Source organism: Phascolarctos cinereus, unplaced genomic scaffold (assembly GCF_003287225.1).
Source record: "Phascolarctos cinereus isolate Bilbo 61053 unplaced genomic scaffold, phaCin_HiC Scaffold_3;HRSCAF=262, whole genome shotgun sequence".
Taxonomy (NCBI): domain Eukaryota; kingdom Metazoa; phylum Chordata; class Mammalia; order Diprotodontia; family Phascolarctidae; genus Phascolarctos; species Phascolarctos cinereus.
The window spans coordinates 127,663,546-127,735,634 of NW_027555736.1; the positions used below are offsets into that span (position 1 = coordinate 127,663,546).

At 37.1% G+C, this 72,089-nt stretch overlaps 1 long non-coding RNA gene across 1 annotated transcript; it reads right to left on the reverse strand.

Annotated features, from left to right (window-relative positions):
• Nucleotides 1-11,586: 11,586 nt before the first annotated feature.
• Nucleotides 11,587-55,302, reverse strand: LOC144456186 (uncharacterized). Its single transcript, XR_013485094.1, has 3 exons — nucleotides 55,035-55,302; nucleotides 19,577-19,624; nucleotides 11,587-12,079 (listed from the first exon to the last, which is right to left on the reverse strand). It is a non-coding gene; the product is annotated as an uncharacterized LOC144456186 (long non-coding RNA).
• Nucleotides 55,303-72,089: the final 16,787 nt, after the last annotated feature.

A 72,089-nucleotide genomic window follows, 5' to 3' on the forward strand; every position in this document is an offset into this window, starting at 1 on the left:
TCTACCTAAAAATTGATGTGACCTTTGAAAGACTTGTTGAACAAAAGATCACAGGAACAATGAAAAAGACTACTAAGTTTTTCTCATCATATCAATCATTTAAAAATGTACTTTATAATCTGAGGGGCAATATTTTTTAAATAGTCATGATATATTTGTTGATGCTTGGTATGTATAAATCATGTATTTATCTGTGTATGTATGTATGTGTATATATACGTATGTGTATACACACATATATATACACAAGATGGCCCCAAAAATCTTGGTGCATTTTAAAGCTATTTAAAGCTTTGGGTAGCTTTAAATAGTTTTGGCTTTTGGGGATACCTCGTATTATATGCATATTATGCCATCATGAATAGAGGACTAGCCTTAGAAATGAGAATTCCTGGGCTCAAATTCTGCTTCTTATACATACTAGCTGTGTGACCATTGGCAAATAAGTCACTGAAACTCTCCTTGATCCCAGACATCTCTTTGAGTCTGTAAGAAAATTATTAATAAGTTACTACTGATCTGTATCAGTGAAGAGTGTGTCCATGATTGTAATTTCCTATGCAGATGATCCCCTCTTGTCCTCCTTGAAAAAAATGTATGCATAATTAATTGAAAAATACAAATATTAACCCTTCAAGTTTTTTAGACTGGTATCTATAGGCCCTAGGAATCTAGGATGCAAAATACTACTGTAGCTCACAAGCACCCACAAAATTATCTTTGGGCACAAAATGGTGACATTTTATCTGTCACAATCATATGCAAAGATTAAGTTGCTCATTGCCTTTTTCAGATCATGGGCCAAAGATTCTCCAACCAGTGTGTTTAAAACTCCACTTCCTTGACAAAGGTCCTTTAGGTCTGAGACATGGCCCACTGGCTGCATGATGCATAAGGAATTTGGCAAAGCTGTTATCTGTTTAAAACCTATTTACTGGCCAATTTGAGGACTACGGTGCTGTAAAATTGGCATCCTGTTTCCAATTCAAGATTTGCTGTGCTCCAGTGTGAACTCCTGCCAACTTGTATGGATAAAGAGGGCATGTTCAAAAGGAGACCGACCCCTTGACAACCACTTCAAAGCTTTCTTTCCCAGGGAGTTTTAAACAGCTGGGATATCTTCCTACATTTTTTTTCCCCAACCCTATAGTAATAGAAACTGAAGTTGTGAATGTTAGAGATTCATTCGCTTGTCATCAACTATCAGAGTTGGTGGAACATATCCAATTACTTCCAAATTCATACTTACCTTGGTTTTTCTCATCGAAGGAGAATACCTGTAAGGTTTAAAAAAAAGGAGTCTATTCTCTCTCCATGATATCTCATCTTTCTATTTCTTAGTTTTTTTAATTGTATTTTTTTCTTAAAATTTTTCTTCTTAACAAACGTACAAAAAGTTAGGGGTCTGCTTATTCACAGCCTGCCTTTGAGATCATCTGTAGGTTTTTGCCAGCATGCCTAAACTTTAGGTTGTGCAAATAAACAAGAAAATAAAAGGTTCCTTTTTAATATGTTTGTAATTCCTTGGTTGCGTAGTTTTACTTGTAAGAGCCGCATAGCTGTATAATTACTCCAAACTCCCATACTAGGCAGAGAAACTTAGTGACATGTTGAGTGAAATGCTACACTGTGTTAATAACGGTTTTGAAAGAAATCAGAAAAGTTAATCATGTGTGGACACAGGGTTAAGAAGCAATGTAACAGACTATTAAGTTTAATATAGATATGTGATATAAGCATATGCAGACAGCTATTAGCATAAATTCATGTTACAGAAGAGCAGCACAGCATACTACTCTGTGGATTTATAATATATGTGGGGGGCAGGATGGGCATCAAAATTAGACAGAAGTGGGTCAGAGACTCCAGACACAGGTCCTGGGTCAGGTTGACAGATCCACAGCAAATTATAACTGTATCATTTCTGAATGGTGATATTGTCACTGAGAGACTTTATTTCATTGACATGTCAGATGGAGAGACATAGAGCAGGATAATCTGGCCATGTTTTTCTGTGGGCTTAGTCGGGAAACTATCCCCAGCATGCTTTCAAACGCTGCAGGCTGAATGTTCTGAATTTACAGGGTCTCCTGTATTAATGATGAGTTTTCTTCAGAGGATTGAGGGCAGGGCTGGGGATGGCATTTATCCAACTTTCCTGGGAAGCCCACTCACCTCAAAAATTCTAAAAACCAGCATAAATTGCAATATTTCCCCTTTCTATTCTTAAAAATCCCTTAGCTGAAATGTCAGGTGTGGCAATCTGGCAGCATATTACAAGTATCCAATTTTTTTTTCAGGAAAATAAAAAAATTCTGTGTCTTTGCCTTTCATCAAGAAGAATCAAACAAACCCTCTCCCTGTTTCAAATACATTCTTTGACTTTCCAATAGTTCCTTCAAAGAATGACTGTTGTGTGGTTCAGATTATGTGTTTTTGTTGTTTACATGTCATCTTGAAGTGTTTGACTTGATAAAACTCTCTTTGGGAAATAGAAGTATGAAAGGTATTTATAGATCTGGAAGAGAGAAAACTCTTTAGAAAATAGGCAAACAAAGTTACTGCACTGGTCATAGGAAAAGATTCTACTCTCATGGTTGATGGTTACCCTTCGTACCCATTCTTTTCTATAGTCCTTGTTCTTTAAAGAAAGGATTGGTGTTTTATTGTTTAAGATGGGACTTCTATAGTCTCAATAGTTATAAACCATTTCGGAAAATTTCCAGAATGTTCATCTGTCTTTCTTTTTTTAATGGCAGACACAACTTTATAGTATGTTTAATAATATGTCCCTTCACTTCAAAGAAACTTTCAAACAGCAACAGAAACCTAAATTAGTACATCATTGAATTTGGGGGGTTTTAATTATAAAACAGGGCAGCTAGGTAGTGCAGTGGATAGAGAGGCTGGCCCAGAGTCAAGGAGACTCATCTTTCTGAGTTAAAATCTAGCTTTACACACTTAGTGGCTGTGTGGCCCTGGGCAAATCACTTAACCTTGTTCACCTCAGTTTCCTCACCTGTAAAATGGGCTAGAAAAGTAAATCACAAACTATTCCAATATCTTTGCCAAGAAAACCCCAAATTGGGTCAAGAAGAGTTGGAGACTACTGAAAAACAACTCAACAACAATATTTCTATAATAGGATGTAGGATAGAAATCTAAAAGTTATAGGAACAAAGAATCTTCGAATTGCAAAGGTCCTAAGTCTTCTCCTTTATCTGTTCTACAGATAAAACAACAACAACAACAAAAAATAACAATTGAGTCCCAAATAGATAAAGTGACTTATCCAGGGATCATAAAGCTTATGTGACTAGAACCCAGTTTGTTCTATTAGACAACACTGCTATTTGTATAGTCACTTAGGACAAACCTTAAATATAGATTAAGTGGGATCATATGGCTTAAAGCTAGAAGAAGCCTCTTGAATCAAATAATGCAAATGTCTCATTTTTCATATGAGGAATCTATAGATCAAAGAAGCTAAAGGAAGTACTCAAGGTTACAGGTAACTGACTTCCTAGACTTTATGATTTCAGGTGAACCAAGAAGGTTGTTGACCTCTCTCAAGTTATACATGTGTTAGTGACTAATATCTGAAATTAAACTCTAAAGGATTTACACCTTTTAGTTAGGGATTTAACAGTTGTTCATGTTATTAACAATTACACCACAGTAGAACGAACCTGAGAATAGGTTTTATTAGTGGGACAGGGAAAAAAGCTTGAGTCTACTAAAATCTTGTAGAGGCAGAATTGGTATTGCCAGAAGAATAACATATCACATTTACATAATGCTTGTATTGTACCTACAGTGATATGTGTACCTGCAAGGAGGACATGGAAAATAGTCACACAGAACAAGATGACATGGGTTATGGTATGTGTTGTCATAAATAGTACTGATGTTGGTCACATATCCATCGAAGTGTCAAAGTATATGTTGAATAGAATTTTCCTTATAATAACTTTAAGAAGGTCGTGCAAATACTATTCCTATTTTACATGTAAATAATATAAAATTATATTATTTTATAGATGAAGAAATGAGAAATAAAATGACCTGTTCAAGGACACTGAGCACACAAGCGATGGAGGTAGGTCTAAAATTTAGGTCATGTGACCCCTTGTCCAGTGGCCTTTCAACTCTACCATGCCGCTACTGAGGAGGAGAGAATAAAATTTGTTCTGGATAATAACTAGCTGTGCCATTAGTTGAGAAAAAAAAAGTGTGTGTGGGGGGGAGGATGACATTCTTATTAAAGTATCTGCCCTTTCCTTAACTCTGCTCACTTATTTCCGTTCATACTGGTGAAGATGACTAAGCCTCATTTCTATACCATATCAATTCTTTCCCTTTGTATTTTTCTAGGCCCATAGAAGAAAGATGGTGACAGAAGGAGGGTTAATAAATCATTGAAGATGGGATCATAGCTCCTGAATAGAGACTGGAAGGAATTTCAAGTTAGTAGTGGAACACCAGACATCAGTGGAGAGTTTCCTACCTTTTCTCATGTTGAAATATTTAACTTCAACTTTGTATTAGTTTTCAGTGAGTGGAATCATAGTAATAGCAGTCTTTGTCTGAGGGCCTAAAGGGCAAAAAATGAAAAGTTCACTTCTCCAGTGTGAGCCTAAATGGAATATGTGCTGCAGAGAATTAAGCCTCAACTGAAAGGGTTTGTCAACCAGAAGCTAACTGTAGTTGGTCTGGGGATTTTAATTAGAAAGAGGAATCTAAGTTTGAATCGATTTAACATGACCTCTCCATGAACACTTTTGCCTGAAATTCAAATGGAATTGATTCAGAAGTTCCAAAAAGTGTATTAATTTTGTTCAAAATCTCAGCAAGCTTTTGCCTTTTTGCCAGTAGGGAAGGGAATGTGTGGACTTCTTGGAAATCTTTAAGAGAGAGAATGGCTGTTCTATCTTTTTAGTCTCTAATGGAAGGATCAGAAAATTCATTTCAGAGGGCTTGAAAAGAGCATTTCATGTTCATCAGGTATATTCACCTGTTTTCAAAGCACACCACATGCACAGAATCACAGATCTAGGCCCTAGAGGTTATCCCATTTCACAAATGAGGTAGATATACAGACTTGCCCAAGGCTACAAAGGTAGAAAGTGTCAGAGCTAGGGCCTCCTGCTCCAAATCCAGTTCTCCTTTTGTTCTACCAAACTGCTGCCTGAACCACCTCTGCTCAGAGATTTCTGGGGAAAGTCTTCAATTTTCTTGGTAGGGTGGGTCTTCTCAAATTAGGCTCAATGGTTTCCTCCTAGCGCCACAATTTAGAGGACAGGCCTCTCATTCTAGAGGAATATAGCTGAAATATCAATGGTAACCTGTTGTCTATAGCTTACTTTTATTGCACAAGTACCTTGTTATTTGGAGAGTCATGGATCACGGTAATTCCCCAACTTGAATATAAATCTAAAATGCTCAGAATGGAGAGCGAGGGGGAGCAAGAGAAAAAGAGAGACAGGGAAAGGGAGAGGAGAGGGAGGGAGAACGGGCTACCAAATGAAAGAATAGTAATCTGTGGGCTGAATTGGATTTTTACAGTTCCCACTTTGATGTCAAATAGCAACATGTGTGGCTTGCATTGCTTTTGCATGCAAGATCAATGTCCAGGGGACTCAGGGGGCCAGCTTCAAGATGCTGCATGGAATGTAATATGCTGCAGAGTCAGATCACAAGCTGGAGACTGGGCTTTGGTTTCTATGATAATCAGTCTGGCTGACGATGAACACAGTAAAGCAAAGAGAATGTCGAAGTTTCTGGATGGTGAGGGGAGACAATAAGGAAAAAAGTCTTCCTCTGTTCCAGCAAAGCTAGTGTTTACTTTCAGTCTCAGAAGGCAAGAGCTCTTTAAAATGGTGTAGCAATAAGCAAACAATTGTGTAGGGACTTCAGGTGAAGGAAAGCCTAAAAGATGTTTTTCCTAGGGAATATTTAGCCAGATCTTCCCAAAGAATAGTTAAACTTGGGCTTAACCCTTTCTTTGCCAGAACCTTCCTTCTGGCAATAAATATTATAATTAATAAATATTTATTATTGAGACAGGTTGTATTTAATTATTAATACATATCAATATTTATTATTAATGCTGATTAATGTTATATTGATAACTATTAATAAATAATGTCAGTTTAGCCCTGTAATTATTCCAAAAGAGGAAAGAAAATCAGTTCCCTTAAGTGTTGGAGGAAATTATTCCAACATTTTATTTTCATAAAATGCCACCTTGGTCCTTTGAGTATAGGCAATCAATGGGTTAAGTTAGATCACTCCCGTATGTTCCCTGACCCCGGAATGCTTCATCAAATGTACTCATTACTGACTGAGCAAGGGAATGAGTAGTTGTGCGCTGCAGTTTAAGCGCTGATGGGATTGTGTGGAAGCCCTAACGTGGCCGAGGTATTTAAATTTTGATTTTTGTAATGGGCTTTGACATGTTTCATTTCCTCCGAGGGAACACTCGAGACCTCTGAAAGTAAATGTTGCTAAAAAGTCATCAAGGCAGAATATTAAAATGCCATCAAATGAAAATTTCACTAATGCAATCCGGCTAGGGCTCCAGGTACCCGAGCGAAAAGGGGAGTGTCAAAGGTCCCAGTTCTTTTAGCGAAACATTATTTGTTCCTCTTCACTGACTGTTTCTCCAAATAAATTATTTAAAGTCTTATTTCTTCTTTCTCCTGGGCCTCTTAAAGTTCAACTATACTGAGAGGAGGTGGAGGAAGGCGGGGGGGGGGGGGCGGAAGGGGAAGGTATCATACCTAGAGAATTCAGTAAATCCTTGTTTAGTTGACATTCCAAGTAACACCCTCCCCACCTCCCATCTCCCACCCCCCACTGCCAGCCTTCAGATCCATCACACAGGTAAGTTCAATTGGGAAGGTGACGATTGTATTTACCTGTTTCAGGTACAATTGATTTACAGCAAGAAACATTCATATCTGCCTAATGTGGCAAGTGAAACAAAGTGCATGTGATATAATCAAAGAGGATTTCCTGAGTGACATGAGAAAACATCTCAAAGCTTTTACAACATGTACTCATGTTCCAAAGACCTATAACATATCTCAAGATTTTAATTTTTAAGGATTTCGTGTAAGAGTTCCATTTAAGTTGTCTCATTCTATACCTCTTACTAATTTCAGGTATCGACATGCTAGTTGGAGAAAGCTTGAGAAAGCAGAATTGGCATTTGGAATTAGGATTGCTGCTAGAGTCCCTGTTTAATTGGGAAAAATAAATTGATGGATGAGAAATTGAGCCTCTACTGTTTAGGTTTTGTTCTATTTCGTTATTGTGGCTATCTGTTCCTGTTGGACATTTACAGGAAGAAGTTTTGGGGAAGGAAATAAGACAGCTATACCAACTGAACTTCAGGTATTTTCAGTGTCTCCTAGGAGGTATAAAAAGAGAGTATCAATTGCTCTGTAATACTCCATGCTGTGTATTGGAACTATGGATAGACTAGGTATAGGGGATGGGGGTGGGACCTGTGATTTCATCAATGTAGGGGACTCCTGGATGACGAAGCTCCCTCTAGCAATGAGGATGGACATCTTCTATGCAACTTAGAGTCTTACAGAGTTGCTTAATGCACTGAGAGAATAAAGGAGTTGCCAAGGTCACAAAGCTGGGGTATATTAGAGGCAGGCCTTGAACCCAGGTGGTCCTGACTTCAAGGCCAGTTCTCTCTTCACTATTCCCTGATGCCTCTCTTAATGTTGCTATATAGTTGTTAATTTTCATGCCTCTCATGTTTCCTGATAAGATTTGGTTAATTCTTTCTGATTCCCAAATGAACTTCAGTTTAACTAATATAGTGCACTTCAGAACTTTAAAGCCTCCAAGCCATTGTATATTGTTTCATGAGTTATTGTGGCAAAATATATATACATATATATGTATACGTATGTATGTATATGTATATATCTCACTACTGGTAAACCCTGTGTTGATAAACATTTTTTTTAAGTTAGCTGAAATGGTACTCAAGTGATGAACATACACTCTATTTCCAGTTCCATATATTGATGTCTTTGTTGTGCTAGGCTATTCTAGCTTTGTCTTCAAGAATACGGGGTCACCTCCACATTGCAATAAGGCATCAGAGACTTTATGGAGACTTGTAATAAGTACATGTAGAAAGATAGTACCTACTTTTCCCATCTATATCTATATCTATATCTACATATACCTGCTAGTATATGTGTATGTGTGTGTGTCTGTATATAATACATATATATCTGCTAGTATGTGTATGTATCTATACACATACACACTCTCTACATATATATATGTATATATATATATATATACATACATACACATACACACACACACACACACACACACATACAAACATACTAGTAGTATAACTACTACCAGGTTAAGACCTCAGAGTTCAGTTGCCTGTACCTCTCCACTTCAGTGTGCTAGGGGTGTGCTACCCCTAAGAGGCAGTGGGGTTCTTCAGCTATTGGTTCAAGCATCCATTCCAGCATTCCCCCCACATCAGTCACCAGTGATTACTGCCTCCAGATCAAGTACAAATTAATTCTTCCTCAATATCAATCAATCAACACCAACTAGCTTTTATAAAAGGAGAGCAACTGAAACAAAGTGGAAAAATATCCTCCTGAACTATGGCATATTCTCCCCTCTATACTTTGGTCTTTGGGAGTGTGAACTTTTTTTTTTTTTGCTTCTTGGTGAGACAATTGGGGTTAGGTGACTTGCCCAGGGTCACACAGCTAGTTAGTCTTGGAGGCCAAATTTGAAATCAGGTCCTCATGACTCCATGGCTGGTGCTTTATCCACTGGGCTACCTAGCTGTCCCCAGGGGAGTGATCTCAAACTTAAAAGTAGTAGCTATAAACATTCCTCCTGAGATCAAGATCTCAGGAGTTGGTATGGCCAACGAATGAGTTACTTACTCCTTTCCTTTCAGGACATGGTTGCCAAGTCAATCCACTTCTAGATTAGGTCAAGCAAGTTGTTCTTCACCTGATTCTCTTCAAAACTTTTGACACTCACAAGGTCATTCTCTCTCTAATGTTCTTTTTCTGAAGATCTGGAAACGGTAAAAGGGACAGAGGAAAGAGCAAGGCTAGGTGCTCACAGGCCGCATAGAGAACTTAATAGGGAGATAAATGCTGAGGCCTCTTCCTATCCAGAGAATTCCTTCCCTTAATGGCCCTCAGGAAAGAGAGATCCATTCTGTTTGTGTCTTTTTAATCTATACCCAGAGCTGGCTCTGTTGCTAGTTAGAAGGCTTTCTATTGTCACAGAGAAAAGACATGAAACAGTCACAGGACACCTGTGCATGCTCTAAAGTAGAGGGCTGAGCCCACCAGTATGCTTTTTCAGAAGCAGGCTCTCCAACATAAGTTTTTATTAGGAAGACCATATAAGGACCCATATGAGTTGTTACTAAGAAGAACAGATTTTGTTTGCTTAAGGTACTGGGCCCTTATCTGCCAGGCCCCTGTTACCTAAAAATAAATTCTATCATTAATCACACTATCTATAACACCATGTCTGCTTCAGTATATAATGGCTTCAGATGAAATATCAGTGGGTTTTGAATGTCTAGAATCAGAATTACCAACTTCACTCTCCACTAAAGTTAATCTTCTAGTATAAATCTTTACATATAAGGAGACTGTACAAGTGAGGTAACTAACCAGATAATTCTGGTGCAAAATCCTATGTCTGAAATATTGGGATAATTCAGACAAAAGTGTTTTAGTGTGTGTTTGTTTTTCCTTCTGAACCATTGAATCAATTGCCTCAGTTTTCCCCACCTTTGAAGTGAAGAGTGATGTATCATGTAGTGTTAAAACAACTTGGAGTAATTAATAGTGTTTTGTAAGAAAGAGCAATTGGAGAAATCTTGCATTATTGCAACAATGGCTAACCTAGCTAGTTTGGTTTTTCTTAAAAATTATGTATGCATAAAGATGTCTGTGAAAAAATTACTATAATTATCTACATCTTGGATAGAATATTGGATTTGGAGTCAGGAAGAGGACAGGTCCAGCCTTTCTTGAAGCACTTACTAGCTGACCCTAGGTAAATCATTTAACTTTTCTCACCTTTATTTCCCTCATCTGTAAAATGGGGAAAATAGAAAAGCATACCTCACATGATTTTTGTTGGGATCACATGAGATAAGATATGCAAATCACTTTGCAAAAATTAAAGCCATATATAAATGCCAATTATTATATATAATGTCATACATTGTCTAACTACAACATCATTTATTTGGAGTCCACTAATTTAGAATTTGTTGTCATTTCATTTGGGCTGAACCACAATTTAGCATTGAAAAAAGTTTGCTAAATGAATGGGTAGCCCAAAAATATTGCATTATAGGGGTCATATTTACCTTACCCAAGGGAACACGTTAATTTTAAGGGCATTATCCTGCCTCATTCAATTAAAAACATTTATGAAGTACCTATTATAGCTGCTAGAAATTGAAGAAGCTGCAAATATAAGTAAGTCCTTCATTGAAGGAGTTTAGAATCAAGTAAGGAAGGAATAATGATCACAGATAACTATTCAGTAAGTGAAGGAGGTATGAAGTACTATTTGCATACACTACAACTAATAATTATATTAATGCTATCTCACCTTTTATGGCATATGAAGTTGAGCAAAGGATTTTACATACATTCCATCATTTGATCATCACACCAGCCTTGTGAGGGAGTGGCTATTATTATCCTCATTTTTGGTTAGTTGGTTCTTTTCATTCATTTTCAGAGAGGACCAAAATAACATCACTATGTTAGAGTCAAGTTACCATGTGTCTGACTGTGACTGATCAGACCAACACGGGCTCGGAGTGCTCCCCTATAGGTCAGGCACAAATAGTCTATGTGAACATTTGGGGTGTATTCTCTAAATTTGTGCATCTCACATTTCTTTTGAGCTGCTGCAATTCTGTTTTGCTTACAGAGCACAGCTCCTTCTTTGATGTGGGCACACCATGCTGGGCAGTCTTTTGCCAATATCTCCCATTTCATGCAATCAGTTCCAAAGTTCTTCAGAGAGACCTTGAGAGTGTCCTTGTATCACTTCTGCACCTTCCTTGCATGAGTTCTCAGTCTTTTAGGCAAACAACAGAACTGAGCCTAAAAGTGAGTAAGTGGTTTGTCCATGGACAGAGATTGTAGGCATCTGAAGTTATATTTGTTCTTATTTCTTTGTGGATCTAAATTCAGCACTCTAACCACTGACCTACCCAGCTTCCAGATGAGAAAACTAAGTGTTAGAGATATTAAATGATTTGTCCAGAGCATTCATCTAGTCTCTGAGCTGGGATCTGGGTCACACAGCTAGTAATCTGGTCTTCCTGACTCCTAGTTTAATGGTATATCCTACAATTAATTCTATATATGTAAATCATAAAATACTAATACAAATAATTCTTCTCATCAGCTTTTTAAAGATCATAGACTTAGAGCTGGAAAAGGCCTTGAAACCTATCTAGTAGAATTCCTTAATTTCACAGATGAGTAGACTGATACTAAGAAAGGTCAAATGACTTACCTAGGATTATTGTTGTTCAGTTGTTTCAGTCATGAGACTCTTCTTGACCCCATTTGGGGTTTTCCTGGCAGAGATGTTGGAGTCGTTTGTCATTACGTAGATTGTAAACCAGTGACAAAATCCAGTCCTCTAATTACACAGGTAGCATAATGTCTATTATATATACTGCCCCAGGTTTTTAAATACCAACTATGATCAGTTATCCTCCGCTAAAATCTTACTCTGATGCTCATCATGGTGTGAAGGTGATCTTTGATTCTCAAGGGTTATGCCAGCAAAGGAAACATTGCTTCAAGCCCAACAAGTTGGAAAAAACATCCAATACAGACAGAGTAAAGGCAATATACTATATGTCTGTCCGAAAAGGCCAGCCTGTCTTCATAGACTAGGTTCATCACCAGAAGGTCAGTCCTCAGTCAAAGGTTTGTTTTCAGGATGATTCATGAAACTATCCTCTAAAGTATGGAGAATTCATGGTCTTCATCGGTGGAGCATGCACCTGTGACGCAGTGAAGAAATATATAGTCATATGTCCTCATTAGAGCTGACCCAGTTGAACTTTGCCTCAGGGGAAAAAGGAACTTTACCATTACCGCAATTAATTACACTATACTTTTAAAAGCACTTAAACTAGTGGTTCTCAGACTTTTTTTGCTCATGGCACAGTATTATTCTTTGCTGTGAAGAAATGCAACACACTCTAGGAGAGTTAAGAGACTCATGCATGTAAGTGTGATTCAAAGTTAAGTTCTATATAATTCATGGCACATTGAGCCAAAATTGAAGCACAGGTCACCTCTTTTTTTTAGACCCATAGAGCCAGATTTTAGAGAGGATAAGTGGTATTTTGGAAAGACCGCCGCACTGGCACTCAAGCAGACTTGGCTCCAGTTTGGCCTCTGACCTCTCCAGGCCTCTGTTCTTTTTTGTGTCAAATGAAGAAGTTGGAGTAGATGACTTCTAAGATATTTTCCTTACATTTTAGGACCATGATTTTTCACCAAATCAGAACCGCCACTTTCACAGTTATATATAATTTCTGAGGTTGTGCTTGATTTATAAATTAGTCCATCAAATCAGTAAATGTAGACACAAACTTAAAAATATTAATTATCTGTAAACTTTGACTCATGGTAATGATTAATTGAATTTTACAGCTTCCCATCTAAGCTATCCCTTCATAGGTGGATTCAAAATCATAAATTCATTTCTACAATTTGAGTCTAAATAAGAAAAAGGCAAGTGGGAATTTAAACTTTGTGTCTGATTTTACCAAGGTCATGCTAGCAGAAGTAAAAATACCGAATGCCATTCCACTACCCAGCCACTGTCTTTTTATGTCAAAAAAAGCAGAAGGAAATCTCAAGTTCATTTCATCAAAGTAGACAGCCCATTTGGACACTGCTGCATGGATGTGGTATTCTTGAATTTAGCAAATAAATGGCTGTGTGTGACCTTAGCCCAAATATGCTTTTTTTTTTCTTGGCCTGAATTATCTATGTTGGCTATCTGCTTCAAGCCAACCAACCCAAGAATTCTCTCTATTTTTTTTTGTCCAGACATTCTTAGTCCCAGGCTGACAGTTAAGGGAAACTTTTAGCTGGTATTTTCCCAAAGAAAGTCTATGTTAGATACAGGACAAGATAAAACCATGTTCTATTAAGAAAGTTTTCCCTATTGGTTTTGACAGATTGTTTTTCTTCCTATTTTAGGATAACTGTCTTTGATTTCTACGTCAAAAAGAAAACCTTTGAGGGAAGAGGGGGAAATGAAACACAAATCCTTCAACTCCATGAGAAACCATTTATTCTATGATGGCAAAAAAAATCCACAATTCTTTAGTTTCTCATCATCTTTTTCTGTTTTTCAAAAAAGCACATTTAAGTGCACTTCTTTTACTAAATATCAAAATATATTTGTTCCTCATATGCTTTCTAGAGAAATCATAACAACATAGATTTAGAGATGGAAAGGACCTTTGAGGTCAATCTAATCCAGCTTTCTTATTTGACAATTAATGAAACTGAAGCCTAGAGTGGTCAAGTGGCTTGCTTAAGGTCACACAGACAGTGTGAAGAATCAGAATTTGAACCCAGTTCCTCTGACTCCATATCCAGTGTTCTTAACACTGGGCCATCTTGAATTGAAGCAATGGGATCCTAAATCAGCATGTTTGTAGAAATCATGGAGTAGGTGAATATGGAGTGGTTCTTATGTTTGGCTCTGATAATCCTCCAGAAGTCAAATTCTTATTTTAATTGTTTCAATCATAAGACTGGTCAGGAAATCTTATAAGGTTTCCTGTAGTTCCTGGCTCAGAAAGGCAAAAATACTAGGATACTTCCTATTCTATATAGTACTTCCATTTCTGCAATTCATAGTCCTAGAAGTAGGCATGTTTAGAATTAGGCAATGCAAAGGCACTTCATGAGAAACATTTTTGAAAGTGCACATAAGTTCAAATGTGGTTTAAATTGAGGAGGGCAAGAGGGAAGGCCTATTCATCTATACTCTTTTTCCAAATGGAGTCACTCAATTATTAAACGTGTTGTCTTTTGCCCTAAGTAGAAAACCAAACCGTTGATCTAATATAAAACATGAAAATGTACTTTTTGACAAATTTTGTAGCTTTTGAATTTATTTTCATTAGAAGCCAGTAAGCTTCTTTTTTTTAAATAAATACCAGCTCTTAGAAGTATATGTATTTAACCTTTCATTTTCCCTCTTTAGGGTTGGTAGACTGTAAACTTTAAGCAGGAAACCTGTGTGCTTGGAACACTGTGGGCCCCTTTGCTGATCTATTGTAATAGTCCACGCCAGTGGAAATAACTTCCTGTACCAGAATGGTTGTAGTAGGAATAAAGTGGAGGGAATGGATGTGAAGTAATTCAGAAGGACCAAGATGGCTTGGTAAGTGACTGGATAATACATGGTAAAAGGAAAGGAAAAAGTTCTCAAACATGGGAGACTAGGTGAATAAATGCTGTGCCACTTAGAGAAAAAGTGAATTCAGAAGGAAGAACAAATTTCTGGGGAAAGATTAAAAAGTTCATTTGGAGAAATGCTGAGTTTTACGTGCTATTAGAACATCTAGTAGGGCAGCTAAGTGGTGCAGTTGGTAGAGCCCTGGGCCTGGAGTCAGGGAAACCAGAGTTCAAATCTGACCTTAGACACTTATTAGACGTGTGACCCTGGGCAAGTCACTTAACGCTGTTTACCACAGTTTCCTCATCCATAAAATGAGCCGGAAAAGAAAATGGCAAACCACTTCAATATCTTTGCCAAGAAAACCCCAAATGGGGTCACAATCCTGATTGAAACGACTGAACAACAACAAAGGACAGCTAGTAGATAGTGGGTCTAGAAATCAAGAAAGAGGTCACAGCTAGAGACAATGATCTGAAAATCACCTGTGGGGAGGTAATTGTCAAAGACAGGGGAGCCAGTGAGATTGCCAAGGGAAAGCACATACAAAAAAGGACAGAACCTTGGGAAGTACTTTACAATTATTATCTGATTTGATCCTTAGAGCAACCCTGGGAGATAGTTGGTATTATTATACCTATTTTACAGATGAGGAAACTGAAGTAAACAGAGGGTAAGTGATTTGCCCAGGGTCACACAGCTCGTGAATGTCTGAGGTTAGGTTTGAACTTGGGCCTTCCTGACTCCAAGCCCCGTGCTCTATCTGAACCTAAGTTCGGAAAGCTGGAAGAGTTGGCAAGGACCTGGAGCTCAGTAGAAAATGGCAACAAGGATGGGGAGAGGGTATGGTAAAGTAATTATATGAACTTTGAAAGGAGCAAATGTTATGTAAAGATGGTGATAGAGGAATGCTTTGCAGTAGCATTTGGGAAAGAATATACTAGACTCCCCTGGCCCTGTGAGTCATTGGGAGTAGATGTGGGAAAATAGGTGGAGACCCATGGAGAAGCTTGCAGGAGATATAATAACTTCATGGAAAATGGAAATTTTGGTTCCAACCATAAGGTAGAATGAGCATAATTCACCATGACTCTGGTTCAAACTGGTAGGGGATGTCAGCTAGGGGAAAGTGGGAGGAGAAGGAAAGAGGGAAGAAAAGTAAAGGTGTTTGTTGGTAATAAAGTGGAGGTTCCAAACAGCAAAATAGTATAAGTTAGCCCAAAGATGGATCAGTCAAGAGTCCCCTTGGGTAGGAGGAGAGTTGACCGAGGTTCAGGAAAGGTATGGTTATGAAGTTCACATGTCAAGTGGTAAAACTAGATTACTGGGATTGCAAATTTGTCTGATTAGGTGAAGGTTGGAGTATAATGTTGGTAGGAAGAAAGTATAGAATTGGCTGACTCCAGTGTTCTAGTAGAGAAAGCATCAAATCTAGAATTCAGAGGACTGTCTTCAAAGTCTCTAGGTTTTAGCTTCTTGTTTTTGTCAAATGAGGGCTTTAGATTTGACTTCTGTGATCACTTCTGCCTCTAATGGTCTACGAGTGCCTGGCTGTGTATGGAGATTTTTGAGTCTTCCTGCACAGTTTCCTTCCCCTCTTCTATCCCCCCAAACCCAATCCCAAGCATTCTTTGGCTTATATGGATATAAGCTTATAAGATTGATAAGGCAAAGGGAGAATGAGGCAGCCACAACCTGACTTTACCTTTCGCTAGCTATGGCACAATCCCTCATTTGTAAAACAGGCATAACAATGCCCATCATGCCTCTCTAGCCTGTTGTGGGGGAGTGGGGTGGGGTAAAATGAAATAAAAGCCCTATGAAAAGACTTTAAAAATCATAAAGCATTATTATAACTTTTAAAATTTTTTTTCTTATTTTTAAATGTTTGCAGTTTATACAGAAAGGCAAATATCATGTTAATTATGACAATGGTTATATAAAGCATTAAGCCCTCAGCATTCTTCTACTCCCTCAGATGAATTTGGGCAAAAGAGAAATTATTAATCTCTGAGAGTAGGCAGATATATCTTATGTTTCCTTCGTTCCCTAGCTCAGTAATATCAGAGTTTCAAAAAGCTATTTTTCTTTATCATTGGGAAAATCTGGCTTCCCTTCACACTCAGCTAAGTGTGAGCCTTCGGCTGCTTCTGTCCCTGAGTGCTTGTAAGAAAATGCCTTTATGGCAGCAGTTGTGATCTTGTTGGCCCCAGAGTGCAACTAGTCCCAGGACCGGAAGGCTAATCCTGGTGGGGCTGTTGACTCCATTGTGTGACCTTGAGTGAATCACTTGACCTCTTTCTGTCCCCATCAATCCACTTAGGAAAAAAAAGGAGGATACATAACAAGAGCCTGAGGCAGCAGCTGATTAAGAGCTTTACTGAGAAGATGAATATGTAAAAATGAATCTTAGAAATGCCTGCTTGCATAGAAAAATGTTAAATACATAAATATAGGATAAGAAAAATATTTTTGAATTTCAGGTTATGAGTTTCAGGAAGGGAATTCAAATCATCGCTTTGTTTTGAGAGGAATGCATTTGGAAAACCTTAAAGCACTGTAGATATCAAAATAGACTGAGGATCTCAGAAAATGTTTGCTTAGTTCTTTCAGGTTTGTGGTAAACTAGCTATACAACGATATAGAGAGAAAATTTACTTGAGCATTTCATATTTGGCTGTTATGAATATTTTAGGCATGATGAGACTCTTCTATTTAAATAGTTAAAACTAAGACCTTCAGGGTTGAAAAATGACCTTTTTATTTTCCTTCCTAGATTTTTCATCTACTTCTAGTTTTAGGTTCCCAATCAAGGTAAAAGTAAAGTAGTAAAGAAAGTCAGCTAACATAAATAAGATGAAACCTCTAGCAACTTCTCTCAGTTTTCTGTTAAAGAATGTTTTCCCTGTTCATACACACAAAAATGTTTCTTAAAGGAAAGGAAACCCTGTCTCCTTTTTATGTAGGTTTCCCAAATTCAGGGACAAGATTAGCAATTATTGCATGAACCCAGCCAGTACAGACAGTGAATCCAGATAATTGGGAACTTAAGGAGGTAGGGATGGAGTCCTCAGGATCCAGGCTATGTCAAAGAACCTCAGAGACTGTTGAATCCCAAGCATCCATGGTTAAGATTCCCCTGGCTAACCTTTTGTCACGAGGTAAGCTGTGCCCTTCCATTTGGGGGCCTGAAAATGGACCACTCTAGTTCAGAGTTTGCTTCAGAGTAAGTGCTGTTTGTCAAAATTCCAATAAAGTTTAATTTTTAATCCTGATTAAGTATGTCATCTTAGGCTTCATTATGGTTTAGACTTCTTGAAAAATGTCTAAATTATTTATCACAAAGTGCACGTTTTGGGGAGGAGCAGTGCCATAACAATGCCATTAAGGAAAAATGGCATGGTACAGGGGATGGAGTGTTAGGCTTAGACTCAGGAAAGACCTGTGTTCAAATCTTGCCTCTAAAATGTATTTATTATGTGAGCATAAACAAGTCACTTGAATGCTGTTAGCCTCTGGTCCCTCATAAATATCAATTATTAATTTAAGAGGACAATTATATAATCCATTTCTCCTTCCCCCACTGGGGAGGCAGCTTGATACACAGGAAAGAGTGTAGGATTTGGAATCAAAAGAACTAGCTTCAAATCCTTAGTCTGGTGCTTACTACCTGTGTGACCTTGGGTAATTCACTTAATTTCTCTGACTCAGTTTCCTCCTGTGTTAAATTAGGGGATTTGATTGGATGGTCTCAAAGGTCCTTTCTAGTGTTTAATCTATATCTCCTAAGACCTTGTCTTCAATTCTCTGTAAATTTTAAGAACAGATCATCTATTCTTGCATTGTATTCACATTTACTCTTCATTTTGGATATGTACACAGAGCACAGTGAACAATAATCAGGAAAGTTAAAGAAAGCAAGGTGCTGTTTCTTGGTAATAGTGGGGTTTTGGAGAAACTCAAGATGTTAAGTAAGATTTAGGATAGGATTTAGCAGACTCTTATGTAAGGTCCAAACATGTCATCTTATAGTTATTCCACATTTAAAGCCATAATTTTGCAAAATTAGGAACAAGAAAATAACACATAAAATAATTCCTTGCTCTGGAAGGTAAAGAGCCAAGTGTACAGATCATATATAATCCTTACAGCAAATCTATTTATCCAAATAATCAGTGTTACCAATATATTATATTATCTGAAGTTGTAGCTGAAGAAAAAAAAACCCTTTCACATGGTTTAATATGAAATTAATTGAATAAACAGAAAATAAAAATTTAATTAACCATCAAAAATTTCACTGAACCCACTTTTTTCAATTATCATGCATGTTTTCTTTTGGTCACATTCTTAAAGGTTTTGCTTTCTGCTTTTCCTCACATTACATATAAACTATAATCAACTGTTGCTGTTTTTTTTTTAAGAAAAGTATTGATATTTAATTTTTGGTGATCAAATGCTTTCTGAATTAGGCTATAAGCAGCCAGTTTTTATTTTCACTTTGTTAAACTGAGGGATAATAGTAATATCTATTTATATTATGCTTCAAGATGCCCAAATGTTTTACAAATATTATCTCATTTTGTCCCTACAACAAATCTGGGAGGTAGGTTCCATTATTATCTGAATTTTACAGGTGAGGCAGACAGAAGGGAAGTCACTTGCCTAGGATCACGTAATTAGTAAATGTCTGGCAAGATGTGAGCTCAGGTCTTTGTAAATCTAGTGTTCAATTCACTGTACCACTTAGTACTAGGTGATAGTTACTCAAAACAGAATTCATATTCATTTTCTATCAGATTAGAAGTCAGAATAAATCAGCTTGAGAATCATACTATAATGGCTAGACCTTAGCAAGCACTGTTTGCAGTGAACAGTTTGCTCAACTAAATTTGGGGACTCAATTTTCTAATGAGCAATGGTATAAAGGAAATAAGAAATTATGAGCTTTGGGATGATGTGGGCAGGTGAAGAAAGGTCCAAGCCTTAGGGACTACGTAGTTCATATTTATTGTTGAAGATGTTTGCAGATGTGATCTTTATTAATCCCAATATTTTATTTTATACTTACATTTATAATTAGGCCTTAAAATCAAATGAGATGTCATTGCATCACCATCTGTTGTATAAAAAAAAGAAACAACAGGAAAACTCAGAATTTGTAGATTGCTACTTAAAAAGATTAATCCTTTTAGAGTTGCAAAGCTTTTCATATAGAACTTTCAGACTATTTTTTTAAATTGGAAATAAAAATTAGAAATGTAACTATAGAAATTTCAAGCAGTTTTACTCCTACAGTATAGAATAAATAAATGGCATGTTGCTGTTTCCTCCCCACCCATCCCAGCCCCCAACTTCCCTTGTGGTTTTTCTGAAAATATACCTTTCTGGAGTTTTCTTTTTCCCTTTTGCAATGCATGTGGATTTAGTTTTGAGAAACTATAAGGTCAATAATCCTCCAAAGTCAGTCCTTGGCCTCAAAAGGTAAGAGTATAACAGAGAGGCCATCTCTGCACGGTGGAGAGAAACTAAATGGCCATTTTTTCTTGGTGTTGACCCCTTTGCGTGTTAGTATCTACACATTTGGCAGACAGTAGTGATGAGAGAATCTCATGGTAGACACACAGAGTGGCTGGTGCTGGTCTAACTTAAAAAACAACAACAAAAAATAACCCTACAAAAACACAAAAAAACCCCCAAAACAACCAGAAACACATTTTCTCCAGCAATCAATCTGACATCTTTCTTAAATACACACAGAAAAAGCCAATAGCCTTCTCCCTTGGTCTGAGTGTTATGGTTACAATTTTTAAAATACTTCAGGAATATAATTATGATTATTGCAATAAATAATTATTTCCATTACCCTACTGTCAGCCCAAGATACATATATATGTATATATATATATATATTATATGTGTGTGTATATACATACATATACATACACACACATGTATATATGCACAGATATTTTCTCCTCAAAATCTGCCCTTGCCCTACTTATCTCCTTTTTGAGCTAAGAAAGTAGGACTGCCAAACAAAAAATAGGGCACAAACAGTATGAGGTTAGCCTAATTCTATTTCATTTGTAATCTAAACTATGATTTGAACCCAGGCTTCAAAAGCAAAAAGCACAGTGAACTAACCCATTATGCCATATGTTTAGGGCAGCCTGCTCCTTTCAATCAGAAACATGGCTGCATCTGTCACAAGACCTCAGTCTGAGCTAAGCTGAAACCCAGCTCAAGCATGGAGCGCTTAGATCACACAGACCTACGATTCCCAGAACTAGGCTACTAAATTCCAAGGAAAAGTCCTCCCTGGATGGACTTATGCCCCTGAGGCTTCCCATTTCAACTGGACAAAAAAGCCTTTGGGGGCAGTATGTACTCAGGACTGGTTCTCTTCCCTCCCAGGGTGGACACTTCCTAATTGGAACGTCTGAACAAAACAACCAAGGAAGAGAGGTTGAAGAAATAAAAATCAGAACAATTCCTGCCGCTTTCCATGGGAACTTTAATGGTATATCTGCGGAAAAGTAATAAACGGGATATAGTCCATTAGGCAAGAACAAATTTTCTTCCCATAATTTTATCTTTGTTTAATTGAATATTTAATTAGTATAAATATAAAGCTAATTTTTTTATGTGTTCAGTACATTTAGCAAGAAGTGTTGATCCTAGGCTATGTCTTGAAAAGCATTTATGCAGCCACGGACAGCAACCATGCCCTTCTTGTCCCCTTCTGTGTGCTAATAGAAGTGAGCGGGTCATTTGGCATTAGCAAAGGAGTAAGTTAGCATTTGCACTGAGCTGAATCTTGCCAGACTGTGTGCATATTGGAGCCAGTAGACAGTGGCTCCTTTCACGTTGATGAATGGCTTTTTTCAAGCGTTCTGCTCCCTAGTTATGAGAAGGGTGACCCGGTCAGGAGACGACTTTATGAAGCTATAAAAAATGTATGTCACTTCGGACTCTCTAATGTCACGAAAAAAAAAAGTGCCAAAATGGCAGGGTAATAAGGCTGTTTTCAATGCTCTAAATAGCTTTCTGTCTACAGTCCTGGGTGTTGCTGGAAGTGGGGCTGAAGATGACTTCAACAAAGCATTGTTGTCGCTTTTTAAAAAAGGTTTGTTTAGCTTTGCTTTCTTTCACAGAAATCCTTGTGAGGATGACAATGGGACATTTTTAGAATGCAGGTTGGACGGCTCTGTGTTGGGAACTCTGAGAGGTACAATGTCTTTTTAAAAGCATGTAATCTACTCAAGGTGGTGACGACTTTTAAGTATGCAGAACAGCTAGAAAGCCACTACAAAGCAAACGGAGTTTTGAAAGGGAGCTTTCATGTAATATTTTAGAAAGTCTTCCCTCTGTGTCACAAAGAATAAAAGAGAGAGAGAGAGAGAGAGAGAGAGAGAGAGAGAGAGAGAGAGAGAGAGAGAGAGAGAGTAAGAAAAAAAAAAGTAAAGGGTTGCCAGGTATACTTGCCCCTCTGCCTTTGGTTGAATACTCTGGAGTTTACACATACTGGCATGTAGATTTTAACAAAGGCAGCCCTCTGTAGACCCATAATTTAGCACTCATTGAATTCTCCATTGGTTTTTAAGCTTTGATATGCATATTTCATTGCATCAGGTGCTTTCTTTTTCAGAGATGTAACACATTTAAAAATTGATGTAAAAATGTTAATTTGCACAAGGTAAGTGGCCTGGAGGATGGAGGTCAAAGGTTTTGCCTTTATTAAGGCTTCAGTTAGTAGCAGGTGAACTCAGGAACACCCCAGCTGGGTTCACCAACTGTAGTTGCCAGGGGTTGGGTTCCAAAACAAGGAATGTCCTATTCCAAGTTCAAATTTGTTTTCTGCTTTCCACGAAGGGACTTGAAAGCTTTTCCCCAACATCTCACCTGCACAGTAGCAATTTGCATGAATGGCAAGGAGAACAACATCAAACCACATCCAATGTTGGATTCCTGGATGGTTCTGACGAGCAGCTTGGAAAGGAATGGATGATTAACAGGTAAACCAGGGCACTCTTTTAGCCAATTCTTTTCCTTTCCACTTTACAAAGTTCTTTCTAGTTTGTATTTCAAAAAGAGGCTTCTTGTTAAAAATAGCTTTCAACTTTACATGGAAAGCAACCAAGAAAAAAAAAAGTTTTGGTGGGACCTTCCCTCTGTGCTAAAGGGTGGAATGATGAAAAAGATACTGATTTAAATAGGGAAATGAAATAGAGGTTAGAGCCTTCAGAATTGTCAATACTTGCAAAAACAAGATGGTGGCTTTGCTTTAAAAATGCTGAAATCTGAAAACCACTTAATAGATCAAGGGAAAGATTTGGTTATTTTTGTCAAGGCCATCCTTCACTAATGAAATAGTGTAACTTGAAGATGATTGAATTGGGTTTAAGACAGTCATGTAAATTTGAATGGTCCCAAAGGTTCAAGGCCTAAAAGAAAATAGTTTGTCTTAAGAAACTCAGCAGGAAAGGAATAATTTTAGTGTATACCAAAGCTAATGACACACAGTACATGTGTTACTTTGGCCCCAGATCTCATTACCTACGCAAACCCCTAGAATCTACATGATTCCCAAATACATAACTAGTTCTCAGCATAACGTGCATTGTTCCTTTAAAGCTAGAACTGGTTACTAAGCCTTCTTCGTATAAAGCTATGGTGGTGATGAGAGTTCTGGGGTTTTGTTCAAATCTTAGTTGAGCTATTAACTACCAGGCTGACCTTAAAAAAATCTCTTAGCCTCTATGGGCCTCAGTTTTTTCATCTGTAAAATGAAGAAAATGAACTAAATGACCTCTGAAGACCTTTCCAGCTCTAATTCTAAGATCCTGTAGGCACTGGGCCTAAAAGAGGAGTCTGAATATGGATATTTAAATCTACCTTCCTTCAGTGTCCCTCATACATTTATGCCCTCAAAAAGTTTAAGTTCTATAACAAAATATATATTTTTGCAAGAAAAATTCCACATCACTTAAGAATTTATTAACAATTTACATAATTGCTTAAGTAATCTGCATAATTGACAGAAAGTCTAATTTGACCCTAGTTCAACTGCAACACTTACAGTTTTAAATTGAAACTGGTATAATTCATTTATGAGAGTAATTAAGCCATAGTGTCTAACAAATACAACGTATGCTGCCCGAGGCCTCCAAGGCCAGAACATGCTATTAGAATGTTTTATTTAAATATGCCAAATCTGTTCATCTGTATAGTCACCCACGTTAAACCATATCAGATGCCTTTTTTGACCTTGAATATGCCCTGCCCCCTTTAAAAAGAGGACAGTTAAATTGATTTTTCTTTTGAGATCTAACCAAGTACTAGAACGGGTTTAAAGTAAAAGTAGCCTTAATCTCTAGGAAGAATTTTCATTTGAATCTATCGTAATCCTAGCTTTCATGCTTTCAAGCATGAACTCTTCAGAGTTACAGTATTTACAGAGAAATAAGGACCCATAATTACTTTTTGGTTAGGTTCGAACAAGATGACTAATTTTCAGATGGGTGAAGAAAGTAGGAAATCTTTCTGCTTAACCCTAAATGGGAGCCTATTTAAAATGCATAATTAGTTTGACTAATTGAGATTTATTTAACCCAAACATGAAAGAAAAGTGCAAAAAAATGCAATCGATGTTATCTAGGGAAGGGCAAGGTTAATTTGACCACAAGCACATACCACTCAACAAAACCTCTTCAGGTGGAACATTTCCAATCCCTTGACTTCCTTTATCACCACTACCTGTGCAGCATCATGAACCTTGAGAACACAGTCAGAGCCAGGCCTGAGTAACATAATAAAGTAAGAGAAGTAAGAGAGGTTTTTCTGCAGTGTCTCTTTCATTTCGTAATTTTTTTCTCTCTCTCACATTATACTGGAGTCAGTTTAGAATGGTGGGAATGCCATTGAAATTACAACTTGGCCAAAAGTTTTACATTTCCTCAAGAAGGCAAAAGTCAGCCCTCTCTTAAAATGAAATGAATTCAACAAAATAAAATAAAGTAAAAACTCAACTTCATTTGGAAAAGTATTTTGTTGTTGTTAAATATTTTGTTCAGTCATTTTAGTCATGCCTGACTCTTCACAACCCCATTTGGGGTTTTCTTGGCAAACATACTGGAGTGATTTGCCATTTTCTTCTCTAGCACATTTTACAGATGAGGAAACTGAGGCAAGCAGCGTTAAGTAACTTGACCAGGGTCACACCACTAATAATCTGAGGCCAGATTTGAACTCAGGATGAATCTGCCTGACTCCAGGCTGGACACTCTATCTACTACACCACCTGGCTGCCCCAAATTTAAATATAGCTATAATAAAATGGGAGAAGTGGAGAGAAGCCTGAAAGGATCAAAGAAAAAAGCTTCCCAGGTTTCAGAATGCTAGGACTAGTAATTTCTACCTCTCCAGCCATACATGTCAGGGTAGAAGAGAGGGGATAGTGACTTTAATCTGTTCTGGGAAGATGGTTCAGAGAGCTAAACAATGGGCTGTAGCTGAATTTTTTACCTGTCCCTACTCCCATGAGGCGTCCTTTGTTTATATCCCTTCCTTTGTCTATGGTTATTGACTGATTTGAAATTTGGAGAATGATGATATGCTTTACTTAGAAGGTAGGGAAGCTATTGAGAAAAGAACGTCCTAGAGAAATTAACCTATAGAACAGACCTCGTAACATGATTTTGTTAATCTGTGTAAACTGAGCTTCATCTGAATAGTTTTGCCTCAAATAGCCTCTGATGTTCTGGCCGATCTGTGACTAGCAATTTTGCTTATGAGGCAAGTGGCAAAAGAATGCATCATCAGCACTATTGGGAAGGGGAGATTGCAGGGTGGGTTAGAGAAGAGCTCACCTGGGCTTCTCCTGGCCAGGGGAAGAAGTAGACACCAATTGGTAACTTCATATTCTAACTAATTGTTCTCGATAAGCAGGTGATAAGAGACAGCATGGCATGGGGAATATAGAGCTAAACTTAGAGCAAGGATAGTGTAAATTCCAGACCTACCTCTGAAACATACTAGTGGGGGGGGGGCGCCTTTGAGCATATTACCTAATTTCAGTGTCCTAGGCATTTCTCAAAGATTTAAGTTGCAGAAAAACTAATGGTCTGTATTTGTAAAAGGAGTTTACTGAATTAATAAAATCACAGGCCAAGCCCCCATCCCCATTCCTAGGTAGATACTAAATTTAGTTGTTTCTAGGCTGCCAAAGAACCACAGGCAATGAGAGTGGAGTGTCCTTTAAATTCCAAGGCTGTAGGTCAAGGCCTAGTTATGGCTCAGAAAGAATGCTAGATTCCTTCCATAGAGCTTTTCTTTTCCCTTGTATCTCGAGAAATTGGACCTATAAGTAAATCACACACATGAATCTCAAAATGGAGTTTAATGATTTGAGTTTTTTCCTCATGATTATTATGTAGAGGCAAAATCTTAGGCACAGAAAATGAGGAGTAGGGTTAGGAGAAAAAATAGTAGAAAACAACAATATATGAAAATACAGGAAGGACAATATGAATAAGGGGGATAATAGATGTAAGGGTAAGAAAAAAAAGGCTAACCCTTAGATCCTGAATAAGGACATTGATATTGTCTTGGACTTGCTCAGTATCCTAAACAAACAAAATGATAACCCAAATTTGGAATGCCTTACTTCCTTGCATCTAACTCAATGCCTACCATATGGTAGACATTTAATAAATACTTATTGATTTATTTGTGCTTCAAGACTTTAAATGGAATTCCTCTCCTGGTTTCCCATCCTGCAGGCCATTACTCTAAGCCTCATCTTTGCCTCAATCAAAGAAACTTAAATCTTATGTGTAAACTGCTATGGAGGCTTACTGGGCACAGACTTCTCAATAGATGTCTGACATTCTGTGAAGCCTATGTTTTCTCTAGGATCTAGGTCAGGGGTGTGGAACCTGTGGCCTTGAGGCCACATGTGGCCCTCTAGGTCCTCAAGCACAAACCTATGGTGGTTCCCCACGCTTGAACTAGGTGTTTTCCACGTTTCATGATAGTCTGTGTCTACACTTCTTTTGTCATGTAGTAGCATCCTATTCTGTATTTCTCCTTCCCGTTTTATTATATGTGGGCCTTACAGGCCCACTATAGGTTTTAATATGCCTCAAATTATATGGTGTAAATAACCACTTCTGGTGCCAGTAAAAATCAGACCCTGAATATGGGGATGAAGAGGGGTGGGGTGGACTCAAGGAATAATACTGACCTTCAAGTTTCCCAGGGATGATCAAGGCAACTAAACTAAAGGTACAAGTGATTTGAATTGTTGAATAGTAGATCTAGGTGTAATACATATAACGCAGATTGATAATGAGTTGGACCCAGAATTGAACCTGACGGATTGCTTGTAAGAAATTAATGTATTTAATGACCTCAACTACCTTATGACAATATTCTTCGGGTGATATCATGTAGCTGGATGCAATGTAACTGTTTCTGGAGAATTTGAGTTGAACATCACCCAAAGGGCAACAGAGATATGCATGGCAGAGATGTATAGGCCATAATATATTATAAGGGAAGAATCATATAGGAAGATTAGCGTAAAAATATCTCTTCAGAGCTGTCTGTGCTCAGAAGAAAAAGTTGGGCTGGTCACAGAACAAGAATGAAGGGTCTACTCTGGTCTACTTTTAAAATATCTTTGTGGAGAAATAGAAAGTTAGTATGCTCTGAAGAATCTCCAACAACTTATCTTCTAAAATGGATAGCTTGCATTTTCCATTTATATCTTTGCAATGTTATGGGAACAAGAAGGAGCCGGGCAGTTTGACTAAACACCCTGTGGTATATTTACCAGAGGATGTAGATAGAAGTTGCACAAGGTAAACAGCCATGGATGGACTGTGATTTGTATCCTTAGAGGGAGGACCCATGACATCCTACATCTACTGGAATACGTAATTTACGTATCTCCATAGTTCTATGCATCACTCAAAGGTGTAATTCTGTAAAAATTTCTCAACTATGTCTAATAATATTTATTTTAAAACATTCAACAATGTGAAAAAAAAGGCTCACTATGACTTGTAGCTTAATCAGAGGAGCTTTCTGATGGGGGGGGTGCTTTTTTATTGTTAGAGTCACCTCAGGAATCAAACTTAAACTTGGGCCACTTGGTAAACCTCTGTCTTCTTGAGCCAGTGAACAGAGAGGATTTCAGTTACTTAGGGTTAAACACATTCAGGAATTGACTGATCGCCAGAGCTGAGAGGGTGGTTGGAAAGTAGTAAACTGTGGAAGGGGACAGCAGCAGCAGCAGAGCCCTGGGGTATGGAACTTCTAGGCTTGGGAAAGATTTGTCAATACTTAAAACATTTACTCCAATGGATACTCTTTTTCAATAGCTTCCTGTGAAACGGCTACTTTTCACGTGGCAAACATTTGTGTGTGAAAACAAACACATGCACAAATGTATGAATTTGATCCAAGAAAGTATTTCCATCAGAAAACACAGATTTTTGTAGCAAAAATAACATAATTCTTGCCTCTTAGAAAATTAGTGATTTATTTTTATTTCCTCTTTCCATTCCGAAAATGGACTCTGTTCAATTCAACAAACGTTGATTTGACTGGACTGAAAACTAGATCTGCTCTGAATTAAAATTGTTCCACTTTGAAAATATTTCTGTAAATAAATAGAAAAAGTTAGCCTGCTCTGGAGAATCTCCAATGCCCTATCTTCTAAATAATCAGCAAATCTCCTTTATCATTCCCACAGTATAAGGCAATTGGCACTAGAAGGTCTTGGGGGATTTTTACTCCTAGTAGGAATTTCTCCTGATCCAAGTCCATGTTTAGGAATCACCATGGTTATGTTTTGCATGGGCAGAAGCTTCAACTAAATAATAGATCAAGAGCTGGAAGAGACCACAGAGGCCAGCTTTACTCTAGTTCTTTAATTTTACAGATGAAGAAACTGAGGCAAAAGTAAGTTATGGTGCTTGCCCAAAGTCACCTGGGTAGTAGACAAAATGCAGAGATATAAGTGAGTGCCATATTCTACTGCCATTTTAACTTTGATGGTATGTAATGTTTTATATATATATATATATATATATATATATATATATATATATATATATATATATGTATATACATATATCTCAAATCATTTTTCTATTGAATAGTAAAGAGGTTCGTTAAGTGTATTCTATTTTTTCCAAACAAAATCCAGGAATAAGTAGCTATGTGAGACATTGATTGTTTGTGGGGTTTTGAAAAGTATATAGTTTATACCTATTTTTCGTAGGAGAGACAATTTTCATTTGGTATGATAGGGTTAGACTGTTATGGTAAAAAGCAAAGATGATCCCAAAATTTAATTTTAACAATTGGCCAAGGTCTACCATAGTAGCTGATCCCTTTTTTCCATGTCACTCTAGCCATTGGTAGGAAAAGCCTATCTACTTTGCTGTTCTCCCTCTTCTTCTGACCAGCTATTTCCACTCTTTGCCACCCTTCTTCCCAACATTTATTCTCTGGCAACAGGAGCTGATTCACACTGGCCAAATATTTTTTAGAGTATGCAAACCATGCTTCATACCAATAAACTTGGCTTCCTTTGTGTGTGTTGTGGAGATAAAAAGAGTGACTTGTAGGCAGTTGCCACATGTCCCTTCTCTTAAATACTCAATACTCAAAGGGATCTGTGATCTCATTAAAGAAGAAGACAGAAGAGGGAAGAAAGGAGCCCAATGGACCTTGATAATCCAACCAATGTATCATCAGCCCCTGGATAACCAATATTTGGGCTGTACCTACAATGGAAAATAATAATACCTTCTGTTTGTGTAACACTTTGTTATTTTCAAAATCATTTCCCATTTCAGTTGATCTAATCAAACTGTGAGATAGGTAGGGTTAAATTTTATGTTTTGGGTTTTTTTAAAGGTGAATAACAGTAGGCCCTAGAAACTCAGTGGCATCTCTGAGACCACAAAAAATTTAGTGGCAGGGCCAGGTCTAGGGCTTGAATCTCCTGAATCATAATGAAGTGTTATTTACCGAATAGCACAGGACTAGTCTATATAATAGTGATCACTGATTTTATCATTGTAAATGTCCTGGCACCAAGGGGGAAAAAACAACCAATGATTACTTTTGCTGGGAGAAAAATACATAACACAAGATTTTGATGTTTTATTTTAACATCACATAATTAGAATATCTCAAGATCAAAGCCCTTTGCTTTATGGGGGGAAATGTTCAAAATTAATGAGAAGCCATTTTTCTTGATAGCTATGTAAAGTTTAATTTCAGCTATGAATTAAGGAGTCTGCTCTGGGGCTATCGGGCACACATATTTCACAATTTAAAAAAAAAAGACAAATTAACATCAGAGTGTAATTTTTATCCTAGGGAGCATATGTCAAAAAACAAAACAGTAATATGCTACCCAAGTTTATTTAAAAACTATTTCATGTTCCACCCACAGTGTGGATCTCTTCTGGATGTCAGAAAATAACCAGTGAGGCACATTCAATAAAGATCATAGCTATCTTCTAGGCTGGTACATTTATATATATATATATATATGGATTCAAAGTGATCTGAAATAATGGATTTGGCCGTCTCTATTTTATTTGCATTGAGGAAGATGTTGTTTATTCTATATATATATTTTTAACTTAGATTAGAACTGAGAGGAAGAAGGAGAAAAATAATGGGAATCTTTTCTACCAGGAAATGAAATGCTGTTTTGTACATAATTCTAGTGCTTGAAGTGTCTAGGTCTGTATCCTAACATATGTTTTCAATATGTGTACATTATAATACACTCTACTTTGTACTCCCCTTGTGCATAAGATTTCAGAGCACTTTATAAATAACTTAATTTCCTAGACGTAGGCTTCTGGACTCCAAAATCAGCTCTCTAAACCTACTACATGCGTTGTATCTTGATCAAAGTGTAGCATCTTCAATGAAACACCCATCTGTATTGCTGATGGCGGAGCATGGCTTGCGGAGAACTGCCCTCTTGAGGTTTGGTTGAAAATCTTTGCAATGTCCAAAGCCAATTAGGAGGGTCCCAGCATTGTGATTTTTCCCCCCCTAGTGAAATGATTTACTTTTTAATAGCCAGGTAGACTCCTTTTCATACACTCCAAAGACAATTAGAATTTTGCTAGGCTTTCTCTGGCTCTCTGGCCCTGCCACGAGTTTCTTTTGTGAACTTGAAATGCTACTTGAGGATAACACTGGTCCTAGTGTTACTCATTTTTAAGACAAACATAAAACCTATCCTACCTATTTCAAAGTGATTTAAGGATCAAGTGAGATGGGAAATGCTTTTGAAAATAACAAAATGCTATACAAATAGAAGGCATTATTATTTTCCATTGTAGATATGACCCAAATATTGGGCGTTTTTTAGGGGCTAATGATCCATTGGTTGGATTTCCAAGGTCTTTTTTTTGGTCTTCTTTCTTCCTTCTTCTTCAATGAGGTCACAGTTCCTTTTGAGAGCAACAGAAATTCTGCCCTTGTTTTAGGGTTTAAATAGTGCTATTTGTCTTAATAGCATGGTTTGTCAGGAGGACCTGGGTTCAAATCCTGCCTCTGACATACACTGGCTATGTTACCCACAGCAAATCAGTTAACTTCTCAGTGCTCTAGGCCAGAGGTGTCAAAACAAAAAAAACCTGCATCTACTACCAGCACAGATAAACTGGTTTTGGATTTGATTTTTTCTTGTTGACTTTTGTTTTTTCACTATGGTCATTTTAATTTATGCTGAAAACCTCTTCTCTCACCCCACCACTAACAGTATGTCCAGTGAGCTTGTAGCAAAGTATTATTTGCCACCAAGTCCAGTCCCTGGCACATAGTAGGTGCATAATAAATGCTTTTTGATTTGTTTAACCAAGAAAGACACTGTGTTGAGAAAAATTGACTGATACTATGATCATACCTGAATGCATATGTCACACTCTACAAAACTTGTAGTCTTCTATTTAATGTTTCATGTATATATTCTTTTCAGTTGTCCAGAGCCAAGATTGATCATTAAAACTGATCAGAGTTCAACTGTCTCTTAGTGTTGTTTTATGTACATCACTGTAGTCATTTGTATTTGTTTTCATCTTGATTCTACTTTCCTTATTCAGCATTTGTTGTCTTCCCATTGTTTCCCTGAATTCTTTATTTTCCTAATTTTTAATGGCAAAATAATATTCATTCTACTCATATTCCACAGTTTCATCATTCATTCCATAACTAATGGGTACTTATTTTTGCCCAGGTATTTTCTAACACAAGAAGTTAAACTATCAAAAAAAATTTAAAAAGAAGCTATACTGTCTATCATACACACACACACACACACACACACACACACACATACATATATAAATATACAATATACATAAAATATCCTATATATATATATGTAATTGCCTGCTTCTGACTCATCATTCCATTGGACTATTTTGAGGATCTCTTTCAACTGTATCGCTTGGGATGATGCCACATAGTAAGGTACACATTTGGATAATTTGTGTGATCATCTATAATTTGCCGATTCTTGTTCAGATGGTACATTCTTTTCTCAATGAATCTTCAAAATTAAAACGTCACTATTCTTGAGGTTTCTGTTACTTGTTATTTCTCTCCTATACTCTTTTTTTATATTCATTAAGGGGAAAGCCATATACAAGAACAAGAGGAAGGGATGGTAAAACTCCATTGAACTTCTGATGTTTCCTGAAATGCCAGCACCAGTTCAAGAATTGGAAAGAGCACAAGACCATTAGTCAGTAGAACTGAGCTCTCCTCCTGGGTCTTACAATAAGTAGCTGTGTGACTTTGAAAAGTTTAAGCCTCTCTGGAACCATAGTTTCCTTGAGTCATAAATCAAGACAGTTAGACTAGATGACCACTAGAGACTCCCTTTTAGCTTCAATTTTTTTGGAAGAATATGAACTCACCTCATTTCTAACTTTGGAAATGCCAATCATTCTGGGCCTCTTGCTTAAATTAGCACTTCATTACTGGAGTCCTAGGGGAATTGGTATAAAAAGAATTTTATTTCCTTCACCTGTGGATTCTCTCTCCAATTTACCACTACCTATAAGAGTGTATCTGAACTGAGATGATAAGACCATAGATCTTAGCATAGTGTAGGATAGGATAGTGTAAATGCTGGCTTGAAGCATAATGTACAAAAAAAAAAAAGCAAAACCCTAACATCTTGGCAACTGGTCCCATTACTTCCTGGCAGAAGAAATGGAAGCAATATCAGATTTTATATTCTTGGGCTCAAAGATCACTGCAGATAGCAACTGCAGCTATGAAATTAAAAGATACTTGTTCCTTGGAAGGAAAGCTATGGCATACCTAGACAGCACACTAAAAAACAGAGATGTCACCTTGCTGACAAAGTTCTGTATAGTTAAAGCTATAGTTTTTCCAGTAGCAATGTATGGTTGTAAGAGTCGGACTATAAGGAAAACTTGGTGCTGCAGAATCAATGCTTTCAAATTATGGTGTTGGAGAAGACTTATGAGAGTCCCTTGGACAGCAAGGTGATCAAATCAGTCAATACTTAAAGAAATTCATTCAGGCTCTTCATTGGAAGGTCAAATACTGAAGCTGAAGCTTAAATATGTTGACCATATAATGAGAAGACAGGATTTGTTGGAAAAGGTTCTGATATTTGGAAAGATTGAAGGACAAAGGAAAAGGGGATGGCAGAGGCTGATCTAGATGGTTAGTGTCATAGTAACAATAATCATGAACTTGGACAGCCTTCAAGAGATAGTGGAGGATAGAAAGGCCTTATGTGCTATGTTCCATGGAGTCATGAAGAGTTGGACATAACTGAACAACAGAACAACAACAACAATTACCTTGACCTCCTCAAATCCTATGACTGACCTCTTTATTTTACCTCAGCCACTTACAGGGATATAGTTGTACACCTTGCTTCTCATTATCACCTGTAACCATGATGGGTTTGACCTCTGAAATTGACCTTCCTGATCAAAATCTCCTGTTTGTCTATCTCTCCCTTTATGCCAGGTCTCCGAAACCCCTCCTTCATATTGACTGTAACCCTGTCCATCCTCTTCTGCTCTTTGAGTCAAATGCTCTTGTTTTGACTCACTTGCTTCTCTTCAAAGTTTTTATCCTAGAGTCATATGAAAATAGGTTTCAAGTTTGAAGGGCCTTTAGTCATCACCCAGTCTAACCCTGTCATTTTAGGCAAGAAACTTGGTCACACTGGGAGTATCACTCGAAGTAATTTGAACCTAGATTTCAACCTAGGTCCTCTAACTCTAAATTCAATGGTCTCTCCATTCTAGCAACCTTCCTCTTACACTTAACCAAGCATCTTATACCCTTAACTCTCCTGTCCCCTTGTCCAATGCCCTCCCAATCCTGCTTACATTTTAGGGTATTAAGCATTGCTAGAGAAATATATTGGGGGCAATGTTGTACACTGGGGAGAGTTTTGGATCAGGATTCAGTTGCTTTCTTTAAAATCTCAGTTCTGCTACTTACTACATGTATGACCTTGGGCAACTCACTTCATGACCAGGGCCTCAGTTTCTTCATCTGCAAAATGAAGGAGTTGGGCTAAATGACTTTGAAGGTCCAGTTCAGCTCTAATTATATGATCCAATGACTTCCCTTTTCCTCATACCAGTGCATTCCCAACTCCGTTTGGTTTGTGAAGTCGTGTGAATTTTACATCAGTAGCATCTCTTGTGCACAGCTCTTTTCTCTGCTCACACCACCCTAGTTTCAGGCTCTCCTCATTTCTCATCAAGGTGATTTTTTTTTTATTATAACCAACAAATATGGTGGCATCTCATATTCTTTATGGCATTCAGTCAGGTATGTGACTGTGGAAATGTAGTCTGGTGAAGATTAGTTGTATTGATTATCCTCGCCATAGCCTTTTTCTGTAGCATTATCATTAATGATTTAAAGGCTATGATTTTCCTTATTTCCAGTCAATCCTTTACACCCCACTCCCAAACCAACTCCCACATAGCTGTCAAAATACAGATTGTCTCAAAAGTCTTAGTGAATTTTTAAGCTTTGATAATTTAAAACTTTACTAAGACTTTTGGAACACCCTGTATTCTTACACAAGTACATTTTGGACCGTGTCATTGCCTGTTTAAAAATCTTTAGAGGGCTCACGTTGCTTCTAAAATGCAACCAAACCAACCAAACCCAACCTCCTCAGTCTTATTTCATAACATTTCTCTTCACAAATTTTGTATTACAACTTCAATTACAAACTGCTTCTAAACTTGACACCGTATCTCCTGCCTTAGCCAATCAATATTTATTTATTTATTTATTTTAGGCAATTGAGGTTAAGTGACTTGCCCAGGGTCACACAGCTAGTAAGTGTCAAGTGTTTGGTCTGAGGCCGGATTTGGACTCAGGTCCTCCTGACTTCAAGGTTCTATCCACTGTGCCACCTAGCTGCCCCCAAAAATCATTTAGTAAGCACCTATTATGCGTCAGGCACTATGCTAGATGCCAGGGATTCAAAGAAAGGCAAAAGACAGTCCCAGCTCTCAAGGACTTCACAATTTAACAGAGGAGGCATGAAAATTACTATCTATAAACAAGATATATACAGGATCAATTGGAGATAATCAACAGAGGGAAGGCATTGGCATTGAGGGAGATCACCTTTGCACATGTAATTTCCCATGTCTATAATGTATCGAGTCTTAATCTCTACCTTTAAGACTTTCTGTCTTCCTGGGTGGCTCAGCTTAGCTGTCAGCTCTTAGTGAAACCTTACCCGATCCCTTTGGTTGTAGTGCTGTCTGTCTCTCCTCAATTTATTTTTTATGATGCTTAAATATATGTATCTCCCGCCGCCGCCCCCCCTACATACCCCATACACAATGTTAGTTCCTTGAGGTCAGGAATTTATATATACAAGAGAGAATTCATATCCTCCTGGTATATAGGGGTATTTTATAAATCTTTATCAAATTGAATCCTCCCTCAGGCATTTACTAGCTAGGTGTTCATATTTACTAGCAAGGAATTCACTTACTATCTCAAGGCCTCAGTTTCCTCATCTAGAATATGGAGTCAATGATACTTTGCAAACCTTGAAGTACTATATAAATATCAACTTACTGGTTTTTTCTAGCTCACATCTGTGATCATAGAACCATAAAATACTAGATCATAGAATCATAAAATCCTAGATCATAAAAACCTTGAATGCAAAAACCTTTTCTCTAACTTAAACTTCAAACAATTACCACAAAATTGTAGCTACTATCCCTTAAGTTGCTGACTTAACAATCATCACATTCTTTCTTTGCAACCTATTAAAATTAGTAATGATTGTTTAAAATACAATTCATCTTAAATTGAATACTCTGATTAAGTTAATCCAGAAGCAGGACATACAAATCTCTGTTTCAAAATCATTAGTTCAAGTGGGAAAGGAATGCAAGAATCTCTCTTTCTAAAAAATCTACTCTTTAAAACAGGGTAGGGACTGTCTTTTGCCTTTCTTTGTATCCCAGTCCTAAGTATAGTTCCTGGCACATAGTAGGCACTTAATAAGACTTCTTGACTGAATGACAGAGCTAAACCGGTGCTTGCTGTTATATGAACTGTTGCAAAGACTGTCTTTGACTGGTATTATAGTTGGGGGAGGGGACTGGTGAACCTGTCCCTTTTGGCTCCAAAATCCACTATGTTCCCCCTCTTCTCACCTCTTCCACCCTCAATTACTTCTTTTCTATTCTTATACTGTATAGAGATTACTAATAAAAGGGCAGGGTTGGGGGGGGAGGGGGAGGTGTAGGGAGGAGTTAGAATGACAATAGGTTCTTTTTCTCTCCTAACCATAAAGTAGGACTTTCAAAAGGTACATTCAAACATTATCAGACATACAGCTTATGTGTGAGATGAATAAACAAAAAAACTTTCCCTAGAGCAAAAATGTCATATAACTATTTTATGTTGGTCTTAGGGAGGTATATACATATATACATAAAACACACACAGACATGCACACACACACACACACCAAAAAAAACCCCTCAAACTCAAAAATGTAGTGTTAAAGACACATAATTGCATCAATTTGTTATTTGTGTGACCTTTTTTGTATCTCTACAGGCAAAATGGAAACTTTAAGCATTCCCAGTGAACGTTTTCAGTATAGTTAAGAAAACAGAAAATGCTTTAAAATATTTAAACTCTATAATGGAATATCACATATTCATATAAAGATCTTTTTTGTGTGTGGAAAGGGAGAACAGAGAATTACTTTTTGGAAGTTCTATTCAAAGACATTTTTTTCCCCCAGTCAAATTTGAAATGTGAATTGTACTCATTTCCAATGAGATGATATAAAAGTCAGTTTGATTCTAAGATTCTCCCTTGTAGGAAGTTTTCTTCCTTTCTATGACAGTGTAATCTAGCTAAAATGCTTCCCAGAGAGCTCTAAATGTAAGAAGACTGCTAAGGCATTTTGAGAAAAGGGAAGGTGTTCACTAATTTCTGTGTCTTTTCCCGTCTAGGAGGGGCTGAAATTCTATGGTGGCTCCCTTCCACTTCTTCTGGAAAAGCCAACATTCTACTTAAAGAGGGGCCAAGAATCTCACCTGGGCTCCTTTATGTAGTGGGGCTCTAAAAAATGAAAGCATTTAACCTTTCTGTGTGTTTCTCTCTGAAGAGAAGTCTGGGAGTTCTAAAGTAAGGCACTTGTCTAAAGATGAACGGGTTAAGAATGTCCAGTTCAGTATCATATAAGCAAGAGAATACATTGTGGTTTTAAGAAAAGGTCACATTTAAATGTCACAACAGGGTCATGTTTCTGAAATGCTGTTCTTAATAAGTGAGTGAGGCTCTTAAATCTTTTATTTACATAGAGTACTCTGAATTACACCTGGATGGAATCTTTCCTACCAATTATCCAGAGCTTTGTCAACTTTCATCTGACATTTAGATTGGGTACTTTGAAGGGTAGGCAAAAAAGAATGAGTGGTGGAGGGAGAATGGAATCAGTCTTGGTGCCATGTGATGAAATAGTGGATTCCACACTGTGACCTCAGGGATGAACTTTTCGGATGGTTTGAAAAGTTAGTCAAGGGAAAATGTCTCTTTATGTAATTGCCAGGCCATGAAATATATTTAGATCGATGATGTGTAGATATTTAGAAATAAGTTAGAGTGCTTCAGCTTTGTAACAAAGGGAGGCAGCATGGTGAAGTATAAAGAACTCTGCTTCTGGAGTCAAAGGTCCTGGGTTCAAATTTGATATTTGCTACCTGTGTGATTCTGGAAAAAGCACTTAGCCTACTTGGGCCTTGGGAGGGTTAGACTAACTCAGACAGACTAACTCAGATGGGCTAGCTCAGATGGGCTCTGTGTCTCTCATCCTACAATCTACTAATATCATGGTTGAATTTTGGGTCCTTTCTAAATATCAAATCACCATTAGGACTTGATAATAGATAAAGACACAACTCAGAAAATAAAATTCAGTAAAATTAAGATGTTTATCTTTAGACTAAATATGGATAGATATCTGCTCTCACTCCCCCTGCCCTGCCCCACTCTGCCAACAGATAAGTTTCATGGAGAAGAGATCACAGAAATCATTATTACAATTATTATTACAATTACATTATTACAATGATTTGATAGATTTGAAATTTGATAGATTCTGCCTTGAAATGTAGGGAATTTTGGTTAAATATTAGAGCCACCCCAGCCTAGTGGATAGAGTGCTGAACTTGGAGTCAGGAAAACCTGGTTTCCTATCTTGTATGGCTTATTGGTAACTTCAATGTGCCTAAAAATGTAACTCCCTAGGACTAACCTATTAGATCACAGATAAGAAGGATTTCTCTACACTGAGGAGATCCACACAGATTGTGTGAATAAATTGTGAAAGTAAGAGACACTCCTCTGACTAGGCAACAGATTTTCATTAATATGTCTTCATTAATACTTTGGAAGAGGAAATATGATGTAGAAGATAGAGAGCTGGCCTCCAAGTTATGAAGATTCAGCTCTAAGTCCTCCCTCTGACACTTGCGTGTAACACGAGGCAAGTCACCTGTCTTCTCAGAGCCGGAAGCGAAAAGATTCAGAGAAGTTTCTGACTCTCTTTGGTAGAGGGAATTTCCTCATCAGGGAGACCCAAATCATGGGTCCAGGCCCTATCCCTGTAAATACTTAAATTTCACCAATGATTTTAAAGCCCTTACAGGTACAATATGCAAAGTACTGCCTTGGCTTTGAGGATACAAGGATAGAAATGACAGTCTCTGTCTACAAGGACCTTATATTCTCCTGGGAAATGGAAGCAGGAAAGGAGCATAAGGACAGCAAACACACCCGTACGTACAAAGTACTCTAAACACTGGGTACTTGGGAGGTAGCGAAGAAGAGAATGTTGTGGGTGGAGAGTGGACTCAGGCTCCTTTTGTTACTTTATGGATTCCATAGTATGATCTTGTAGCTAATACAAGATGAGGAGTGATGGAGACAAAAGAGAGGTCCAGATGAAGTACTTACGAAATATTTGAGGGGTAGTAAATGTGTAGTTTCATAGATTTATAAACATAATAATAGCTGCTTTCATGTTTTCAAAATGCTTTGCAAATGTTATCCTCATAACAATCCTGGGAGGAAAATGCTATTATTATCTCCATTTTACAGATGAGGAAACTGAGATAGGCAAGGGTTAAGTGACTTGCTCAGGGTTGCACAATAGTAAGTGTCTCAGGCCAAATTTGAACTCAACTAAAATGAGTTAGGAAAGATAGATTTTATCTTATATTAAGGGTTTTAGCTTATCTTAGCTCATATTAAGGGTTTTAGTGTAAATGAATCTCCATCAGTTTATCCCAGTGGCTCCATCTGGATGAGGACTTTGCTTCTCACCACCACTAGAAGGCATAGAACTCTTAATTACTGAACAAATGGGAAGCTGCTGCTGACAGCTGACAGCTCCCTTTGTCTACCATTCTTTGCAGAACATGAATGATTAATGGAATTTTCCCAACACAGTCAAAATTGTTTACTGATGGAATTAAGTCTGGAATTGGCAAGGTTCTATTGGGAAGAGTGTTACTATAATGTTACCAGACCTGCCAAGCTCTCCTGATGAAAAAAAAAATTAGAACAATTAGTGATGACTGAGGAATTCTGGATATTCTTAGGGTTTGTTACCAAATGAAATGCCCTTTTTTAGGGGGAGAGATTTTGTCTATGGAGATATTGAGACTTGTAATCCATTTGGCCATGAATTATGTATGTATACGTATACATACCATTGTGTATCCCAAGAGGATGCATTGTACCCAGGTGGCAAATGGGGTGGCATGCTTTGAAACGAGAAGTCAAGAAACATATCTATCCATTTATGGGCTCTCACTGCAGGGATCATGAACCATTCTTAAAGGAAGCTTTCTTAGGTAATAAGCATGAGTCAATGTGTGCAACAGGGGAAGAAGGCTGATATTGAAGGTGATGGTTTGTGTTACTATCAAGGAAGATATATGGTATGACTTGAATGCAATCTATTTGAGGGCAGGGGCTGTTTCATTTTTTTTGTCATTATGTTATTAGCATTTAGCATTCTGTCTTACATATTATAATCACTTATTAAATGTCTTTTGAATAAATTATGGTTATTAATGGTAACAAAATGGAGCAAGTGGGTTGGAACCAACTTGTAGTGGCTCAAGAGTGCCTGTTAAATTTTTAGCATGTGAATTTATACCTTAGAAATTGGCAAATGCGACAATTAAGACTTATTGTTTTGTGGATTATCTAGTCTTAATAAAGTGATGAAGAAAATATTAAAAATGCAGATTGAATTTAAAGTGTGTTGTATATAACTTATTAAAATTTTTCTTTCTGAAAGCTAGTAGTTAAATATTTACCAGCACAGGACTAGTGTTAGGGATGTGTGTGTGTGTGTGTGTGTGTGTGTGTGTGTGTGTGTGTGTGTGCATACCTCAGTAATCCAGACATTCAGCCCGAACAATAAAAATGGGATGGGTGTAAGGGAACTAGATTTAGCTAGATGTTAGGAATGTATTTGTGTTGTATAGTGGTCTCTGAGAAGTGGTGATCATTTCTGTGATGGAAGAAACTGTGCTAAATACAAGGAGCTAAATGACTCTATAAAGCAGTTTTCAGCCTTGGCATTGATTCCTGCGACTTTAATCTTAGGACGTATTCAAGGCAAGGATAATGATGGATTGTCTAACCACTTAAAATTTTAATCTTTTCCTATTTCTTATTTAATTTACATTTTAAAGCAGTTTTTGTCTTTTCCACACAAAAACAAATTTTCATCTCAGTGTGGTTATGGATTCTACATGTATTTGAACCACATATAAATATTGTCATTTGGGAAGGCCTTATCATTTGAGGATGAATTACTTCTGTGATTAATACTGGTTTCTGTGTTTTATGAGTGGAGTAAATGTTTAGCTGTCCTCTAAAGTTGTGGTTCTTAACCTTTCTTGTGTCATCGACACTTTTGTCAAGTCTGGTGAAGATTATGGACCCCTCCTCAGAATAATATTCTTAAATACACAAAATAAAATACATAAGATTACAAAGGAAACATATTGAAAGTTATTAATTTTTTTAAAAAATCATTCACAAATCCCAGATTAACACCCAAGCTAAAGTATACAGTGGGTAAATATCAGTGCAGAGATTGAAACAGAACCCCTGACTTATGGCCAAATTCTTAGTCATCTTGAAGGAAAGGAGGAATTGGGGTAACAATTACTACCAACCAGCCTCTAAGTACTGCTTATTCTTGTAGGCAATGATATGATCTTAGAGGAATGTAAGTAATAAACTGTCCTATTCATAGTTATAACCAGTCAGAGCAGTTGTTTAGAGCCCTGTTTCAGTCATTTCAAGTTGGCTACTTTAAGAGGTAATGCATTCTATCTTCCTGGACATTTTCCAGAAAATGTTGGATGAGCATTTTTTTTGCACTATTGTACAAGGGATTCTTGTCCAGATAGAGGTGGGGTTAGGGGGTTCTCTAGGGCTCCTTTTAACAAAGGCAGCTAGGTGGCACAGTAGACAGAGTATAGACCTAGAGTAAGAAGAGCTGATTTCAAAACTAACTTGGACCCTTACTAGCTATGTGATCCTGGGCAGGTCACTTAATTTCTGTTTGCCTTCTTCACTGGTAAAATGAGTATAATAATAGTACCTACTTCCTAGGATTATTGTGAGGAGAAAATGAGATATTTGTAAACCTCTTTGCAAATCTTAACTGTTCAGTTGTTTTTCAGTCATGTCTGACTCTTTGTGACCTCACTTGAGAGTTCTTTGGCAAAGGCACTGGAGTGGTTTACCATTTGCTTCTCCAGCTTATTTTACAGATGAGGAAACTGAGGCAAACATCATTAAATGACTTGCTCAGAGTCATACAGCTGGTAAGTGTCTGAGGCTTGATTTAAATGTACGAAGATGAGTCTTCCTGACTCTAGGCCTGGTACTCTATCCACTGCACCACCTAGCTGCCTCCAAAATCTTAGAGCACTATGTAAATTCTAGCTATCACCATCATATTATAATGGTTATTATTATTGTTGTTGTTGTTGTTGTTATTATTTGCTTGGATTTAGTGGTTTGAGACTTAGCCCTAGCACTTAGCTGCTGTCTGATTTTGAGATCACAGATTGAGAACTGTAAGGTACCTAAGAGTTTAATACAATCACCTTATTTTTAAAGCTGAAGAAAGCCAGTAGGTCTGAACTTCACTTTCCCCATTCCATAAAATGGAGATAGAAATACTTTCATCACCTAACTCCCAGAGTTGTTGTGAGGATCAAATGAGGCATTACATATAAATCACTTTATAACTGTAGAGAGCTATACAAATGTGTGCTATTATGACGAGGAGGTTAGATAGTAAATTCTTGGTACTGGCTAACAACAAACTTGGTCAAGTACTCTAATCACTGTTTCATTTCTTTGGTCTCTACTCTTTTGACTCTTGGTATTTACTTTGGAAATCAACCACAGATAATTTTTTTTTAATGTTCCCTTTAAAAAGCTCTCTACAGAATTTCAGTTCATGTTTAGCAGCTCAGAATGAGTCAGCATATCACCACATTTCCCAAAGAAATTGTCTGGGAATCAGGTAGGCAGTAAGATCCTAGAGAAGTTAATTTTTCACATGGATTAATGTCAACTGTTATACTGTGTTTCCAATTGGGAAGAGGATCCGTTTCTTTCCTGCACATATTTTGAAAAATTATCAGATGTTATTATCCCTTGGGGAATAAGAAGATGTAGTATATTATTGAATGTGTCTAATTCTCTGGGGCAGAGGTGGGAGAGAGTGATTATTTCATATTTAATCTTTCCTTTGAGTTGTCCTACTCTCATTGAATTTGGTTAACAAAAACAAATAATATGAATAAGTTAAGTTATGATGGGGAAAGTATGTGAGAATAGAATATAAATTTCTCTCCCAAATGAAAGCCCACTTTGGCGTAATGGCTATTGGAGACTCATGGACACTATACATTTTTTTAAAAAAACTAATATTTTATTTTTTCCCAATTACATGTCAATAAAATTTTTAGCATTCATTTTTAAAAGATTTTGAGTTCCAAATGTTTTTCCCTCCCTCCCTCCTTCCCCTCCTCTCTTCCTAAAATGGGAAGCAAATTGATACAGGTTATACATTGTATGCTATCATGTAACATATCTTTCCATGTTAGTCAGCTGTGAAAGAAGAAACAGATCAAAAGGGGAAAAAACAAAAAAAAGAACAAAGTAAGTGAAAAAATATGCTTCAATCTGCATTCAAAGTCCATCAGTTCTTTATCTGGATGTGGAGAGCATTTTCCTTTGTGAATCCTTTGTACTTGTCTGGGATCATTGTATTGCTGAGCAGAGCTGAGTCATTCATAGTTGATCATCACATAATGTTGCTGATACTGTGTACAATGTTTTCCTGGTTCTGCTCATTTCACTTTGAATCATTTCCTACAAGTCTTTTCAGGTTTTTCTGAAATCTGCTTGTTTATCCTTTCTTTTTCTTTTTCTTCCTTCCTTCCTTCCTTCCTTCCTTCCTTCCTTCCTTCCTTCCTTCCTTCCTTCCTTCCTTCCTTCCTTCCTTCCTTCCTTCCTTCCTTCCTTCCTTCCTTCCTTCTTCCCTTCCTTCCTTCCTTTCTAGCAGTTGGGGTTCAGTGACTTGCCCAGGGTCACACAGCTAATAACTGTCAAGTGTTTGGGGCTAGATTTGAACTCAGGTCCTCCTGACTTCAGGGCCTGTGCTCTATCTACTGCACCACCTAGCATCTTGTTCATCATTTCTTATTACACAGTAGTATTCCATTACATTCATATACCACGGCTTCTTCAGCTATTCCCTAATTTCCAGTCTTTTGCCATCATGAAAAGGGCTGCTATCAATGTTTTTGCACATATAAATACTTTTCCCTTTTTGCTGATCTCTTTGGGATACAGATCCAGTAGTGATATTGGTGGATCAAAGAGTATACACAGTTTGATTGCCTTTTGGGCATAGTCCAAATTGATCTCCAGAATGGTTGGATCAGGACACAGCTCCACCAACAGTACATTAGTGTTCCAATTTTCCTACATCCTCTCCAACATTTATCATTTTCCTTTTTTGTCATATTAGCCAAATCTGGTAAGTGTGATGTGGTGCCTCTAAATCAAAAGTGATTTAGAATACTTCTTCCTATGCCTATAGATAGATTTGATTTAGTCTTCTGAAAACTGTCCATTTATATCCTTTGGCTATCAATTGGGGAATGGCTTGCATTCTTACAAATTTGACTCAGTTCTCTATATATTTGAGAAATGAGGCATTTAGCAGAGACACTTGTTATAAAGAATTTTTCCCAACTTTCTGCTTTCCTCCTAATCTTGGTTGTATTAGTTTTGTTTGTGCAAAAGCCTTGTAATTTAATATAATCAAGATCATCGATTTTACATTTCATAATCCTCTCTATCTCTTGTTTGGTCATGAACTTCTCCTTTAAGAATTTGGATGCTATACTACTTGGCGTATTTATATGATAGTACTTCATTGTGTATGGTACAAGCAAGAAGTAGTCTCCTTCCTCATCTCTTAATTAGGTCTGTTTTTGCTTTTGCTTTGTCTGACATCAGGATTACTGCCTGGCTTCAGTAATGTTGCCCTGAGACCCATGGGAGACCCTTGTTTGTGGTGCTTCATTGAGGGGGTGGGGTGGAGGGGAGCTGGTGCTGCTGGAGGCTGTAGGGGTCTGGCAGCTTACCTGGTGCTAAGCCAGGGTCCTAGTGGCATAGTGTTTGGCTATGCTGAGGCAGGTGGGATGTTTCTGTGTTTCCCTAGGGCCACACTGAAACACATGGTGGTTCTCAGAGCTGGAGTCTGCCTGTTCAACTGGCTGTGCTGAGGTACATGTTGGGGAGGGGGCTTTTGCCTGCTCCACTGCACTGGGGCTCAGGATCTCCTGCTTGCTTGCTGGGACACTACCCTTTTACCCAAGTGAGACAGACCTTTCTTGCTGATCTTCCAAGTTTCTTGGGCTCAAAAATTGTTTCCTCTCGTCTTTTTGTTGGCTCTGCTGTTGCAGGATTTGTTGTGGGGCACTATTTTATGATTGTTCGGAGGTGAATATGGGAGAGTTACACCGATTTACTGCTGACTCCATCACCTTGGCTCAACACTACACATTTTTATGCAAGTCTCCCAAACATATGTAAAAAAGATATCCCCCTACTAATTAGGTATGTGAACTTGGAAAAGTCTTGCAATTGCTACAGGCATTGAGTTCTCTGCTCTGTAGAATGAATGGTTTGGAACCTAAAGGTCTCTCAGTGACTTGTCAGATCTCTTCTTGCATGAAGGTTGTCTATCTCAATAATTCTGATTGCCATTATTACATACAGCCAAATGCTTTTCTATTTGATAGCCATGTTATTACATACATATCATGCGGGCCAGGTTCACCACGGGAAGGTAAGAGTCTTCTACTTTAGAAGTTAGTATAACATTCTCTAGAACCGAAACTCATGTGGCACAGCAAAACCAATATGACATATATTAATTCTGATGAACAATTTTACAAGAGTTAGTCTTGCCTCCCTACCATGAACCTTACTCTTTTCTTAGAAAATTTCTTTCTTTTTTTTTTTTTAAATAGGAACCTGGATAGCCCTGTAGGTAAGGCACTGAACCTGGAGTTATGAAGACCTCCCTTAGACACTTATTAGATATGTGACCCTGGGGAAATCACTTAACCTCTGTTTGCCTCAGTTTCCTCATCCAGCTAATGGGGATAATTATATTATCTACCTTCCAGACTTATTGTGAGGATCAAATGGGATAATAATTGTAAAATGTTAGCATAGTGCCTGGGACACAGTGGACTTTATATAAATGTTAGCTTTTATTATTCTATATCATTGTGATTACTGTGCAAATTATTCTCTTGGCTTTCCTACTTCATTCTGAATTACTTCATACAAAACTTTCAGTTTCTCTGAATTCCTTATAGTTTTTAATTCTTAATATATAATAGTATTCCTTTATATTCATGTACCATAGTTAATTTAGCTAATCTTTAATCAACGAGCAGCTGTTTTATTTCCAGTAGCTTTGCTACCATGAAGAGTGTCACTATGAACATTTTGTTGTATGGAAGATATTTACTCCCTCTGGAAATATATACCTGGAAGTATATATAAAGTATATACCCAGTATATACCCAGTAATACCCAGTACTAAAGAGTAAATACTTAGTAATTGACCCATACCACTAGGTCATGGAGTATGAATAGTTTAGTAACTCTCCTTACATAATTCCAAAATATTTTCCAGAATATTTAGGATCAATTTACAGCTGCACCAACAGTCTGTCAGGTGCCTGTCTTTCTATACCCCCTCTAACACTGGCCTCTCAGTTTTTATCATCTTTGCACGTATTCTGGGTGAGAAGTGAAACCTCAGAACTGTCTTAATTTACATTTATGTCATTGTTAGTCATTTGGAGCAACCTTTCACATGGCTGTGTAGTTCTCTTGAAAACTCTTTTTTTACTACTTTTATCTATTGGAATATGGCTCTTGGAATCATATATTTGTGTCAATCTCCAATATGTCTTAGAGATAAGATTTTCCCCTTCTACTTTGGAGCAAAGTATACATATAGATACCTACTTTTGCATCACAATGTCACTTTTTATCAACTTGGACTATTAGCAACTCAGAGGTTGAAGAAAAGATAGGGAGGGAGAGGGTAAAATAGAGGTTAGTACAGGGATCTTTATCTGGCAGGCATAAAGCACACTCAATATTATCTTCTTTTGAAGAATGTCCTGTAGCCCCTAAGAAGACCCACTGAGTTCAAGTAGTTTTCTACTGAACATTTGATTCTGCTCCTGGAAAACAGCTACACTATTTCAAACATCCTGAGAGCAGATCAAAAGATACTACAGTAAAAACAAACCAGACTCACATTAAGACAATAACCATCATGAAGCTAGACTTTTTTTTTTACCCTCAAACACACACAAATTTAGGCTCAGAAAAAGGGACAATTGGGTTTTGGAAAAAATAAAATATACCATTTTTTTAAAACCTCATCAACAAACTAAGTTTTGTTTAGAAAACTTTGCAAGTTTGCTAACCATTTCTGAAGCTTAAGAAGAACCTTCCCCCAAAATGATAGTGGATAAAAAACAAACAAATGAAAAATAAACCCAAACAACAGGTCACCCTTCTGGGATGGAGGTAATGGTTTCACAGAGCAATAATGCTTGACTTGGTATTCATTTTCAATTCACAGTGGTAGAAGTGAGGTATAATCTACCAGCAGCTGTCAGATACTTTTAGCCTAATCCCACAGTAGCTGCATTGGTACAATTGTGGTGATGTAATATGTTGTATCGGCTGACCCCTACAATGTGACGGCACTGTTAACACTCTGCTCTTGGGAACTTCATGAGTGGGCCAGAGCAGTTCGAAATTCCCCCTTAGGTACTTAGAAAGACTGGCTAATGCTCCCGACTACAGCTCTGATGTACTCATGCCACAGTAGTGTTGAAATGTGTTTCTTTCCAAATCATTAAAGGCTGGCATTTCAGAGTGATGCCCCAGGGAGTATGTCCCTGGTTTGCCTTGTTTTTTTGAAATGTAGCTTCTTAGCTTCTATTCAGGTTTGTGTTGTATTTTCCAGTTGCTTATTTATTTTTTTAGCCTTTCAAAGGGGCCAAATAAATATACCAGTGTGATCATTTACACATTAAGCTTTGGCATATTCTTGCACTTCTAATTAAAAGTTGACAGTTTTCTATTGCTAAATTAGGAATAGGAAAGCTCCAGATAGCTAGCAATTCACATCAGCTACATGATATTGTGGAAAGAGAACCAGCTCTGGACCTTGGTTACAGATACCTCTTCTGGGATTTACTACCTGTGTGAACTTGGTCAAGTTATTTAAGCTCAGTGTCCTCATTCTGTAAAATGAGGGGGTTGGACTAACTAACCTTTGAAGTCCCTTCCAGCTCTGGATCTATGATGCTATGAACCTCTAATTCACATCTTAGGGAAGAAGGAATGGTGCCTTGTGTTGGGATTTGGATGTACAGATGACTGGACTGGTAAACTGGACATTGGCTTCACTATGAGACTATATGTGTATGTGTGTATACATACACTATATGTGTGTGTGTGTGTGTGAATATATATGTATATATATATAAATATTATGAGACTATATACTATAATGTGAGACTAATTCTTTGGTTCATTCTTCTCTTTGGAGCCAGCATGAGGAGTGTTAATGAAACAATACTATTGAACCAGAATCAGAGATTTCTTCTGTTAATAAAATGATCCCTAGAAGACTCATGTGCTAGAGTTTTGTGCATTTTTAAAAACAGAATAAACCAATCCAAATAAGGGGCTTAGACACAATTAACTGTGTACTGCTCATACTTAATGGGATAGCTAGGTGGTACAGCAGATAGAATACCAGGCTCAAAGACTCCTCTTCCTGGGTTCCAATATGGCCTCAGATACTTCCTAGCTGTGTGACCCTGGGCAAGTCACTTAAATCGGTCTACCTCAGTTTCCTTATCTATAGAATGAGCTGGTGAAGGAAATGGCAAACCACTCCAGTATCTTTGCTAAGAAAATGAGGTCACAAAGAGTCAGATCTAATTGAAAAAAACTAAACAACAGCAAGGTCATATTTAATATTTGTTAACTTCCAAAGAAGAATACAAATGAGGGGAAGAGATGGAAAATTACCACTCATAGCATACAGACTCTTTGAGGGCAGGGAATGTTCTAGTTTTTGTTTTTGTAGTATTTCCCAGTGTTTCATACAGCATCTTGCACATAATAAGCATTTTAAAATGTTCACTGAATTGATTTGAATTAAGATACTCTTATGTCTCTTGTTCTAAAAGATTTCAGTTTCTTGATAACCATTTTTGCTGCTCCCCCTCATGCCACCCTTTCCTCTATGAATCTTAACTTTAAAGTTACTATGAAATTTCAATTTAGAGAAAACATGGTTTTATTACAGGATCATATGATAATATATCTAGAGTAGAAGGGAACTCAGAGGCCGTTTTATAGATGAGGACACTGAGGCCCAGGGAAATTAAGTGATTCATCCAAGGTCATACAGGTAATAATTATCAGAGATGGGATTTGAATTTGAACCCAGGTCCTTTGACTCTAGAGTCTATGTTTTCAATCAATAGTATCTTCCTAAAGTACACACACACACACACACACACACACACACACACACACACACACATTTGTATGCATATGTCCACACACATATATGTTTATATATCTGTGTATTTTGGATCCTAGCCTTATTCCAAGTCAAGTACAGAAAAAAAAAACTGAATTAACTTCTTTGTTTTATTCTATCAAATGCTTTGAGGTCCTTTCAATTATATTTGTTAGCCAATGCCATTGTCCCCTCCAGACTTTCTCCTTAAATTGATATTCAAGCCTCTCCATTATTTGATGCTCTACACTGGACACAGGGAGAAGAAAGAAGAAACAAATAAGCAAACTACCACCACAAGCTGCTATGTCTTTTTCCTTTTCAAGGTATAGCATTGCTACACTTGGATGGATCTAACAAACTCAACTCCTTTGAAAGTAATGGAATTACATTGCCATCACAGTTCACCGGTCGGCCTCATTTTAGAAAATTCATCTTTCTTAATGCCTTCACAGGAAAGTTGGGCTGCATTGGCCTGTGAGAAGTCAGCACTGACACTCAGCAGTATAAAATCCAGGGAAGGCCCCCTAAAAAGTGTGAGGAGCAAACTGGAGGAGCCAAAGGGTGAGAAAGTTACAATTAGCCACTAGGACCAGGAGAATCAGGCTTTTCTGGTTAACTATTAGTTGTTCTTCTAGTAACCTTTGGAGTATTCTAGGACAAGTAAAAATCCAATGTCAGGGTCGGAATGAATGGAATAAAATGAAGTATACACTATATGAAATGTTTAGAATATATTAAAAAAGTTACTTGTGATGACAAAAAAGATTATTTGGAAATCTTTTGGATGATTGCAGTTTGGTTGCTTTTCCAAAATTCAGAGAATGTCTGTTTAGAAACCCATCACTTGGCAATAAGGTTAATGCGCGCCCTTTAAAGTTAGTAAAACCCATAGACTACAGTTTAAATGTCCTGGTTTGGGAATATAATTAGACTTTCAGTCCAACCATGGATACTATTAGCTGTGTGACTCTGAAAAGGTAACCTAACCTCTACAAATTCAGTTTCCTTATCTGAGAGATGATAAGGTTGGACTCGATGGCCTCTCCAACCCCTTCAGCTGTAAATCTATGATCCTATGATCTTGTGATCCTATGTATTAGAATGTGTCCTTGTATTCCAGAATCTCAGAGGCCATCTAATCTATCCTGTAACCTAAGCCAGAATCTCCTTTCCTTTACAATATCTTATCTTTGGAAAGTGGTCATCTAGCCTTTTTTTTTTTTTGAAGACCTCTAGTGAGTGGGATCTGATTACTTCCTGAAGTAACCCATTCCACTTTTGTGGAAAAAAAAAAACAACAACCCGTTAGGACATTTTGTTTTGTTTTTAATTTCCTTTCTTTCCAGACAAAGCCTATCTATCTGCAATTTTTTCCTTTGCTCCCAGTTCTGTTCTCCAGGGCCAAGCAGTATGAGTCTAACTGACTTCTCCAAAGGAAGCACAATGAGTGGGTGGCAAAGCCAAGAAAAGAACCCAGGTATCCTAATTTTCAGTACAGTATTCTTTCCTACCATTTCTTAGTTCCTTTGGTAGGAGCGCTGACAAATAACAAAATAGCTCAAAGGCTAAAGAGGTAGGAAGAAGGCATGTTATAACATAGTTCTACTATAAAATTATGAATATCACACCTGACTTTCCTAATGTTGGGGCTGTTAGCTGCTACTTTCTTAAAGCCAAGAGTGATGATACACATCTATGATGGATAATAAATATTATAAGACATTGATTTTTTTTTTAACCCTCAGTTGTAGGCTTATCTCAGAAATAGCACACAAGGGAGAGAAGTGAAGTGGCAATTAAGAGGTCAAGGAAGGCTCAGGTCATTCTCTTATCTTTGATTCTAAATTCTTATATTTTTTTCTTATAAAATTAAACTTATTTTACTTTAGATTTTGGTAATTGAATATATTAAACTGTCAAAAATACATGGTAACATAGTTTGTGGCCAAGAATACCATGATACATATACAGAAAAGAAATAAAAAACACAGCATAGATTTCTGCCTAAATTAGGTTCCTGCATTCCTTTGTTTTTTAGATATTGAAACAAAGCATCTTAGACTTCTTCATAATTTTCTAAGTATGTCAATTGACAGATTGATCAAGGGTAGGTGGGATCTGACATTAGAATATTATGGCAGAATTTTTCTGGTGACAGATGAGGCCACCTTGACACAAACTCCAAAGCTTTGCCCCTAAGTAATAAATCTCTGAGTGAAGTCATCTGTCTCTGACCTGAAGCTTGGAAGCGGAGGCTTGGGATACTGAAGTTTCATTGTCTTTATGAACATTAAATTTGGCTCAATGGCATAAATACATACCCTCAGCTTTCAATCTCTTTAATGGTGGCAGGTTATTTCTTTATTTTTTTTTTCTAAAAGGTGGCAATCCTTCTGCTGATTTCTCTAGCCAACAGAGATCCCTGACTGGGCCTTTATTTTTTGTTTGATGTCTAATGAAGGTTTAAGCATTCTAAAAGGAAATAGTAATCAGTACTCCATACAATTTAGCAAATATGTGTTATATAGACGATATCATAGTCCAGAAGCCATTAATTGTCCTTGAATCTGCAAAATAGAACCTTTAAAGCTCAGAGATCATCCATGATTTCTTGGGCTTCAAATTAGAATTGAAAACAGGATCCATTGTCCAAGTGATATTAGTAAAGAATGCCTGTATGACAGGAGCAGAAAAAAGATAGGGTTTTTTGTATAAAATTATTCCAATATATGTGCTTATATTTACTATCTCATATTCCAATATGGATTCCAGTAAGAGTCCATATTCCACATCTCTGTGTCTATATTACATGTCTGTGTATACATGACAAACATGCAGGTTCAACATTTTAAATTCTTCCCTATCATGGTATATAGTCTGGGTCCTTGAAGGGAATGCTAGCAGAGTACAAGTTCTGGAAGGGTCTGTCAAGTTGGGAAGGGCAATGGATGATTGTGGTGATGATGATGATAATTAGCTATGAAACTCATGAAAACTATCACTACTAAGGAATGGAGGGGAATATACACATCAGTCAATCAATAAGAATTTATTAAGTGATGACTATATGACAGACATTGTGCTAAGTGCTAGGGACACAAAGCCTAAAGTGAAGTAGTCTGTTGCTCTCAGGGAGCTTATATTCTATATCAATGAAATTACATATCTTTGAAGAATTGAAACACTTTCTTCCTTAGATGGTCTTGTGCCAATGTGGGCAATACAGTTTTGAAGAAAGCAAGGGAATTCAAAATATAATCAAAATTGTATGAAATAATATTCTTGATAGTAGAAAATGGTGTCCTGTTGATTATAGGGTGTGAGTTGCTTTGACTTATGCTGCTGTGTTCTAAATTGCTAATAATTCTCTGTTCTGCTTTGGAGTTGAGGATTGAGAAGGACATGTGCTTTTACTGCAATAGGAAGAATTTCAAGGTAGGAAACTCTTTCCACTAATCCTGGCTCTCATGCTTTTCCCCTGTGTGACATTAAGTAAATTATTTCACCTTCCTTTTAACCAGTTTTGGTTTCCTCACTTATGAATTGAGGGGTTTAGACTAGAAGGGCAAATCCCTTCCTGCTCCAGGCCAGTGAGCCTATGGAGCAAATCAGCTAGTTGTCTGTAAGTGTCCGTGGGAGGATTTGAACCAACGTCTTCCTGCTTCCGAGGCTGGTCCGCTGCTGTGATACAAAGACTGTTGTTGTTGTTTCTGTTGTTTTTCTTTCCCTTCCTTCTTTTTTCTTTCTCTTTCCTTCCCAGGACAAAGAGAGTTTAATTGCCTTGTCCCTGTTGATGCATTCAGTATACCTCAAAAGTAGGAAGGCCTTGAACCCACGTCTTTCTGATTCCTGGTAATGCTTCACAAATTAAGGGTTTTTTCACTCCTACTTATCCTAAAGAAATTATACTATGCTCTGATATATAAAAGTATGAGGAAGTTCATTTTACTTAAAATCTGTATGTTTATATCACCATTGCGTAGATATGACAAAAGATATTAGAGTTTATAGTATGACTTTTCAAAATTCAAACTCATATTGTTTTCTTGGCAAAGCCACTCTTTTGGAAATGTCATTTTCAGAGCTTTCATGTTTTATCAATAGGGTGTCCCAGTGTTTCCAAAAGCAACTTAGCTTTGCATATATGTTTCTGTGTATGTGTCTAGGTTAAAGGGTAGGTGGGTGGTGATGATAATAAGTCATAAGATCATAGCATTTTAGAGCTGGAAGGTTCCTTTAAGATCTAATCTAACTCATCTTTCAGAAGAGGAAACTGAGATCCATAAAGGGGATGTATCGTGCTCAAGATCATACAGACAAATTCAGAGATGTATATTTGACAGTATAATTTTTTTTCCCCTATAGGCTTTGAAGAGTACATGAATTTAATATTACATTTAAGAAGTTCTCCATTTATAAAATTAATTTTTAATGTATGGGATATTTATCTCATGAAAATCATCCTAAACTTTAAGTTGTATATGCTCAAATATCCTTGTTTGATCTCTCACAGAATTTGCCTGTCAAATTTAAATCACCTTTTATTTGGATGACATCATGCCCCAAGTACAGATAGCTGAAATTAATCAAGGTAATTCTGTTGAGTGACCTACTTTGGCATTTTCATCTGATGGAGCCAGGAAATGGGGTAGCTAATAGACCATTTTGGAGTATTCTAAGATCTTAGCAATTCCATATTTAAGGAGGTTAATAGGATACTAATTGGGGCCTAGGTGAAGAGTTCACAAGAAAAATGAACTTACCTGAATTTGAAGACTGTGAGTAGTACAAACCACCTTCCCTTACTACTGTTGTTTCAAATGGTTTTGCCCTATAACTGAGAGGGGGAAGACAACCTTTTGAGTGTTACTGACTGACTTACAGACATCATTACTTTTTTTTTTGTTTCTGGATAACAATGGCTGGCAATGTGCCAATGTCACAGGCCATGAGCAAGATCAGCACTATCATTTTCATAAAAGAGAAATGCCAGAAAAATTCTTCAGAGTTGGGAGGGGGGGTAGAAAATAAATTTGAAATACTCATTATTTCAAGTCCAGGTAGCCATGTCTGTACTATAGTTCTGGGAATATCACATGTTAAATTCCTCAATTAAGAATTAAAGTGCCTTAATTTAGTGGGGAAAAAAAGCCAAAACAACAAAAAACAACCCTTTCCTCTCAGTTCTTCACTCATTTTCATTTGTCGAATTGAATTGTGAATGAATGAATTGATATCAGCACGTATATGCATTTATATACACATACGTATCTATATATCCTTGTATTATTAACCATATATATAGATGCAGTGATATGGAGGTAGATATACACAAATATATGTGTTTTTAATCCTTGCTGGCTATCAGTAACCTGAGTTGTGTTTATAGACAGCAAAAATATAGAGATTAAAGTATTTTTCCTGACATTTTTGTTATAAATTTCTTCAAAATGAAACATGGCTGATTTGGGAAATTTTTCAAGTTAAAAATGATATCTAAAAGATTGCTAAGTCCTCTTGCTTCCCAGAAAATCCTTCTGGAAATGTTAGACTCCTTTGGGACAAAATAGTTGCTAAAAGATGCAAAGGGGTAATGATTTTTACCATCTTGTATTCCTTATGTTGTTTCCTTACACAATATAGTGTGCTTTCCCTCAGTATTACCTTAGCTTTTAATAGTCAGAAAAAAAGGAGTTAACATTTTTTTTTTTACCGTAAAGGCTTGTGGCATGTCTTTCTGTCTCTCTCCGGGCACGCAATCAATCTTCTAAGTTTCCAGGAGCAGCTGAGATTTTTAAAAACAGCTGTAATCTGCGGTCATTGATGGTGGAGTAGATTGTTTGCCAAACTATTACCATAACTGTCAACCGAAATCAGAAAAATAATCTCATTGTGCCGGACAGATGCGTTTCCTGCATTATTGATATAGTCACTGCAGAGTAATAGAGAAATATAAAGCATTGTTCTATTTACAAAAGGAGATTGGCCAAGTCCTTGAAAGTGAGCATGAGGGACAGGCACTTACAGGAAGTGAGATATAGTCAACTCAGTAAAAGTTATGTGTCAGGGTCATGTGACCTCCACAGTCAGCAGTAGAATCTCATAGTTTTCAATAGCTTTCCTCTCCCTCCCCCTTTCAGATCCAGCTTTCTGGTCTAATCTCATACTAAATGAGTTCTCTCCAGCTCAAGTATAGCAATATGGGATTTGTTATGTTGCCCTTACCTCTCACCCCAATAGTTTCTCAGAATATGCAAACCATCATAATATGTGCTCCCCATACTTGTACCCCTGGATTCTGAATCAATCACTACAGACCAACACATTACACTATAGTAGAATTTGTTTCTTTCATGCTGATGATCTCTAACACCTCATATAGCATTGTGTTAAACACTACTCCTGCAGTGACTTTGTAAGGAAGCTGAGCAATCTTTCTTCTATTAGAAACTGTTCAAATGCAGCTTGGGCTATTAAAATCATTTTGTTGAAAAATATCACTTAAGGCATGGGATTATGCTATTTGGACCTACCAAAAAAATGACTGCTGGATGATGCTTTGGCCAACCACTAAATACAGGTATGGGCAAATTTAATGCTTTGATACGAAGGACAGTTCCCTTTCCCTCCTTATAAATCCCATGAAGATTATATTTTAAGTGGCAGCAAAAAATCTAAGTTTAAGTTCCTATATGAAATAATAGCAAGTATCTGGAATCTGTTCCTTGTTTCAAAAGGTGCCTAATATCTCACAGTATAAGTGAATGAACTATGGTTGTTTCATCCTGAGCACAGGACAAGGAGCCAGGAAGTCTGATTTCCAATCTCGGCTCTTTCACTGACTTGCTGTTTGACCTTGGGCAAGCCAATGTGTCTGAGGCTTAGTTTCCTCTTTTTTTTTTTTAAGCATAATAGTCCTGATTTACTGCTTCTGGATGGTGTATTGATTAACTCATTAATGACCATAAAGTTCTTTGAAAAGAAATGGTTAAATTTTGAGGATACTCAATTTGAGAGGCAAGCAGCTATAGAAAGCAGAGGAAGATTCACAGCTGCCTGGCCTTATGGATGAATTACCATCCCTTCCTACCCCCCACCCCCAGGCTAAAAAAGCCTAGTGCAATATCCTGGTAATCTGGTCCAGACCGACATCAATATGCTCAGACTATGGATCTGGGTCCACTGGGTTGTTTTTTCCCCATGCCACTATCCCACTACATTTCTTTTCAATGCAGAGACTCTTGGGACTCAAAACTGGGGGAATTAGATGTCATATTTTCCAGTGCTTCGATATCACAAGCCCCAAAAGAGGATGTTGCGCCATTACTGACCTTTATTCGATTGCAGGGCTCAGAGCACCAAGAAGTTGTTTCACCTGACCCAAGTACTCAGTTTTTCCATATTTGGAAACCCTCTAGGAATTTGGACTTAGGGTCCCAAATGTATCATCAAGTTTTTCAAGGATTGGCACCCAAATAACACTCATACTCATTCACAACACACTGACTCATTGTCACTCTACTGGCATATACTTGAATTAACTAACTACTCTTTCTGCTCACAATATGGTCTGTCCCAAACATCCAGGGGCTGGCTTATGCAGCACTTACTTCACTGAATGCCAGCATCAAGAGAATGTCCTGATGTTCTTTTATAGGCCTGATAGTAATTCACTGCCATGGCCAGCTGCAGGCTTTTTCTGGCTTGATGCAGCTGCCTGGCTCAAAAGTCAAACATTCATAGAGTCTAATGGAGTCCTGTGGAAAATTCTCTTGCATCTCTGAACTAATCTTAAAATTAGAGATTATGTGACAAGGAATTCTCCATCACCAGGTCTCATCTAGTTAACATCATATCGATTTGAAAACACATGAGAGAGTAGAGTGAAGAAGCAAGGGAGGACAAAGAAAGTGAATATAATTTTGTTAGATTAGCCCCTAGATATAGCCACTACTTATCATCCCCACAGTCCTGATGAATGCTGGGAAAGTAAGATTGCACAGGATATATACCAAGGGCATATCTAGGAGATTTTGCTCAAGAATCTATTTTCTGAATTGTATACCATTGTATAAGGAGATTAACATATAAAAAGACTCATTGTTTCACCTATATAACTATTCCCTATTCTTATAAAGGTTACATCACCATATATCCTTAATATTTAGTCTTAATGAATTTTGGGATCACCCCCCCCAAATATTTCTCACTGGTTGCTCATTATTCAAGTAATGGATTTCTCTGAACTTAGCTAGGCCCTCAAAGAATAGACACTGAGTCCATCACTCAAACCTTACTTATTGTTGAGACAGCTTGATAAAAGCTACTGGCTTATATTTTGAGAGACTAAAGTGACTTCCACACCACAATGAGACACTAGAGCAGGACGTTAGTAGAGGAAGATGATGTATAGAGCTTTTTGTTGTTGTTCTCAAAACGAATATCCTTTGTAGATGAAAGAGAAACTATTGACCCAAAGTCAATAAGCCATGCAGCTTGAGTGGCTTGTTTGTTCCACCTTCTTATGACTAAGAGTACATGAGGGGTAGCCAGGGTTATCAGTGTAGCACAAGCCAACATGACTGACTCTTGTAGATATTTAAACCTATGTACATGTCAAAGCCATGAAATTGAGCTTCTGATCTCTTAGCACCAGAATTAATTAGCTGCCTGATCCACTGTCACCTTTTTTTTAAATTAAGTATTAGCAAGGAAAAACAAAAGAAAATAGTTCCCATGCTTGTGTCTTTGCAGCTAGCTTGTCCTGATGGACCTTGATATTTTCTTATCTATTCTAATGTGTTCCATACTTAGAAGTTGGTTTTCTAGAGATAATGAAGGAGGGTCATGAGAATCAAAAGGGACAGAATAGATATAAAAATACTTAAGGTAGGAGATATTAAGATGCACAAGAAAAAGACTAGAAGCAAATAAAGGTATTTTGCTTTTATAGTTTAAACAAGTAATCATGGAAAATGTGCCCATTTTTGTATTAAAGCAACTCCTTGCCACTTCCTCTTCTCCACACAATCTGCTGTCCTCTAACCCACCAGAAATAACTTTCTGTAAAACAAAAAGGTGAAAAAACATACAAGCCCACCTTCAACAGTCTAGTTTTGTATTTCACCAAATTCCAAAATACATTTTTCTTCTTTAAAGAAAAGTGCTTTCATCAGAGAGATTGTAAATAAAAACAAGTATCGGCATTTTAGTGTTGGTTGGCTTGGCTCTCCTTTTAATTTTTTTTAAAAAAAAGTGATTCCTTGTACAACCTTATGCTGGGTAGTCTACACTTCTAATCAAATTTAGCACTGACCTTGAAAGGGGAATCCCTAGATAATGTATGAAAAAGAAATTCAAAGGACCTGGAGTCAGAATCATAAAAATCCATTTCCAGGTAAAGGGGGTGGTGGAGGTGGAGAAATATTTTTTAAAAAGGGAAATATTCTTTAAGAACTTCCTGTGTTCTTAGTCGACAAGCATTTATTAAGCACTTACTATGTGCCAGGCACTGTGCTAAGTACTTTTACAAATATTACCTATTTGACGCTCACAACAACGCTGGGAGGTAGATGTTAGTTATTGTCGTTTGTTCTGGAAAAGGACCAAAATGGCATCACTATGCTGGGATCCAGGCACAGTGTGTCCAACTGTGGCTGGTCAGACCAACGAAAATTTGGAAGGTTTTACCACAGGTCGGACACAAGATGCTAAACACTGGGAATGTAAGCAGAAGGATGATCCCTTGCACTCACATAGCTTATATTCTAATGGGAAAAGACAACACATAAAGGAAGCTGAAAAGTGGGGAAGAGTTAAATTCATTTACTCCTTTTTGTTGTCTAAATGGTGAATTCTTGTTTAAAGCAGCTCTATTTCTATGGGGGAAGTACAATTCAATGGAAGTTTACAGTGATAATGGGATCATAGAAGGACCTTGAAGATTATATTATACAACTGCCTCATTTTACAGATAAGGAAATAGACCCTGAGAAGTTATTTCCCCAATTCCATAAAAGCTTCAGAGTTTGAATTTGAACCCAGTTCTTTTGAAGGGAATGATGGGAGAGCAGAAACAGTCACTTAGTTAGTACCCACTGTGTGCCAAACACTCTGGTAAGTGCTTCAGAGATATCGTTCATTTGATCCTTCTAGCAATCCTGACAGGTAGGGGCTATTATTATTTCCATTTTGCAGTTGAAGAAACTGAGGTAGACAGCTTAAGTGATTTCTTCAGATAGTATCTGAGACAATATTTGAACTCAGGTCTTCCTGATTCCAGGCCCCCCGCCGTGCCACATAGCTGCTTGTCTTTGACTCTTAATCCAGTATTCTTTCTATTGTCCTATACTACTTTTGATTTATCTAATGTAGGCTTAGTATTTTGTTAGTAAGGTTAGTTGCATTCCATTCTGTATTTTTTTGGTACTAAAGAACATAGAAACAATACAAGTTAAGTAGGTAGGAGAGAGGATTATAGTAGATGGAGCTGGATCCCATAGGTGAGTAGGAAACTAATTGTTCTATGATGGGCAAAATAAATTATTGACCATGAATACTCAGTGACACCCTGTAGCTCTGAAGCAAATATTGTTTAGATTGGTTTCATTCACACAGAGGCACAGGTTTCTGGCTCGTATAAGAGTTTAATTGGACCCTAAGGACAGGGTATTCTTCCACTGACCTCATGGATGGCCTTGAGGAAAATTGCTCACCACACTGTTTCTCCATCACTTAATGTGGTTGAAGGCAGCTAAGTTTCACAAAATAGTAATATATAGACTTAAGAGGTTGCAGTATATAAGTACTGTTAGTAGTACGGAAACATGTGTTTAGATTGAAGAACGTTACTCAAAGAATTAAGAATTGATTCAATTAAGCTTTGTGGTTTAGTTTTGACTCATCCTGTATAGCAGTATTTTCTGGAATACCCAGAGTCCTTCCCATTGTATAACTTTGTTCATTTGTTTTGCTTTGCCTCCTCTCACACACTCACACTCACTCACACATACACATATACACATGAACAGATACACCAAGTGCAATAGCATTTTTAATTGAAAAGCATAAATTTGGCCTGCTAAATCTATTAACGATTTGTTTTAATTAGGAACCCAGCTGCTTCCTGAGATTTTGCAGTCTGGGTTTCAGAACTTTAGCCATACTGAAAATGAGTCTCGAGTGAGTTTCTTTTAAGTCTCTCGGATCAGCATTTTTAAAGACTTGTTGGAAGGGAGAAGCCTGTAAAAGTGTCTACATTGTACATATTGCACCCCCATTTGTCCTTGGATAGAGCTGAAGGTGCTCAATGCAGCCACAGCCCTACCCCTGATGTTTCTCTTGTGAAAGTCAAATTCAGTATACCATACATCATTTCATCAACTTGTCTTTGCAAGCATTTTAGAAATGGGGACTTTGCCAACTTGACTTATGTGTATCATCAGTAGTTGTGTTGGTCCTACTAATGCCTCCCTCAATAGGGGGAGCTGTTACTTAACTGAATATTCTCTAAATATACACAAATTCCTTTTTCTAGTTGTCCTTCACTGCCTCTGTAAGTCAGTTAAATAAGGAAGACTATAAAAGAAAAACTACTACTGGTTTAAGTTTACGAGACTGATTTCCACCTAGTTTCTGTTAATTTCTCTCCCCTCCTCTCCCATTTTTTCCCCACAGAAATGTGACTATATATTCCCTCCACTAATGCAGTGATCTTAAAATCTATCCATTCTTTGCATCCATTGAATTTGGAGTCAGAAGACTTGGAGTCAAATTTTGACTTTGCTATCTTCTACCTTTGTGACTTTGCATTTCAGTCTATCTGGGCCTCACTTTCTTTATCTATAAAATGAAGAGGTTGTGCCATGGATGGCATTCTAAGGTCCCTTTCAGCTATATATCTATGTTCATAGATGTTATGTGAGTCTTGCGTTCTACTGTCCCTGGGAGATCTTTTGATAGTTTGTGAGTGATAGTTTAACATTCAGCCTATCCAATTTTATCTTTCTCTCTCCCTACATGATCATCACACTTTCTTTTATGATCAAACATTTCCTTGATAATATCCCTTGTAACACTCCTTAGTAGATATAAACATAGGCCCTTTTCAAGCCCCACATGATTTCTAGTTTCAGATGTGGTACAAAAGAAGGCTGTATATATTCATCAAAGGTATTCATGGTAAAGATGGAAGTGGCATTCCTTATAAATGATGTAATCTTTCAAATATTTATAGGTCATATTGTGATGATTGCCTCAAGTCATGGATCGTTGCTAGGTCTCCTTGATGAAATCTAGCACCATCCCAGAAGAACCTAACAATACAAACAGGAAAAATAAATAATGGATGAAAAATACCTCCATTGTAACATTACTGGGTTTTACTTTTCCTTGTAACTCCAGCATTGACAAGCACATAGTAGGTACACAATAAATATTTGTTAAATGACTGATTGAAAGACAGAAGTTGTTGAGCAGGATGTCAGGATCATAAGAAATGAACTTTCATCTGCATGTAGGTAAAACGACAGAGTGAGTACTTAATTCATAACTGATACTGAGCTATCAAAGTCACTTCTCACTCTGTCTAGCAGTCTTCCCTCTTGATTAACACACAATTTAAACAAAATAATTTTTAAAAAGACATTCAGAAAGGTTCCTTGAACTCATCTCTTTAGAAACAGGTGTCTTTTGCTATAATAGTCTGTATTCAGAACTGTCAAAAAGCACTTTAATTATAGAGGGATCACACAAAATTGAAACACTATATTCTGGAGGATTATCTAATATCTACAGAAAGAATACGGGTGGAATCAGTTATTATGGATTATTGGTGCTCTCTGTAGCACTGACATACTGACCAAGGTCCTTCAGGATGGTCTTGTTGTCTATTATAGGCTACTGTGTGCTCTTTCTCATGTAGACGTAATATTTACAGCATGATGGATACAAGAGACAGGGACAATTATTAGGATATCCACAGAGTATCCATTGTTTTTGCCCTTAAATGCCAAAATGTTTAATGCTATCACTATCCTTATACTATGGTCATTTTGTTTTTTCCCTATTCGGAGAAGTTCCCAAACATCTTAAAATTCCTTTATGATCTTCTGTCACAATTGATGACATTTTATAAAATTCACTCTGGGTAGTGGAATGTGTACTAGTGCTAGATTCAGGAAAATAAGTTCAAATTCTTGTTGTCACCTTAATCTCCTTATACCTGTATTTCATTTATAATGGTGTTAACACATGAGTTTGTTATGAGAAAATTACTTTATAAATAATAAAATGAAATAAGAATGGGATTTTATTAATATTACTGTCACTACTGTAATTAATAAAAATATTATTTTTTTATCATCTCTCCACTGTAACCCTCCAATACTGACTTTTTGTAAATATGCCCAAAGAAGACATGCAAGAAAACACCTATTTATTTTGTATGACTATAAGATCCTAGATTTAGGCCTGGCAGGGATCTTAGAAACTAGCCTTTTATTTTACAGATGAAAAAAAAAAACTTAGCTTAAAGACGTAATAAGAAGAAAACAGTCTGGGTTCATTTTATTATATCAGGAGAATGAACCTGGTAAAAACGACATAAGCTGGCAGTGGTGTTGGTGACTTGTCATCAGAGATGACAAGGCCAAATCGCAGTCACAGGCATTGTACACGGTTGATTCTAGCCAAAACCCAAGCACAACCTCTATGCACATACAAGCACAGAAAATGCTGTTAAAGAGAAGCCACTACTTTCTGCTATTACCATGCATGTGTATAACCTGCAAGTAGCTTGATGACTGAATAACAAAACACTTACTTGTTTATTGTAGATAGTAAGTTTTGGAGTGTGAAATAAAGTTGGAAACTGAACAACTGAAGGCAAATTATTTTACCTGTTTGTAGAAGTTGGATCATAGAAGCATACATTTAGGACTAGAAAGAGACCTTAGCTTATCTAATCTAGATTCTTCATGGGGAAGCATGGTGTCAAGAGCACAGTTTCTAGAATGAGAGCACTTGAGTTTGAATCCTGGCTCAGCCATTCTCTACCATATGACTTTGGACAAGTCACTTAGCTTCTGTGATATACAGTTTTCTCAACTGAAAGTGCAAGGCTTGAATTATTAGACCTTTAAGATTCCTTCCACCTCTGAATCTATAAGCCTGTGATCCAAATTTAAAGATTAGAAAATTATTGACTTCACTCATTACTCATGTGTTTTTGGACTCATGGGCAAATCCAATAAGAGATACCTTTAGGTCTACCTTTGTGCTTCTCAAAAAAAAAATAATAGCATTAGTAATAATAATCACAACTACAAAAACAACAATAATAATGACTGTCTATTATATAGTGTTTTAATGTTGGCAAGGCATTTTAAGTACATAAATCCCAATACTAGAATGGTATTATATCTGGTTAACCTTTGTGGAAGCATAGCTGGCAAGAAAATAGTGGGTACATATAAAAACTGGGTTAGGGCACGTAAGCAACTTTGCTTTGGTCATCCACAAAGGAGAGCCACAGGAGGGCAGCAAAGTCACATGGAGTTGAAAGTATCTAATTGTGAACTACAGAGGGCAGTAGTGTGTCGCTCTTTTTTAGCTATTACATCATGGAAAGTTACAAATTACAAAAGATTTCTCTTGCATAAATATGCATCACGTTATCCTTACTGCAATCTGATAATGGAACTTTAAACTACCTCCAGAACATAAAGCAAATAAAGCTTTTTTTGGAAGAAGTCAGTAATACACTCATAAAGAGTACATTTAATTTTGCCTTTCAATTTTCTTCACTGTGATGTGGTCATATAGTTGAAACCCACATTTAAAACTTTGTGGACAGTGTTGCAGTTGCATTGTGAGAATCTGTTGGGGGTTTTTTGTAATCTGTAAAAGAAAAATGTACAAATGAGCACTCATAACTTTTCAGCAACATTATGGAAGTGTGTTAACCTTTTCAGTGAGGTTGTGACTTTACAAATTTGCCGTCTATCTATGGGAGCCAGGATAATTTTTCAGTGAAAAAAATTAGGGTTGGAAAAAATAGGCAGTTGACTGCAATAAGTCGTTGATTCCCAACCTGAGGTTAAGGCCCAGACTAGAATTACTTGAGGGTCTACAGAAATGTCTATGAGGAAAGGGGTTAATAGGTTGAACATATCTGGCCAGCCTACTTGAAGAGTAGAATTATGTAGCACCAGATTTGGAATCAGAAAACCTGGGTTCAGTCTCTGTCACTTATTGGCTGTGTGACCTTAGGTAAGTCACTTAATACTGGGCTTCCATTTCTTCATATGAAGAGTTTATGTAATAATTGCAGAACTCTAATAGGGGTATAGCATAGAAAGTTGTATACATTTTGAATTGTCACCTAATTTTGAATTGTTCATATTACTTAGGATTTGGGGGGTTCATTTAAGGAAAACAAAATCCTTTTGTCCATGGTTTCATCCCTTCCTCACCATATATTCCTCTTCTCTTTCTTCCTCTGTATTGGAGCAGATTTGTTGGAGCCTGAGGAACGCCTAGGTGCATGACAACTGCTGTTCACACTGTCTACCTTGAAAGTTCACATTTTAGCTCCTTTTCAAAATATGATAGTAAAATGCAAACATTCAGGCTAGTGAGAGAAAGCTGAACTTAAATTGAATAACTTTGGTTCTAAGTTCACCCCCTAAGGTTTACCAGTTGTGTGACATTGAAGGAAGTCACTTAACCTGACTGTCTAACCTGTAAAATGGAGATAATAACACCTGTATAACCTAACAGAATTATTGCAAGGGTCAAACAATATAATATACTGCAGAAACATGAGCTATTATTATTCATGAATGGATGAAAAAATCAGCTTTTCTAATTTCCAGTAAGAATGTGCTGAAATCAATGATAGGATGCCATAATATTCTGATATCTAGTATTTAGCAAACTTTGAATTAGGGTACTATTTTTTAATAAATTGTTCTTGGTATACTAATGGGCATGATTCCTGTTAGTTGATCAAGCACTCTATCCGTCTCTAATAAAATGTACAATATTCAGTCATAACTCATTGAACTATCAACAGTCCTCGCCTATAAGTTTAAGTCCATTTGTAGGTATGTTATTACAGCCAAGAAGAAGTGAATAAAGTATCCTGATAATTTTGATAAAATTCTGACTTTTGTAAATATGGTGGGTTTTATGGTCATATTATTCATATTATTCAAGTAGCACCATTTTAGTTTTGGGAGGTTCCTCAAAGAAAATGGCTACCTTAAGTTTTCATAGAGTTTTGATTGGAGAGTACTGGCCTTTGTGTAAGTGTATGTATGTCAGTGCAAGTGATGGCCGTAGAAATCCTATCTGAAAGGTATTTATGTTGATGGTAATTTGAATAAAACCCAGATAGTGACTAGGAGGAGAGTAGATTGGTGCTCAGTGCCATTGAGTTTTTTGTTTTGTTTTTCTTTTGCTGTGTTGTAGTACATAGTTTTTTTTCCTTCCTGGCCAGCTTGGCTTTCTTATCTTGAGTCCTCCAAGATTTGTTTACTGAATCTTTAGTCAGACTGCCCAGGGTTAAGGACTCTCAACTTAGGTATGATCCTCCACCAAGCATTTGGATTCCCAGGCTGAGTCATAAATAGAAGGGTCCTTAAGCCTGAACAAGCAGACAGAAAATTCAACAAACAATCTAAAGATCTAGGACTTGAGCTAAGGAGTCTGTGGGGTCAGAAGAAGCAAGCACATAGCTGAGAAGGCAACAGAGAGGTGCCTATAAAGTAAATTCCTTAAAAGTCATTACTGAAAAGATGAAATTTTATGGAAAATCAGGTACTTTTTTTCTTCTGCTGCAAAAATTAAAGAGGTTGGAAACATTTCCTTCTATACTCTTTACCCAGAGGGGATGAATAATTTTTAAGGGATATGGCTTGGAGAACTTTTCCAAAATCATCATCTTCTAGTTAATATTCATTGAGTAACTACAACATAGCTTTGGGCTTTAGAGCATCACATAAAATTTTCACCTTAGAAAAGTTTATGTTATAAATGAACAAGATGAAATAATATCCTATTTGGATAGCAGAGGTTTAGTGTAGAAGAGAGTTTACTGAAGTTGGAGTCAAGAAAACCTGGCTTCAAATTCTACGTCTGACATGAACTGTGTAGTATTGGGCAAGTCCCTTAATCTCTGAGTGCTACAAGTAGCTTCCTGGGACTTCTCTGCCTTGGTGGAGAGAAATCCTATACTATGCCTTTCCTATGCTGACAAATTCACAAATCCTTAAAGTAGTTATGTGTGATATTTTATATAATTTCAGATTTCCTCCTAAGTGTTTCCTTTAACTGAAGAGGAGAAGAGGAAGGGTGGAAGAAGAAAAATAATCGGAGGAAAGGGAAGGGATAGGAGGAGTGGAAGAGAGAGAGAGAGAGAGAGAGAGAGAGAGAGAGAGAGAGAGAGAGAGAGAGAGAGAGATGGATGTTCCGCTGGTTCATGGAAGGTAGAGTGGCAGAGTTGTCCTTTTATAATTTGAAAGCTTGATCAAACTTTAGAGCTCTTTCCTTTTTTAGAAAATAAAAACAAGATCAGGAGACATTAAGGGACTTTGCCTAAGATATTATCATGATTCCAAAGAGAGAAGTCTGAGACTATAAGGGGTATATTTATGAATACACATCCTCCATTGATATCCCACTCTGATGTTTCATATAAGTTCCTTGTGAGGAGAGATTATTTAATTCTTTATATTTGTATCCCAACCATCTAGCAGAATGTATCACACATAATGAATACTTATTGATTTGTTGATTGATTGATCATGGCATCATGGTGATCCTGAATTCTTAAAGGTCTTGTCAGGGATAGATAAGCTGTGGTAGGTACTACTTATTTGGAAAGGCTGCAAGTATGGGATAGGATACGTACTGTGTATATATGATCTGACACTAGCCGAGCAAATTTCTGTGAGACTTATCACCAAAATGTTGGTCAACAAAAGACAATTTTTTTTGTCAAAGACTAGATCATTATTAATCTATGACAATGCAAGAAATAATTATATAGATGATTCAAAGTATAAACACAGAAACTCTTTGTCTCTAGGAATGAGGCAATGCCAGCATAGTGGATAGAGAGTTGGTTTTGAAGTCATAAAGATCTGGGTTCAGGTTCTACCTCTGACACATACACCCTGGCTGTATGATCCTGGTCAAGTCACTTAGATTCTCAATATAGAGCTTTAAGCAACTCTCTTATAGAGAAGGTGCTTACTTACATTGGTAAAGGAAGTTTCACTACTGGCATTGGTAGGAGTTTCTTCATCCAACAGTTCCCTATCTCAATGAAGTGATAGGACCACCCCCTATCCTCTTCTATCTCTCTATTTACCTATCAATCAATCAACATTTCTTTTTTTCTTTAATATTTTCTTTTTTTAATTACATGCAAAAACAATGTTTTCCATTCTTTTTTCTTTTAATTTTGAGTTCTAAATTCTCTCCTTCCCTCCATCCTTCTCCTCCCCCTTCATTGAGAAGGCAAGCAATTTTGTATACGTTACATAGGTGCAATCATGCAAAAAAAATATTTCCACATTAGTCATGTTGTGAAAGAAACACAGATTAAAAAAAAAGAAAAATAAAGATTTTTTTAAAGTCTGCTTTGTTCTGCATTCACATTCTGTCAGTTCTTTCTCTAGAAGTGGATAGCATTTTTTCATCATAAGTCTTTTGGAATTTCTTAGATCATTGGATTGGCTGAGAATAGCTAAGTCATTTATAGTTGATCATTTGCTGTTACTGTGTACAATATTCTCTTGGTTCTACTCATTTCACTTTATATTAGTTCATGTAAGTTTTTTCAGGTTTTTCTGAAAGCATCCTGCTCATCATTTCTTGTAACACAACAGTATTCAATCACAATCATATATCACAACTTGTTCACCCAATTTTAAGTTCTTTGCCACAACAAAAAGAGCTGCTATAAATGTTTTTGTATAGGTCCTTTTCCCTTTTTAAAAATCTCTTTAGGCTACAGACCTCCTAGTGGTATTGCTAGGTCCATGAGTATGTAAGGTTTTATAGCCCTTCGGGCATGGTTCTAAATTGTTCTTCAGAATGGTTGGCTCACAACCATTTTGGAGAGCAATTTGGAACAATGTCCAAAGGGCTATAAAAATGTGCATACCCTTTGACCCAACAATAATACTTCTAGGGCTATATCCCAAAAAGATCATAAAAATGGGAAAAGGACCCACATGTAAAAAAAATATTTATAGCAGCTCTGTATGTGGTGGCAAAGAATTGGAAATTGAGAGGATGCCTGTCAACTGGGGAATGGCTGAACAAGTTGTGGTATATGAATGTAAGGGAATTCTATTGTGCTAAAAGAAATAATGAGCAGGCAGGCTGAAAAACCTGGAAAGACTTGTATGGACTGATGCTGAGTGAAGTAAGCAGAACTAAGAGAATGTTGTATATACAGTAACAGCCACGCTGTGCGATGACTAACTTTGATAAATTCACCCTTCTCAGCAACGCAAAGATCTCCAAAAGTCTCATGAAGGAAAATGCTATACACATCCAGAGAAAGAAGTATAGAGTTTGAATGCAGATTGAAACATACTATTTGCTCTTTTTCCCCTTCTGTTGTGTTTTGTTTCCTCTTTCTTCTAGTTCCTCCTATTGATTCTAATTCTTCCTTAAAACATGACTAATGTGAAAATATATTTAATAGGAATGTATATGTACAGCCTATATCAGATTGCATGCCATCTTGGGGAGGGAGGGGGAGAAAAATTTAAAACTCAAAAGCATATGGAAGTGATTGTTAAAAACAAAAAAATAAATTAATAAAAAAATCACAAAAAGGAATGGTTGGATCAGTTTACAACTTCACCAACAGTATATTAGTGTATTTATTTTTCCACATCCCCTCCAGCATTTATTTTCCTTTTCTGTCATGCTAGCCAATCTGGTAGGTATGAGGTGGTACCTTAGAGTTGTTTTAATTTGCTTTTCTCTAATCAATATTGATTTAAAAATTTTTTATAAAACCAAAGAAACCATTTATTTCTTTGAAAATGGAGTGTTCATATCCTTTGACCATTTATCAATTAAGGAATGACTTATATGCTTATAAATTTGACTCAGTTCTCTATATATTTGAGAAATAATGCCTTTATCAGAGAAACTTACATAATCCCTCCCCTTCCTCTGGCAATTTTCTGCTTTCCTTCTAATTGTGGTTGCATTGATTTTGTTTGTGCAAAAACTTTTAAATTGATGTAATCAAAATTATCCATCTTATATCCTGTAACACTTTCTATTCTGATCATAAATTTTTCCCTTATCCATAGATCTGAGAGGTAAACTATTTCATGCTTCTCTAAATTGCTTAAGTTATAACCCTTTATGTATAAATCATATAATCCACTCTGCTCTCAACTTCCATTCCAAAGCTGCTAACTCTTGGGTTATCCTTACTGTGTCTCTACAATATTCAAATTGTTTCTTTCTGGCTGCTTGAAGTATTTTCTCCTTGACTTGGGAACTCTGGAATTTGGCTATAATATTTCTGGGAGTTTTCATTTTGGGATTTCTTTCAGTAGGTAATTAGTAGATTCTTTCAGTTTCTATTTTTCCTCTGCTTCTAGGACATCAGGGCAGTTTTCCTTGATAATTTCTTAAAATATGATATATAGGCTCTTTTGTTTTTATCATGGCTTTTTATTAGACCAATAATTCTTAAATGATCTCTCAATATCTTTTGTTGATCATTTGCTTTTCCAATGAGATATTTCACATTTCCTTCTATTTTTTTCATTCTTTTGTTCTTTTTTTTATTGTTTTTTGATATCTCATGGAGTCATTAGCTTTTACTTGCCCAATTGTAATTTTTAAGGAATTTTCTTCAGTGAGCTTTTGTACCTTCCTTCCTTGCCCTTCTATAAGTCGGTCAATTCTATTTTTTAAGGAGTTATTTCCTTCAGTGAATTATTGTACATCTTTTTTCATTTGGCCAATTATGCTTTTAAAAAAATCTTCTCTTCCTTGGATTTTTTTGCCTCTTGTATCATTTGGCCTATTCTGTTTTTTAAGGTGTTATTTTCTTCAGTATTTTTTTGGTGCCTTCTTTTCCAAGCTATTGATTTTTTTTCATGATTTTCTTGTATCACTCTCATTTCTTTTCCCAGTTTTTCCTCTATCTCTCTTATCTGATTTTTAAAATCCTTTTTGAGACCTTATAGGAGTTCTTTTTGGGCCTGAAACCAATTCACATTTTAATTTGAGAAATTGGATGTAGCAGTTTTAATGTCATTTCCTCTTCTGAGTTTTGATCTTCCCTGTCACCATGGTAGCTTTCTATGGTCAGGTTCTTTTTGTTGTTGTTGTTTGTTCATTTTTCCACCCTATTTCTTTACTTTTGATTCTGTGTTAAAGTTGGACTCTGTTCCTGAGGTAGAGGGGACACTATTCCAAGCTACAGATATTTTCTGCAGCTATTTTCAGAGCTAGTTCTGGAAGGGGGGCATCACCCCACCCACCCACCCCCCCAACCTCCCACTGTGATCTGGGGGTAAGTTTTTCAGTTTTTCCAATATAGTATGATCTAAGGAAAGGTGTGGCTCTCCTGGTTTGTGCTATAATTTGTAAGCAACTCAATGCACTCTTTTCCTCCCTGGAATTGTGTCCAGGGTCCTCACTCCTTTCTGTGCTCCTCCTTGCTGTGGGACTATGTAACAGAGTCCTGCTTTCAGTCCAACAAAAGGTCCCCTGTAGTCTCATTCAGACCACTTGTCTAAGTCTGTGGTCTGAGAGTTCTGGAAGCTGCAGCTGTGGCCAATTCATTGACTACCAGGGCCTGCTGCTGGCTTGCTGGGCTATGGCCTGTGCTGGATTGTGCTCTACTCTAACCCTGGTGCAACAGACCTTTCCTACCAACCTTCTAAGTTGTTTTGAGCTAGAAACTCCATCCTTTTGTTGGTTCAGCTGCTTTAGAATTCACTTTGAGGTGTCATTTTACTATTGGTCTGAGGGGAATTGGGAAGAGCTCAGGCAAGCCCTGTCTTTATTCGGCAATCTTGGCTCCACTCCCTGTCAATTAACATTTATTGTTTGTTTACTATGAGCCAGGTTAAATGCTGAAGATATGTGTATATTGATAAATACTTTATAAATAACCTGAGTGATCAGGGAATGAAGCTTCAATTTTGAGTTTATGCATCCAATTCAAAAACTAAAAAACATTACCAAATTTCATAAATTTTTCAAATGTTGAATAAAGTAGTATAAGGAGCTTAGAAGTTTATATATGATTAACATGCTTTCGCCCACCACTATATATACAAAATTATATTCATGCATGTAGGAAACAGGAGGCACACCCATACAATCAATAATCAATAAACATTTATTAAATGTCTACTGTGTGCCAGGTACTGTGCAAAACTCTGGGGACACAAAAAAGAGGCAAAAGACAGTAACCACCCTCAAGGAGCTTACAATAAACACATTAGAGGCCGTCTATCAATCTCAAGATACTTCTGAAAAAATCATCATTTATCTAACACATGCAGCCAAGTGAGATCCTTAACATTAACATAGCTTGACCTGATGGTGGTAGGGAGAGAGAATTGAGAATTGTCCTGCCAGAGTAATCCAAAAACAGGTTAGACACATAGAAAACTTCTCTAAACTATAGCAGACCAATAGGAAAGATTCAACTCATCAGGCAAATGGAAAGCATCAAACACTGTCTGAGGATCCTGCAGATTTGAGG